A 72,089-nucleotide genomic window follows, 5' to 3' on the forward strand; every position below is an offset into this window, starting at 1 on the left:
TTTACCCCAAAACTCACCCACTCAAGTCATTATTTCCAAAACCCAAAAGAAATTCAAAGTTCTCTCTCTAGAAACTTGAAGAAGAAGAAGAAGACAAAGGGATTATTATCAAGGTCAATTCTCTATTCCTCCATTCAAAATAAGTATTGGGCTTTGAGGTATTATAGTTTTCATCCATGGATTCCTTCCATCCATGGAATTCTCATATTATCCAATTTACAAAGTTAGAATTCCCTAATTGAGTTAGGATTTTCTTCAATTGTCATGGGTTCTCTTTAATGTTGATCTAGATGATTGAATTATGATCTCTTATGCATGAATTGATGAAATACTATGATTTTATGATGACTTCCCCATGAACCGGTGTAACCCCCATGTTTTCAAGTTATGAATCATGTGATGTGGGATTTTGACTGTAAAGGAAGAGTTTTATGAAATTCAGCATGAATTGCTAGTTTTACATGAATTTATCATGAAATCCATATCTAACCCATGTTTTCAAAGTATTGATGATTGAAAGTGAATTTTGAACCCCAAGATGTAAATTATGGACTTGTGCATTTTCTTATGAAATCTATGCAAATGTTTTAAGGATGCTCAGAGAGTAAAGTTTCAATGATGATGATCATGATGTGTTATTTAAAGGATTTTTTAATGTACACATAAGAGTAAGCTGTGACAGGTTTTCTCACATAATAAGGATTCTTAGGTTGAAAGGCTTTCTCTCCTAATTGAATCAAATAGTAAGAGTTATCCTAATGAACTTAGCTTGGATTGGTTATCCTAGGATACCTTTCCATGGCAGATGATTTAGTTTGGATTGGCAAGATGACATTCCTTTCCATGGATAATAAGGTCAAGTAAGAAATGAATTTTATGTAGGATTTATGCTTAGCATCGAGATGATATTGAGATGGAAGCTCTCCTTAGTAGAGGTCAGGTTTTTAGAAGAAATCTACTTATACCTTACCTATGTGCCCCATAGGATGATTGTCTAGATAGACATTAGCTAGTGGATCCACTAAAGCTAGAAGTTCATGGTTCTACCTTGGCAAGTAGGACAACCCTTTTCGGTGTGGGAGACACTTGGGGATCATGTTATAGCTCAGATGGTCTCTATGTTGGTTAAGGTTATTCCCCCATATTAATAATGGACTACGGTTACTTCAAGAAGCATCGATATGAGTTAAAAGGTTTTAAAGATGATGTTAGCTTGCAATGACCATGGTTTTATGACTTATATTTTCTAACTGTCTTATATCATATTTTAGCTTTGTCAATTGCATGTCATAAAATGAAATGTCCTATTTTTGCATGTTTTAAATGTTTTATGCTTGGTTATCATACTAGGTACATTTTTTTGTACTAACGCATACTCTTGCCTACATTTCCCCAAATGTAGGGTCCGACAGTCAGGGTCATCACTTTCGTGAGTAGAGGTTGACTTGAGATATTCCAAGCTTTTCTGAGTTCTCATGCTTTGAGGACGGACTTTCATTATTTTAGTTCCTTTTCTTGTATTTCACTTTTAGACATGTTGTACTGTCTAGGACCAATTTTATTCTATTGTATTAGATGGCCATGATGAGATATGTGTTTTAGACTTCCGCTTTTATTTTATAAAAACTATTGGACTTGGACTATGTTTTACTCTTATTGTACTATTTCTGATGTTATGAGAGCTAAGTGTCTTGTATTGGGTCCTTCAAAGTTCTATACGCCATGTTACATCTAGGGGGTGTTCCTGGGTCGTGAAAAACTTGGTAATCAGAGCACAAGGTTTAGAATGGTCCTAGGATGTCTCATAAGCCACGTCTAGTAGAGTCTTGTTAAGAAGTGTGAAGCGCACCACATTTATGAATGAGAGGATACAAGATGATTAGGAAACTCTACTTATTTCATTACCCTAAAGTCATGCAATAGAGTTTAACTCTATAATGTCTCTCTCTTAATCCTTACCCTATGTTCTTCAGGATATGGCTACCCGAAGAGCTTATTCTAGAAGGAATGTGAGGGAGAATCAGGAACAAGAAGCTCCTCTCCAAGCTCCTCAAGTTTTGGTCGATCCTTTGGCCGAGCAAGTTTCTAATGCAGAGTTTAGGGCTTCTTTTAAAGTGTTGGCACAAGCGGTGACGGCCCATGCCAATAGGGAAGTAGTGGTCCCCGTGAACCCAAATATGGGTACGGTGGCTTTAAGAGTGAGGGAATTCACTAGGATGAATCCTCCAGAGTTTCATGGTTCTAAGGTTGAGGAAGATCCTCAAGAGTTTATTGATGAGGTCTATATGGTTTTGATGACCATGGGAGTTACGCTGATGGAAAAGGAAGAGTTGGTCGCTTATTAACTAAACGGTATGTCTCAAATATGGTATAACCAATGGAAGGAAGGGAGACCGAAAGATGTGGGTCCTCTTGATTGGGAGAAGTTTAAGGCCTCTTTTCTCGATTAGTTATTTCCCCTTGAGATGAGGGAAGCCAAGGTGCTTGAGTTCATTAATCTTCTATCAGAAAGTATGAGTTTGAGGGAATATGCTCTAAAGTTTACTCAATTGTCTAACTATGCTCCAATAATTGTTGCAGATTCTAGGGCTAGAATGAGTAAGTTCATTTCAGGTGTGTCTGAAATGGTCGTCAAAAAGTGTCCAACCATCATACTTATTAATTACATGGACATCTCTCGTCTCATGGTTTATGTACAACAAATTGAGGAGGAGAAACTTAAGGGAAAGCCTAGGGAGGAAAAAAGGGCTAAGACCGGTGATGGAAATTTCTCTCATGCAAGGTCCGATGGACATGGTGGTTCTAGACTTCGGCAAAGGTTTTCCGGTCAAGGTTCCTCCAATGCTCCTCCTAAGTTCAACAAAGATAGGGTGTTTAACCCTAAGCCTCGAGGAGATAATGGTAGTGGATCGTCATTGCCTAGGTCTACTTGTACTAAGTGTGGAAAGAAGCACAAGGGTAAGTGCCTAGACGGCACGGATGATTGCTTTGGTTGTGGTAAAAGTGGTCACAAAATGAGGGATCTCCCGATGCTTACAGCTAAAGGAAAAGAGGGCAAGCAAGCTCCTCCTAGTTGTTGAAGTCCCAATGCTCATAAGCAAAACTATTTCTATGCACTTCAGGCTCGTGGTGAACAAGATAGTTATCCTAATGTGGTTATCAGAATGTTTAAAGTTTTCCAACTTGATGTTTATGCTTTACTTGATCCCGATGCTACCTTGTCTTTTGTGACGCCATATGTGGCTATGAGGTTTGATGTTCTTCCGGATGTGTTGTTAGATTCTTTTTCTGTCTCTACTCATGTTGGTGATTCTATTATGGCTAAGAGGGTCTATAGAAAGTGTCCCATAGAATTACTCTTCTTGGCTTGGTAGAGTTTGATATGTTAGACTTTGATGCTAATCTTGGTATGGATCAGATGCACTCATGTTATACTTTTATTGATTATAGAACTTGTGTAGTCAAGTTTCAGTTCCCGGATGAGCATGTCCTAGAGTGGAAGAGAGAAAATTATATGCCTAAGGGTCAGTTCTTTTCTTCTCTTAAAGCTAGAAAGATGATCTCAAGGGTTTCCATTACTATCAAGTTAGGGTGACGGATGTAGATTCTGAAACCCCTACTCTTTAGTCGGTCCCCGTTGTTAATGAGTTTTTGGAAGTGTTCCTAGATGATTTACCCAATATTCCTCCCAAGCAAGAAATAGACATTGGTGTTGACCTTCTCCTAGATACACAACCTATCTTTATTCCTCCCTACCGAATGGCTCCGGAAGAACTTAAAGACTTCAAAGAACAATTGAAAGATTTGTTGGATAAGGGTTTCATCCGACCGAGTATCTCTTCATGGGGTGCTCTAGTTTTGTTTGTAGAAAGAAAGATGGTTCTCTTCGTATGTGTATTGACAATCGTCAGTTGAATAAGTTGATCATTAATAATAAGTATCCTCTTCCAAGGATAGATGATTTATTTGACCAACTTCGGGGAGCAAGTTACTTCTCTAAGATTGATATTTGATCGGGTTATCACCAATTGAGGTGAGGGAAAATGACATTCCGAAGACGGATTTTCAAACTCGGTATGGTCATTATGAGTTTTTGGTAATGTCATTTGGATTGACTAATTCTCCGGCGGCGTTTATGGATTTGATAAATAGGGTGTTTAGACAATACCTTGAAATGTTTGTGATTGTGTTCATTGATGATATTTTGATCTATTCAAAAAGTGAGAATGAGCATGCTGATCATTTGAGGATCATGTTACAAATTCTTAAGGACGAACAACTTTATGCAAAGTTTTGCAAGTGTGAATTTTTGTTATAGTCTGTAACTTTTCTTGGTCATATTGTTTCGAGTAAGGGTATTGAGGTAGATCCTAAGAAGACGGTGCGGTCAAGAGTTGACCTAGACCTCTAACTCCTTCGGATATTAGAAGCTTATTGGGTCTAGCCAGTTACTATAGAAGGTTTATTTAGGGTTTCTCCTCGATTGCCTCTCTTTTGACGGCTTTGACTTAAAATAAGTCTAAGTTCATATGGACCAAATTATGTGAAAAGAGTTTATAAGAGTTGAAGGATAGACTTACTTCCGCTCCGGTGTTGACCTTACGAGAAGGGATGGATGGCTTTAGCGTTTATTGTAACGCCTCAATAATTGGGCAAGGATGTGTGCTTATGCAAAATGGGAAAGTTATTGCCTATGCCTCAAGCCAACTTAAGATCCATAAAAAGAATTATCCTACTCATGAACTTGAATTAGCGGCGGTCGTTTTAGCCTTAAAGAATTGGACGCACTATTTGTATGGAGTTCATGTACATGTGTTTAGCTATCACAAGAGTTTGTGATATGTGTTTATTCAGAATTATCTAATCTTCGCCAAAGAAGGTGGCCTGAGTTATTGAAAGATTATGACATGAGTCTTCTTTATCACCCCGTTAAAGCTAATGTGGTAGCGGATGCTCTTAGTCAGTTATATATGGGTAGTATTTCTCATGTTGAAGAAAAAAAGAAAGAGTTTGTTTGAGATGTTCATAGATTGGCTCGGTTAGGTGTTCAATTAGTGGACTCCACCAAAGGTGGTGTTACGGTTCACAATTGGTCTGAATCGTCTTTGTGGAAATTATGAAAGCCAAGCAAGGTCTTGATCCAATTTTACTAGAATTGAAAGAAGTTATGCTTAGGAAATCCGTTAAGGCTTTCTACCAAGGGGGAGATGGTGTACTTAGATATAAAGGTCGTTTATGTGTTTTGAATATTAATGACTTGAGGAAACAGATCTTATCAAAAGCCCATAGTTCACAGTATTCCATTCACTCGGGAGCCATCAATATGTACCGTGATTTACGGGAGGTCTATTGGTGGAATGGGATGAAGAAGGATATTGTGGGATTTGTGGCTAAGTGTCCAAATTGCCAACAAGTAAAGGTTGAGCATCAGAAACTGGGAGGTTTGTCCCAAGATATTAGCATTCCTACTTGAAAGTGGGAAGATTTGAACATGGACTTTATTATTGGTTTGCCTCGCACCCTAGGACAACATGATTCAATTTAGGTCATAGTAGATCGGATGGAGAAATCGGTTCATTTCCTTCCAGTCAAGTTTTCTTATTCGACGAAAGACTATGCCAAGATGAACTTGAGAGAAATGGTAAAGTTGCATAGAGTGCCTTTGTCCATCATTTTTTATCGTGGTACCCAATTCACTTCTCAGATTTTGAAGTCATTCCAAAAGGGTCTTGGTACTCATGTTAAGCTTAGTACGGCCTTTCATTACCAAACTGATGGGCAAGCGGAGTGTACTATCCAAACTTTAGAAGATATGTTGAGGGCTTGTGTGATTGATTTTAAGGACAATTGGGATATTGATTGAGTTGTCTTATAACAATATATATCACTCGAGTACTAATATGGCTCCATTTGAGGACCTATATGGTAGGAGGTATAGATCCCCAATAGGATGGTTTGAGGTGGGTGAATTTTCCCTAATAGGTCCCGAATTGGTACATGAGGTCATAGAGAAAGTTTGACTTATAAGAGAAAAGTTGAAAATGGCTCAAAGTCAGCAAAAGTCATATGACGATGTGAGAAGAAGGGATCTTGACTTTGATATTCATGAATGGGTTTGCTTGAAAATCTTACCCATGAAGGGTGTAATGAGGTTTGGTAAGAAATGGAAGCTTAGTCCTCGGTATGTAGGCCCATATCAAATTTTGAGACGTGTTGGTAAGTTGCTTATGAGCTAGAATTGCCAAATGAGTTGGCATCGCTTCATCTGCTTTTCCATGTCTATATGCTTAAGAAGTGTATTGGAGATCCGACATCCATAGTTCCGTTAGAAGGGTTGGGAGTTGATGAAAGTCTTTCCTATGAGGAAGTACTGGTTGAGATTTTAGACCGGCAAGTTAAGAAGTGGAGAAACAAAGAAGTGGCTTCCGTGAAAGTATTACGGAGGAATCATTTAGTTGAGGGTGCTACTTGGGAGGCCGAGGCCAATATGATGTCCCGATATCCTCATATTTTTCTTTCTACTCCTACTCTATCTTGAGGTAATGAGTTCCTCTTGGTTTTTCCTTTGTTTTGGAGTCATGTGTTTTATGTGTTTCCATGATTTCCTTATGTTATACATGTTCCTGAAAAACTTTTGTTTTGAAAGAAATAGAGTTTACATAATTGATTTTCCTCATGTTGTTGTGCATTGAGTATGAGTTGTTGTCACGAGCCAGGGGTACCCTCTAGATATAACATGGCATATAGAACCCCGAAGGACCCCATACAATCCATTTAGCTCTCATAACATAAGAAATAGAACAATAAGAGTAAAAACAATCCAAGTCCAAAACATTTTATAAAAGGATAAGCGGAAGTCTAAACTCATGTCTCAACATAGTCATCTAGTACAATAGAATGAAATTGGGCCTAGCCAATAAATCATGTCCAAAAGAGAAGTACAAGAAAGAAACTACAACAATAAATCTGTCCTCAAAGCATGAGGACTCACCAAAGCTCGGGAAATCACGAACTCAACAACTAGCCACGAGACTGAGAAACCTGTGTGTCGGACCCTACATATGGGAAAATATAGGCAAGAGTATGTTTTAGTACAAAACAAATGTACCAATTATGATAGTCATGCATAAAACATTTAAAACATGCTAAAAGAGACATTTCATTTCATGACATACAATTGACCAAGTTAAACATCATATGAAAAAGTTATAAAGCATAAGTCGTAAAGCATGGTCAATGCAAGCTAACTTCTTGCTGAACATCTTTAAACTCATGTGTGATACTCCTTGTGTAACCTTAGTTCATCATTACTTGTAGGGAATTAGCATTAACCGACAAGGAGACAATGTGAGCTATAACATGGAATTTGGTGTCTACCCCACACCTAAAAGAGGTGTCCTACTTGCCGAAGGTAGAACCTTCAACTTCTAGTTTAAGTGGATCCACTAGCAATTCAACCTATGTGGGTACATAGTTATGGGATAAAGGGATTACTACTAGAAACCCGGCCTCAACTAACGGGGGAGCTTCCATCTCATGAGATTACTTTGGAAACCCGTCCTCTACTACGAGAGAGATTCCATCTCACTATCAATATCGACTCGGTGCTAAGCATATATTACCACGAAATAGTCATTTCTTAATTGACTTCATTACTCATGAAAAGGTGACCTTGGACAACCAATTCAAGGTAGTTTCATTAAGATAGCTCCTAGTGTCACGACCCAGGGGTAACCCTGAGATGTGACATGGCTTATAAACACCGAAGGACTCCGTACAAACCACTTAGCTTTCATAACATAAGAAATAGAACAATAAGAGTAAAACACATTTCCAAGTTGAAAGAAGTCTTTCATAAAAGAAAGCGGAAGTCTAGACATTTGTCTCATCATAGCCATCTATTACAATATTGAATGAAAATTGGACCTAACCCATACAACTTGTTCAAAAAGGAAATACAATAAGTGGAAACTAAACAATAACTCTGTCCTCGAACCATGGGGCTCACCAAGCTCGGGAATAGATCGAAGTCCAAGCCCTAGCCACTAGAATGGAAACCATTCATGTCAAACCCTACATTTGGGAACAATGTAGGCAAAAGTATGCGATAGTACAAAAATGCACTAAGTATGATAGCCATGCATAAAATCCCTTAAAACATGCCAAAAGGGACATTTCATTTCAAACCTTGCAAATTGCAAAGTTTAAACACCATATAAGAGATTAGAAGTCATAAGTCATAATAATGGACAACTAAGTCAACATCATCTTCAATTACGTTTGAACTCATATACAAAGCTTCTTGAGTAACCATAGTTCATTATTCATGTTCTTATTGTGGGAGAATTAGCATTAACTGACATAGAGACCATGTGAGCTAAAACATGATCACCCGGTGTCTCCCACACCGAAAAGGGTTGTTCTACTTGCCAGATCCATACAGTAAGGAGGAATAGAAATTAGCGGTAATTAAAGAGTTTTCAATACAATCTAATTCTTTTATAAGAACGAGTGGAAGTATAACAACATTGTCTCAAACCATCTAAACATAAGAGAATAGAAATCTTGGGACACGGCCCATACAATGGTCCAAGACATAAAGGAAAAAGATACTAAAGAGTGGTGATCACATCCTCGAACACAATGAGGACTCACCAAAACTTCACTTCTTTGAATCAACAATGAAGCTAGCCACGAGTGTGAGAATCGATGTCCCCGGACCTTACATTTGATAAGAATGTAGGCAAGAGTATGCATTAGTACAATCAAGTACAAAATATGATGGTCAGCATAGACAGCATAAACATAAGCATTAGTCAACATAAGACATAAGGTAGAAGCATAATCAAGATATAATAAGAATCATAGTGAAAGAGAAATACTCCTAAGTAACCTCACTTACTCTTAGCCAAGACTTAGGTCATCCGCCTCTATTCAAGCTTACATCATGGAAGGCATATATAGCAACACTCCAATTCAATCATCATCATAACATAATCACCTTAGTCATACTTACTTTTAAATACATGGGGATTCGCCTAAATGCCTAGCTTATAAAGGCTAATGGGTATTTGCCTCTTGCCTTACTTACTTTAAGATTGCGGGTACTCGTCGCCTCCACAACCTCATCATATGACATAGGTACTCACCTCCACATCATTTCATAAATATCATGGGTACTCGCCTCCATGTCCATTCATCATGGTAGGAATGTGGGTACTCACCTCTTGTTCAATTCTAAGGAGTATGAGAATCACCTCATATCCTTGCATATGGAAGTCGAGGGTAATCGCCTCTAGCCTCATCATTCTTTGAGTATTTTAGTCTAGATTAATTTTAGGTGAGAAATCCTTTCAACCTAGATCATTCATGTGAGTAAACCTTTCATATACATACAATCATGCTTACCAATTTATTATAGGAAGTATCCCTTCCGTACTACAACATCAACAATCGACAAGTCATAGTCTAGTATTTACTCTCAAAGCACTATATCTCATGATCATCTTCTATGATTTACTCTCAAGCAATTACAAACATATTAATCATATATGCTTCAATCTTAAAAATTCTAGTCATAAATTATCAATCTTATAAGGATATATCTAACCCATAGAGTTTCCCTCATATGGCATCAAACCCAACTATATCAATTCAACCCTAAAATCATAGGATAGGCATGGGTACATGTAATTTAATCCTAAATACATGAAATTCTATCAATTCAATCATAAATAATCATAATCCACTCAATTGGATCAACATTCATCATAACATAAAGCAATAGAACAATAAGTGTAAAAATGTCTTTCAAGTCCAAAATTTTCATAAGGGAAAGTGGGATTCTAGACTTGTCTCATTATAGCCATCTATTACAATACTTGAATCAAATAGGGTCACAGCCCATACAACATAATACGAAAAGGAAATTCAAGAAATGACTACTAAAAGATAATATCCGTCCTCGAATCTTGAGGACTCACCAACAAGCTAGATGAATAAGCAATCCAAGCTTCTAGCCACTATGATGACCACCTTGGGAACTGGACCCTACACTTGCGAAAAAAGTAGGAAAAGCATGAGTTAGGACAAAAATGAACTAAGTATGATAGTCATGCATAAAAACATTAAAAACATGCTAAAAGGGACATTTTAGTTGAATGCCTGTAATTTACTAAGTTAAAACTTCACTTTGAAGATAGTGGAAAAGCATAAGTCATAAGCATATTCATTACATAGATCATCATAACATAAGAGGAACATATCATAAATTCCCTTAAAGCATACTTGTGCAATGCATGAATAAGACCCCATAATCTCACCATGCTAAGTAAAGCTTCTTAAGTAACTATCATTCATAATTCATATTCTTGTTCATATATTATTTTCATATTGGAGAATAAGCCTTAAACGACATAGACCATGTGAGCTTAACATGGAATCCTGTGTCTACCCCACACCGAAAAAGGGTTGCTCTACTTGCCTAAGGTAGAACCATACTCTTATCTTAGGTGGATGCACTAGCTAAATCCTATGAGGGCACATAGTTTATGAGATAAGAAGATTGCTACTAGAAACCCGAACTCTACTAAGGTAGAAGGTTTCCATCTCCTGAGATACATACTTTGGGAACCCGAACTCAACTAAGGTAGAAAGAACCCATTTGGAAATTCGGACTCAACTAGTGTAAAAGCTTTCATTGGAAAGTCAGACTCAACTAGCGTACAAGCTTCTATCTCATATTCAATATCCACTCGGTGCTAAGCATTAATTCCAATTGAGTTCATATTAAGTGTTGACTTAAGTTCATATTTATGGAATAAGGTCTTGACACTCAATCCAACATAACTCATACTATAGCTCATTAGATCATGCATGAGAATAACCCTTCACCGCCCATGTCTACATAATGATCCAATATGTAAGAAAGCCTTTCAACCCTAGAATCATCATATTGAGAGAAAACCTTTCACATCATATCATATTAATGCATAAGTGTGTATATGAGAATAACCTTTCAACAACACAACAACTAGATCATGATCATATTCACTTTACTCTTAAAGTGTTCTTAAAGCATATACTAAACTTCATAATTCATGCATTATATCATAATTTTCCCTTTCAAAGACCAAGGCTCATATTGTATCGACACATCTTGAATTCAGTACATTATACATGGATAATTACATAATTCAAGTAGCTCAATTGCTACAAGTATAATCTCATAATACTTTTGTTTCATCAGTTCACCCACATCACAAGATCATAAATTAGGGATATGGGGATTTCATGGATTCTTGGGGGTTTCAACAAAAAACAATAATAAATCATCAATTCAATCATAATATCAAGTAATTCAAATATTACAATCGTTTTTAAAAGGAATCAATGACTTGGAGTCAAACCCTAACTTTTGGAAATTTTCTATCTTGAAATTAGGGCTTTGAAGGGGCTACATGGATGAAGGCTATCCATGGATGAAGGACTACCATACCTTAGCAATGAAATTCAATTAAATTGAGTAGAAAACCTTGCTCCTTCAACCCTAGCTCCAGCTTCCTTCTTCTTCTTCCTTGATGTTCTAGAGAGAGAATTTTTGGAGAAAAGTGGGTTTCATTTTGGAATTTAGGAATAATGAGGAGGATGACTAAATTTAGGGTTCTTAAATTAATAGATAGTTAGTCTTAATTAGAATAAAATGGCATCACTTAATATTAATTAAAATCAGAAAACCCCAAAGTGCCCCTAAACTTAACTGCCAAAAAGCAGTATCACGTGGACACCCACGACCACGATTTGTGAATGGACCCACATGGCGTGTTGTCAATCGTGGTCTTGATAGAGAATTTTGGCCATCTACGACCCATTGACCTACAGAGATGTAACGACCCGAGAGCACCCCCTAGCCATTACATGCGTATTCGACCTCTTGGAGGTCTCATACAAGCCTTAGCATTCATTCATCGCATAGATCATAAAAGTCACTAAGAATTTAAAAACATTCCTTACAAAGAAGACATTTCATTAAAAATAGCAAGCGGAAGACTTTCTAGACTTTATACATGATGTTTCAAAATCATCTAATAGTTGAATCCAACAATGGGACTAAGCCCATACAAGACTTAAACACAATACTAGAAATACATCAAAAGGAACATGTAGGGTGTTGTCCTCGAATCTATGAGGACTGACCAAGTCTTCATCGTCAATACTTAGAAACCTATCAAGCAGCCATAACATGTCACCATCTCCCAATCCTACACTTTAGTCAAAAAGGGAAAGAAAGCGGTTAGCACAATTAAGTACTAAGTATGGAGACCATGCAAAAACATGCTTCAACAGACATTTACAAGGAATATATGCTTTCATATCATTTTTGATAAAACCTTCACTTCACAAGTATAAGAGATATAATACAAGTCAACATTCGCATATAAGACCATAGCCAACCATACACATACTCAACATATCTGTATCCAACCCATGCTTAACTTTATAAGAACACGTGCCATTTCATTACCATAGGACCTCTACCTAATATAACCTTAAGACACGCTTGAGTGAGACAAGAAGTGACCACCCATACAACATCTTCAAGCACACTTAAGTGTTCCTCAAGATTACCTTAGATAAGGACATTTACTTTACAATATAACATCAATAGACCAACATTCTTTAAGAAACAACTTAGGAGACCGTCAAGCACATAAGGGGACTTTCACATAATAGTCATTAGACTAAGGGAACTCACTTTAGTATCTTCAAAGCCTACTCGTGGCATGTGTAGATAGCATCCCATACTACTAACTACATGTTGTAGAAACTATCCAATAACTATAGTGCACATCCCATATGATGGGAATAGGCTTAACCGACATAGACCATACTAGCTAGGCATGGAATCCGGAGTCTATCCTACTCCATGGAGGTTGTTCTACTTGCCAAGGGTAGAACTAGTAAGCAACCCATGTAGGCACATGGTTTGGGGAATGTCCAAGAAAGTCCATTGTGCCTAATCTCATACTCAACTAGGCCACCTTCCTAACCACATCCACTCAGTGCTAGCCTTGTTTCCCATAGAATATTCAATCACATAAGTACTAGAGAGGGTTCCTTTTCTAGTTCAACCAACTCATAGTACCTCTTCCCAAGAAAGGCCCCATTTCTTAGTCATAGCCAATCAAAGTTCATAAGGATAGCTCATTTAACTTTCTTAGATAAGGATTCTCATGTCGTTCCGGCTCCATCCATCTCTAAGTCTATCATTTCACTCAAGAAGGGAACATCACCCTAAGGCACATCCTTCAAGGTTATACATTTACTTAGGAAAGCTAGACTTATAAAAGGGCACCATTTCTTAGTTCTTCCGATTCAAGTCTTGGCCTAGAGTTCCTCTTTTAGCATTTATAGAAAGGGCACCATTTCTTAGTTCTAGCCCACTTCACACATTCATGCATTCAAGACTTTAAGTAACAAGAAGAGACATTTTAGTCTACTAACCAAGTCACAACATTATCATTTGAGGACACTTCATAATCTAACATCATCACATATATACCTCATGAGAAATCATACTTTAGATCACAATGTCATCCACTTTACATAGGATCATCACAAGATCACATAAACTCATTCACATTATATCTTCACATATAGCTTCACACTAAACTTTACATATAGCTTCATATAGGACTTTACATATAGCCTCATTTATATATAATAACACAACCCTAGCTCCATCTTTCACCTTGAGCTTTCATGGAGTTTTTGAGAGAGTTTGAAAGAGGGAGGGTTTTGAATTTAGGAGAATGACTTCAAAAAAAATAGACTTTAAATGTTTAAATATACTTAAAAACACTTAAAACAATAACCCAAGGTACCCAAACTACCCCTCACTTAGTTGGACCTTTTAATGAAGTAAAAATAGATTTCTGAATTTCTGCATTTTCGTCGCGGACTTGAGCTGTTCCCCGAAGATATTTGGAATTAAATTTTGAGACAGTAGAGTCCGTGACACGACCACGCTGCGAACTGACTTTTTGCTCCTTGGGGGAGCAACTACGCGACGTGTCTCTATTACGTCCAAGTGCAATTTGCAAGCTGCCTTGGCAGCTTGCTTGGCTAAAGTTGGGGTCCTCCTCAGGGCCCCTTAGGGTGGCCCCGGGGCATCGTAATCGAACGTTTGACCCTAGGAACATATATTTACCTATTTTAAACCTTTTCACCAGATTATTCCATCATACGACACTCCCAAACCTGCCCAAAACCTAAGGACACACTAGAACACATTCTTCTCTAGTTTTCGGACGTCGTGGTCGTCCCTTGACGTTTGACTTCCAAACGCTTTAAACTGACTAAAAAGGCTATTCTTCATTATTTTAACAAGTTATTAATGCATAGGACCCATGTGAGCCTCTAATTTATCTTACTTCATTTTGAGGGGCATTACAATATCCCCCACTTGGGAACATTCGTCCTCGAATGACACTTAAACACTTTTCAAGGAAAACGACCAAAGTAAACAGTCCATACTCATGCATACCATAATATAAACCATACACATAATAGGGAGGAAGATCACTCCACATCAAAGTCCAACAATAACTTCATGCAATTCAACGAAGTAGGCACAACATCTACTAACTCCTTATGAATCATTTTTACCTTTTCTCATGCTATTGGAGGAACTTCCTTCTCCAATTCACATCATGCTCATTCCGACATTATTAAGAACATTACGCAATTTTCTCATAAAAGCACAATATGCAACTTCTCAATAACGCATAAGGCATACTAAGAAAGTCAACTCATGCAACATTTAGGCAAATCATTATAGATGCACATCAACATGAGGAACATAACTTTATGAAAACCCATTTTCTTACTTTAACAAGAATTCATTTAAAACATGCCTAATATAAGGAGACCATGGAAAAACTCTTTTTCACCTAAGACTCCAAGACATGCTACAAGCTTATAGGAACTCTTTATTTTAGGCTTGAATAGTCACATAAAGAAAAGGTAAGGATGCCAACACTCCTCAACCCCCTCACTACTCAACTTACCATCCCCCACTTAAGGGTAAACCAAGTTAAGGTCAACATGGACATGCCATAAGAATCTCAAGGGAGAGACCATCAATCTTACCAAAAACCATTCTCGCCCAGCTCTTCAATACCCTAAACCTCTTGTAATGAGAACATTTTTCAAGCCTAGCTCATGACTGCAAAGATTCTCAAAAAGCCTAACCATAAAGACACAACATCCCCACTTAGAAGGAACTCATACTAACTCTTTCAATTTCACCTCCTTCCGCCTTATGGATCACCATAACACTAAACTTCCATATTCATCACACCTATGCCCTTTAAAACACCACACTCCATCATCTTTTTCAACATATCTTAACTTACATAGCTAAGTCGAATTATACCAATAACACACAAAACCATAAAGCAACCCATCCAACCTAGAGTCATCATCACAACCTTCCATACCACCTTCATCAAGTCACAAAACCATAGTTGGCCTCACAACCAACCTATTCCTCTCCCTCAACCCTTGCAACCACAAAGTCTCAAAGGTCACATTGTAAGGACCATCACATAAGGAACAAGGAAAGACATTATAGAGAGAAACTCCATGGAACGACTAAAAGAATGAAGAAATGAAACTTTCTTAGCACCCAATAGCCTCTTATTCATAATGTGGCGCGCTTCACATTATGAACAAGACTCTACTAGATGTGGTTATGAGACAACCTAAGATCTGATACCAAGTTTGTAACGACCCGAGAGCACCCCCTAGCCGTTACATACGTATTCGACCTCTCGGAGGTCTCATACAAGCCTTAGCATTCATTCATCGCATCGATAATAAAAGTCACTAAGAATTGAAAAACATTCCTTACAAAGAAGACATTTCATTAAAAATAGCAAGCGGAAGACTTTCTAGACTTTATACATGATGTCTCAAAACCATCTAATACTTGAATACAACAATGGGACTAAGCCCATACAAGACTTAAACACAATACTAGAAATACATCAAAAGGAACATGTAGAGTGTTGTCCTCGAATCTATGAGGACTCACCAAGTCTTCATCGTCAAAACTTAGAAACCTATCAAGTAGCCATGACATGTCACCATCTCCCAATCCCTACACTTTAGTCAAAAAGCGAAAGAAAGGGGTTAGCACATTTAAGTACTAAGTATGGAGACCATTCCAAAACATGCTTCAACAGACATTTACAAGGAATATATGCTTTCATATCATTTTTGATAAAACCTTCACTTCACAAGTATAAGAGATATAATACAAGTCAACATTCGCATATAAGACCATAGCCAACCATACACATACTCAACATATCCATATCCAACCCATGCTTAACTTTATAAGAACACATGCCATTTCATTACCATAGGACCTCTACCTAATATAACCTTAAGACATGTTTGAGTGAGAAAAAGTGATCGCCCATACAACTTCTTTGAGCACACTTAAGTGTTCCTCAAGATTACCTTAGATAAGGACACTTTCTTTACAACATAACGTCAATAGACCAACATTCTTTAAGAAACAACTTAGGAGACCGTCAAACACATAAGGGGACTTTCACACAATAGTCGTTAGACTTAAGGAACTCACTTTAGCATCTTCAAATCCTACTCGTGCCATATGTAGATAGCATCCCATACTACTACCTACACGTTGTAAAAACTATCCAATAACTATAGTGCACATACCACATTATGGGAATAGGCATAACCGACATAGACCATACTAGCTAGGCATGGAATCTGGAGTCTATCCTACTCCGTGGAGGTTGTTCTATTTGCCAAGGGTAAAACTAGTAAGCAACCCATGTAGGCACGTGGTTTGGGGGATGTCCAAGGAAGTTCATTGTGTCTAATCTCATACTCAACTAGGCCACCTTCTTAACCACATCCACTTGGTACTAGCCTTGTTTCCCATAGAATATTCAATCACATAAGTACTAGAAAGGGTTCATTTTCTAGTTCAACCAACTCATAGTACCTCTTCCCAAGAAAGGCCCCATTTCTTAGTCATAGCCAATCAAGGTTCATAAGGATAGCTCATTTAACTTTCTTAGATAAGGATTCTCATGTCGTTCCGGCTCCATCCATCTCTAAGTCTATCACTTCACTCAAGAAGGAAAGATCGCCCTAAGGCCCATCCTTCAAGGTTATACATTTACTTAGGAAAGCTAGACTTATAAAAGGGCACCATTTCTTGGTTCTGCCGATTCAAGTCTTGGCCTAGAGTTCCTCTTTTAGCATTTATGGAAAGGGAACCATTTCTTGCTTATAGCCCACTTCACACATTCATGCATTCAAGACTTTAAGTAACAAGAAGAGACACTTTAGTCTACTAACCAAGTCACAACATTATCATTTGAGGACACTTCATAATCCAACATCATCACATATATACCTCATGAGAAATCATACTTTAGATCACAATGCTATCCACTTTACATAGGATCATCACAGGATCACATAAACGCATTCACATCATATCTTCACATATAGCTTCACATAAAACTTTACATATAGCTTCATATAGGACTTTACATATAGCCTCATTTATATATAATAACACAGCAATACTCATATAATGCCCTTCATGGCCACAATCATAATTCTAGAGCAACAACCAACACTTCCACCAAAGATGAATCCAACCTAAGAAACAATTATAACAATATTAATAGATCAAGCCATCTTACCACCTTTCAAAGGCCATAAGCCACAATACTCAATTCCATGCCAATTATACAATATTCATCAAGTTAGGTCAACTTACCCTCTTTCCATAGCTATCTCCATCATCCTCATATTCCAATAATTAACAATACAATAACAATGATAATAACAACATTCAACTGTACAAGCTAAGCTATACAATATCCAATAACCAACATAAAGGCTAAATCCCAACTTATGACCATTCAAGGCTACTACCTCACATTATACAATTCAATAACAATTTCCAGGAATTCAACATAGCTAAGATCATATAAGAACAGCCCACATCAAACCACTCAATAATCCTTCATCAATTACTCAAAATCATTAAACCCACTTTAGGCCAAATGTAAAGAATTTGAGAAGACATGGATTAACAAAGATTTCATTCTTAAAACCATAAATAATCATTAATAACAACATGAAACATCATTTAAAATTATTTAATGCAAGAACCCATGCTTAGAATTTGAAATAGGGTTTTGTGTATTTGAAAAACCTTGAAAACCTTTTGATTGGGCTCCTTGAATGATAGAATAATCAAGAATAAAGGATCCACATACCTTAATCATCAAGAACCAAACGAAATTGAAGAAGAAATCAGTAGCCACCATCAAACCTAGCTCCATCTTTCACCTTGAGCTTCCATGGGGTTTTTTAGAGAGTTTGTGAGAAGGAGGGTTTTGAATTTAGGAGAATGACTTCAAAAAAAATAGACTTTAAATGTTTAAATATACATAAAAACACTTAAAACAATAACCCAAGGTACCCAAACTACCCCTCACTTAGTTGGACCCTTTAATGAAGTAAAAATAGATTTTTGAATTTCTGCATTTTTGTCGCAGAACAAGTCCGCGACGCAGAGCTGTTCCCCGAAGATATTTGGAATTAAATTTTGAGACAATAGAGTCCGCGACACGACCGCGTCGCGAACTGACTTTTTTCTCCTTGGGGGAGCAAGTGCGCGACGCGCCTCTATTCCCTCCAAGTGCAATTTGCAAACTGCCTTGGCAGCTTGCTTGGCTAAGGTTGGGGTCCTCCTCAAGGCCCCTTAGGGTGGCCCTGGGGCATCGTATTCGAACGTTTTGACCCTAGGAACATATATTTACCTATTTTAAACCTTTTCACCAGATTATTCCATCATACAACACTCTCAAACCTGCCCAAAACCTAAGGACACACTAGAACACATTCTTCTCTAGTTTTCGGACATCGTTGTCGTCCCTTGACGTTTGACTTCCAAACATTTTAAAGTGACTAAAAAGGCTATTCTTCATTATTTTAACAATTTATTAATGCATATGACCCATGTGAGGCTCTACTTTATCTTACTTCATTTTGAGGGGTGTTACAAGACCGTGGACCCACCCACGGGATGTGGGTCCTGGTCTCGTGGGTCATTGCCTCAAGTAGCCTCCATGGTGTCCATCTACGGGCTGATGCACATTGGGTGGGTGGACCTACGGGGCGTAGTCCACTTCGTGGGTCACTATCCAGGCAAATTTTTGGGGTCCTCCTCAAGGACCCATGGTTGGTCCTTGGGGGTCGTACCTTGACATTCCCACACGAAACCCTTTATTTTTAAGTATGGGGAGTTACTCTTACGACTCTAACCATCATGTTAAGCTCTAGTTTAGCCTACTAGTTTTGGAATGTTACATTCAACATACCGGTAACCACATCTGGAGAACTCTCTTGTTCACCTCTAGTCTGAAGAGCATAAAAGCAATTTTGCTTAGGAGCATTGGAACCTAAACTACTAGGAGTAGCTTTCTAGCCCTCTCTTTCCTTAGCCATAAGAATTTGGCAATCCCTCATTTTGTGACCACTTTTACCACAACCATTTGTGCTATCTAGACACCTACCATCGTGCTTCCTTCCACACTTAGTGCAATTAGACCTAGGCAACAAAGATCCACTACAATTACCTCATTGGGGCTTAGGGTTAGACACCCTATCTTGGTTGAACTTAGGAGGAGCATTGAAGGAACCTTGACCGGAAAAACCATTGTTGGAATCTTAGACGACCTTGCCCATCAAACCTTATGTTACAGAAATTACCATCACTGGTCTTAGCCCTTTTTGCCTCCCTAGACCTTTCCTTTAGTTTATCCTCCTCAATTTGTTGTGCATGTACCATGAGACGAGAGATGTCCATATCATGAATGAGCATTGCGGTTCAGCACTCCTTAACAACCATTTCGGACACACCCGATACAAACTTACTCATCTTAGCCCTTAAATCTGCAACTATTGATGGAGAACACTTAGACAATTGAATTAACTTTAGAGTATATTCCCTCACACTCATACTCCCTTGTCTAAGATTACTGAACTCTAGCACCTTAGCTTCCCTTATATCAAGGGGAAAAAACCTATTAAGAAACGCAGCCTTAAACTTCTCCCAATTAAGAGGACATGCATCCTTGTGAAATCTCTTACTCTTGAAGCCGCCGAATTCACATTTGAGCTTGCGGGAACCATAACCTCCCTATTGCCTTGGGTCGTCACCACTTGAGCCAACACCTGAGAAGTAGCACTAAACTTTGCATTAGAAACATGCTCGGCCAAAGGACCGACCGAAACTTGAGGAGCTTGGGGAGGAGCTTCTTGTTCTGCATTATCCCTCACATTCCTTCTAGCATAAGCTCTTCGGGTAGCCATATCCTGAATAACATAGGATAAGGATTAGGAGAGAGATTTTATAGAGTTAACTCTATCGCACGACTTAAGAGTAATGAAAGAAGTGTAGTTTCCTAATCATTGTAGCCTCTCATTCATAAATGTGGTGCATTTCACAGTCATGAAAAAAAATCTACTAGGCGTGGCTTATGAGACATCCTAGAACCATTATAAACCTTATGCTCTAATACCAAGTTTGTCACGACCCAGGAGTACCCCCTAGATGTAACATGGAGTATGACACCCCGAAGGACTTCATACAAGCAACTTAGCTCTCATAACATAAGAAATAGAACAATAAGGGTAAAATCAGTCCAAGTCAAAAACATTTTATAAAACGATAATCGAAAGTCTAAACTCATGTCTCAACATAGCCATCTAATACAATAGAATGAAATTGGGTCTAGCCCATACATCATGTCCAAAAGAGAATTACACGAAAGAAACTATAACAATAACTCCATCCTCGAAGCATGAGGACTCACCAAAGCTCGGGAAATCACGAACTCAACAACTAGCCACGAGACTCAGAAACCTTTTTGTCGACCCTACATTTGGGAAAAATGTAGGCAAGAGTATGCGTTAGTACAAAACAATGTACCAAGTATGATAGCCATGCATAAAACATTTAAAACATGCTAAAAGGGACATTTCATTTCAAGACATGTAATTGACCAAGTTAAACATCATATGAAAGGGTTATAAAGCATAAGTCATAAATCATGGTCAATACAAGCTAACTTCTTGTTTAACATCTTTAAACTCATGTGTGAAACTCCTTGAGTAACCTTAGTTCATCATTACTTGTGGGGAATTAGCCTTAACCGACATTGAGACCATGTGAGCTATAAAATGGAATATGGTGTCTACCCAACACCGAAAGAGGTGTCCTACTTGTCGAAGGTAGAACCTTGAACTTATAGCTTAAGTGGATCCACTAGCTAATCAACCTATGTGGGCACATAGTTATGAGATAAGGAGAATTCTACTAGAAACTTAGCCTCTACTAAGAGGGGAGCTTCCATCTCATGATATTACTTTGGAAACCCAGCCTCTACTACGGGAGAGCTTCCATCTCAGTATCAATATCCACTCGTACTAAGCATAAATTCCCACAAAATAGTAATTTATTACTTGACTTCATTACTCGTGAAAGGGACCTTGGACAACCAATTCAAGGTAGTTTCATTAAGATAGCTCCTAGTCTTTGATTCACTTAGGTGAGAAAGCCTTTCAACCTAAGAATCCTTTCTATGTGAGAAAACCTTTCACATCATGCTAGTATATGTTTTAGTGAGAATATCCTTTCACAACACAATATCATCATTGGTACTTTACTCTCAAAGCACCCTTCAAACATTTGCATAGATTTCATAAACAATGCATAAGTTCATAATTTACCTCATTGAGGTCAAAACACAATTTCAATCATCAACTCTTAGAAAACATGGGTTAGATATGGATTTTATCATAAATTCATGTAAAACTAGTAATACATGCTCAACTTCATAAAACTCTTCCTTGGAGATCAAAATCCCTACACATATGGTTCATAACTTGAATACATAGGGATCAGATGGGTTCATAGTGGAATTCATCATAAAAGTGTTGTAATTCATCAATTCATGCATAGAAGATCATAATTAACTTATTTAAATCAATAATAAAGAGAACCCACGACAATAGATGAAAACCCTAACTCAATTTGGGAATTCTATCTTTTGAAATAGAGAGATTTAGGAACTACATGGATGAAAGGAATCCATAGATAAAAACTATCATACCTTGTTTCCAAAAGATAGCCTTCAATGGAGGAATCGGAACCTTAGCTTGAAACCCTAGGTTGAATCTTCTTCTTCTTCTTCAAGTTTCTAGAGAGAGATTATTTGGAGAGAAGTTGGTTTCATTTTGTGAAATTTGAAGAATGAAATAAATGGGGTGAATTTCGGGGTTAAAAGGTTTATATAGGGATTCTAATTATAAGAAAAATGACATAGTATAGGAATTAAATTATTAGGAAAAAAACTAATTGCCCATGAAAAATAAATGACAGCAGTGACCCACGACCCACCATTGACGGATCATGGATTGACCTACGAGTCATCATGTACACTGGTGGTTCCTTGTCAGAGACTTTTGCCTGGACACACGGCTCTTGGACCACGGGTCGTGGTCCCACCTACAATCTATAGGTCAACCCCTGGTCCATTCCTGGATAATTCTTGAGGCACCCATCCATGGACCCACCTATGGCCCGTGGCCCACACCACGGGCCGTGGTTGGCCCTCGTGGATGGCACTTGGGAGTTTTGAAATCTGCTAAGCTTCCCTCCTTCGGATACGGAGAGTTACAATTGCCTGTAGACTTCATGAAATGAATTGATGAACTTGCTTTAGCTATGCCTTTTTAGAACGAATTGCATATAGTCTTCATGAGCTTGTGTTGAGCATGCTTTTAACTTGGAGAAGGTAGTTCCTCCTTGAATATGAGAAATTTTGAAATTTAATCGTTCCTACTTTCCTTATCGTTCATTGAGTATGTTTAGCTTGGAGTTAATATTTCCTCCTTGGTTTTGTGCATTTTGATGAGATTTCATTCATAATGGGTTGCTAGTATTGAGTCTTTTCTTTCAAGAGGTGTCTACAATGTCATTTGAGGACGAATGTTCCCGATGGGGAGATAATGTAACACCTCGATATTTAGTAGCCTAAGCAAGGGTCCAAATGAGTGGTTACAAACCTAAGATTTAGCCTTGGCACCCACCTTGAAGGCCACACGGATCGTTAAGGGCACCACGAGTCGTGGTGGTGCCTGTAGGCCTTAGGCAGTAGCCAACCAAACTTCCCTCACCTTCCATGGACACCATGACGCCTCGTGGTGGGGACCACAGATCATAGTGACGCTCGTGATAGGCAAGGCAGTAGCTAGGCAAAGCTGCCCCAAAATAGGACCCTCCCCACGAGGTATGATAGTTTCCATCCATGGAGCTCCCAAATTCTCCAATTTACAAAGTTATAATTCCCTAATTGAGTTAGGATTTTCCTTAATTGTCATGGGTTCTCTTCAATGTTGATCTAAATTATTTAATTATGATCTCTTATGCATGAATCGATGAAATACTATGATTTTTATGATGATTTCCCCATAAATCCATGTAACCCCCATATTACAAGTTATGAATCATATGATGTGGGATTTTGATTGTAAAGGAAGAGTTTTATGAAATTAAGCATGTATTGCTAGCTTTACATGAACTTATGATGGAATCCATATCTAGCCCATGTTTTCTAAGTATTGATGATTGAAAGTGGGTTTTGAACCTCAAGAGGTAAATTATGGACTTGTGCATTTTCTTATGAAATCTATGCAAATGTTTTAAAGATGCTTTAAGAGTAAAGTGGCAATGATGATCATCATGATGTGTTATTGAAAGGATTTTCTCATATACACATAAGAGTAAGCTGTGAAAGGTTTTCTCAAATAATAAGGTTTCTTAGGTTGAAAGGATTTCTCTCCTAATTAAATCAAAGAGTAAGAGCTATCCTAATGAACTTAGCTTGGATTGGTTATCCAAGGATACCTTTCCATGAATGATGACTTAGCTTGGATTGGCAAGATGACGTGACTTTCCATGGATAATAAGGTCAAGTAAGAAATGACTATTTCGTGGTATTTATGCTTAGCACCGAGAGGATATTTAGATGGAAGTTCTCCCGAGTAGAGATCAGGTTTCTAGAAGCAATCTCCTTATCCCTTACCTCTGTGCGCCCATAAGTTGATTGTCTAGATAGACATTAGCTAGTTGATCCACTTAAGCTAGAAGTTTATCGTTCTACCTTGACAAGTTCCTCCTTTTCGGTGTGGGAGACACCGGGGGATCATGTTATAGCTCACATGGTCTCTATGTCTGTTAAGGCTAATCCCCCACATTAATAATGAACTAAGGCTACTTCAAGAAGTATCACGCATGAGTTCAAACATTTTAAAGATTATGTTAGCTTGCATTGACTATGTCTTATGACTTATGTTTTCTAACTCTCTTATATCATGCTTTAGCTTGGTCAATTGCATGTCATGAAATGAAATGTCCTCTTTTAGCATGTTTTATGCATGGCTATCATACTTGGTACAATTTTTTGTACTAACGCAAACTCTTGCCTACATTTCCCCAAATGTAGGGTCTGACACTCAGGGTCATCAGTTTCGTGAGTAGAGGTTAACTTGAGATATTTCGAGCTTTGGTGAGTCCTCTTGCTTCGACGACGGACTTTCATTGGTTTAGTTCATTTTCTTGTATTTCACTTTTGGACATTGTAGACACGTAATTTTTTACCGAACTTAAGTTTTACACAATTTTTAGAGCTCAAATATTTTATAAAAATCTAAATTAAATATTTTAACTTTTACCTTATTTTATTAACTTTATTTTAAAAGATTTGAAAACAACAAAAATAGAATCACATTTTTAGGTAAAGTTTTGTTTTCAATTATTTAAAAAGAAAGATAATTTACGAAAAATATGTGTTCTTTTAATTTAGATTAATAGATAAGCTAGTATTTTTTAATTATCTTTTTCAAATTGGTTATTTAACTTTCCGTTCAAAATAATTAATTTAATTTTTTTATATATTTAATTTATAAAGTAAAAATAATAATAACGTAAACTACCCATTACCACCCCTTTTCCTCCACTACCCACATACCCCCACTTCACACCACAACACTCACCTCACATTACCCTCACACCACTCCACTCACCACCCTCACATCCCACACGACAAACCATCAACAGTACCATACTACACACTATACATTTACACATATCCTATATACACAGACGGAGATAGACACTAAACTTGAAAAAAATATATATATACATCGTACTTCTACACACTAAAGATCTGGAAATTTATTCTTCGTGGTTTCAAGTTCGTGGCTCCTGATTATTGGTCCTTTCTTCTCATGCACTAGTTTTCACAAGAGGTAACATTTATTTATATTCTATTTTTGTATAATTTTATGTCATAATTGTGCAAAAATTGAATCCCATATATTGAAGTTGTTCCGATTTCGTATGTGTTTAACCCGATAATATTAGTAATGCTATAATATTGGCATATATATCTATATTGTTTAATTTAGACCGAATAAAACGTAGTATAACCTTGTTTAGGATCCAATATTTTTCTTTATTTGTTCTACCTTATTAAGCCAAGACATGACTCATGAATTTCCATGAATTTAATTGCTTAATTAATATATACTTGTATTATTCGTATGAGCATAACTCAAAAATTGATTAAGTAAATCATCCTTCATTAGCAAAAAGGCATTTATTGATAGCATTTATTTTTGTTATCTAAAAATAAAGGTTCATATTATTTTACATAACATGAATATAATGCTAGTTTAAATTTAGTATAAATTCTGGAGACAATATTTTGTTTTGGTTTTTTACTTTTATTTTTTTTCTCTAAAAATAAAAGGGGCCTTTTATGGGTTTATTAGTTATGATATTACAAAAAAAAAAAAAAAAAAAAGGCTCTCTCACGCACACACAAACGTACACTAAAAATAAAAAAAATAAAAAAATATGCACAAAGAAAAGAAAGAAAAGCAACCAAAAGACAATATACACTACACACAAATACACACACTATACGACAACACATACACTCAGGCAACAAAAAACAATCTGCAAACAGATTCAAGAAAATTACCCTTGCATTATTTTATTTTTGTTTTCTCCACCCACAAACAAATGTTGAATTCGAGGTTTTCGTTCTTGGTTTTGAGTTCGTGGTTTTTTATTAGGATTATTTTATTTCCATGAATAATTTTCACAAGAGGCAACACTCAATTTACTTTAATTTGGTATAAGTTTATTTCATGATTATATAAGACTTGATTCCAATGTAATGAAATTGCTCAAACTTTAGGTGTGTTTAAATTTGGTATTATAATGTTGAAATAAAATTGTTTGAATCTTACATATCACTAAACAATGAAGACCTTTAGAATGTTGAAACTATTCATTCTAGTATTTAAGGAAATAATTTAAATGTAGTACATTTGACAACTATTATAAGAATAACTCATTATGTATTAGAAAATTATTTTATTTTTTAGTTTTGTTAGTTCATGTAACAATAATAATTAAATTTCATCTCAATTAAGAATGTGGTTCCACATCTTTTTGAGATGCTTAAGAAACTCAATGATGCGGTTACGCACCTTGGCCAAATTATTCTAATAATTAACTTTCATTAATTTAAATCAAGAGGTGTAAATAGGTATTATTAGGTGTGAGGTACTCTATAAAAGAAGACAGTTATGTCTCTAAATGTCAAGACTAAGAATGCGGTTACGCATCTAGGTTGAGACCAAATAAAATCTCAACAATAAAAATTGTGAGTGAAATTGTGGCCTATAAACATATGTCCAAAAAATAAATCATAATTTAAGTATAAGTCAATAAAAGCGACCGTGCTAGAATCACGGAACTCGGAGGATGCCTAATACCTTTCCTTCGGTTAACAGAATTTCTTACCTGAATTTCTAGTTCGCAGACCATATTAAAGAGTCATTTCCTTTTGATTAGGGATTAAACAAAAAGGTGACTTGGAACACCATAACTCAATGTCAAGTGACGACTCTGAAAATTAAAAGTAATCCCTAATCAATACCATCACTTAAATTGGAAAAACCTTTTCGCTGGTTGGAAAAGGGGTGTGACAGACATGATGTATGGTCTAGGCCCAATTTCATTATATTGTATTATATGGCTATGATGAGACAAGTATTTTAGACTTCCGCTTTTATTTTATAAAATCTGTTGGACTTGGACTATTGTTTTACTCTTATTGTTCTATTTCTTATGTTATGAGCGCTTAGTGGCTTGTATGAGGTCCTTCGGGGTTCTATAGGCCATGTTACATCTAGGGGGTACCCCTGGGTCGTGACAGTATATTTTTGATAGTTCACATTGTTAATAACTCACAAAAATTTTCCAGTGAACACTGGGGTAAAATTTTTGTTTATTTCTTTTGTTTGTGATGATTTGCAAGTTTCTTCAAAGCAAAACATGAATTTGAAATTCAGGTACTCTATAAAAGAAGACAGTTATGTCTCTAAATGTCAAGACTAAGAATGCGGTTACGCATCTAGGTTGAGACCAAATAAAATCTCAACAATAAAAATTGTGAGTGAAATTGTGGCCTATAAACATATGTCCAAAAAATAAATCATAATTTAAGTATAAGTCAATAAAAGCGACCGTGCTAGAATCACGGAACTCGGAGGATGCCTAATACCTTTCCTTCGGTTAACAGAATTTCTTACCTGAATTTCTAGTTCGCAGACCATATTAAAGAGTCATTTCCTTTTGATTAGGGATTAAACAAAAAGGTGACTTGGAACACCATAACTCAATGTCAAGTGACGACTCTGAAAATTAAAAGTAATCCCTAATCAATACCATCACTTAAATTGGAAAAACCTTTTCGCTGGTTGGAAAAGGGGTGTGACAGACATGATGTATGGTCTAGGCCCAATTTCATTATATTGTATTATATGGCTATGATGAGACAAGTATTTTAGACTTCCGCTTTTATTTTATAAAATCTGTTGGACTTGGACTATTGTTTTACTCTTATTGTTCTATTTCTTATGTTATGAGCGCTTAGTGGCTTGTATGAGGTCCTTCGGGGTTCTATAGGCCATGTTACATCTAGGGGGTACCCCTGGGTCGTGACAGTATATTTTTGATAGTTCACATTGTTAATAACTCACAAAAATTTTCCAGTGAACACTGGGGTAAAATTTTTGTTTATTTCTTTTGTTTGTGATGATTTGCAAGTTTCTTCAAAGCAAAACATGAATTTGAAATTCAGGAACAAAGTTTCGACTCTTTTCAAAATATTCATTCCCTATGATAACTAGAATCAGCTTCTTCAACGCATGTAGTAGCCTGACCTCCTAACATCTGTTTCATTCAGCTATTTATCAAGAAAAACTCCAGGATTCAAGAACATTTCAAATTATCTTTTTGAAGAGTGTCAAAAACTCACTCTAAGTGGCAAGTTAAGTCTTGAATTCAATTCAAGATAAAGATACTCATTAAAAATCAAGGTGATATCTGAAAGTCAAGACTCAAGTGAATACTCAAGAGAAGCTGCATAGATAGAGCTTGTACTTTTATTCTCTTTTTGACAATTAACTTTTATTTTCTTATGTAAGGATGGGAGTCGCAACCTTGAGCCTCGAAGGAACGTCACTTGACTTCCAACTCATCATTTCATCTCTTTAAACTAGATATGACCTGATTCCCTTATAACCCGGATATGTAGGATGTCCAAAACAGGGACTAGGTCGCATATATTCTCTTTCAAATAAGAGTCTGGTCAAAACTTATCACGTTGTCTACCTCTTTGTCAAAAAACTCTGTGTTTCCAGTCAAAGAGGGGTAAACTGTAGACATGTCATTTTTTACCTAACTTAAAGTTTTGCATCATTTTTAGTGCTTAAATATTTTTAAAATTTAAATTATATGTTTTAATTTTTATCTTATTTTATTAATTTTAGTTTAAATGATTTGAAAACGGTAAAAAATAGAATCACATTTTTAGGTAAGTTTATTTTCAATTTATTCAAAAATAAATAAATACTTAAAAAATATAAATTTTCTTTTAATTTTTGCTTTAATAAATAACTAGTATTTCTTAATTATATTTTTAGATTAGCTATTTAACTTTTCCTTTGTTAATTTAAAATAATTAAGTAATATTTTTGTTATTATATTTTATATTTTACATATTTAATTATTAAAAAAAAAATATCCTACACTACCCCCAACCACCTACATGTTACTACTCATTACCCCCACTCCACTCACCACAACTCCCTTTATTTCCCTAAACAAGACATCAACACACTAAAAAAAAACCACCCTCACACTATCTCAAACAACACACCCATTCACACGACAACTACACTTACACTACATATATATATATATATATATATATATATATATATATACTAGATAATTTTAAGCCCGTGATACGGGCCCATTTACGGGCCCAATATTACAATATTATATATATTTATAATAGAAATTTAATTAGTTTTCAAAAAGAAAAATTATTATGACATTTTCAAATAAACATGATAGAAATAAAAATAAAATATCAGATGCTCCAGTGCTCATTATAACGTCATGTCAAACATATATATTCGAATTAAATAATTAATTTAATGTTATTCTTTTCTATTTTATTTGAAAATTATTCAAGATAATAGATTAAAATTATTCTCAATATATTAACAATTTTCATAAAATATATGAAGCAATAAATTCTACTATTCACCTATAGATTAATTTTGAATACACCTATAAATTTGTTTTAAAGGTGTTTAACAAACAAAAATAACGACCTACTTGATGAAAATTAGAATGAATCATCTCATTATTTACAAAGTGATAAAGGATAAAAAAAAGTTATGACTTTATATCTTGTCTTTATATTCATTAAAATTAGGAGAACAATCTAGTATAGTAACGAAAGATTTATTTTCTAAAGTAATTTATATACCCGATGAATGAATGTTATACCTCAAATAATGAGATGTTAAAAGTATTAACAAAAGTTAATATAATTATAGATTGCAGTAATTTAACATAAGGTAGTTAAAATAATAATTTATATAACTTGATAAAAATGATTTTCACTGATGATAAAATAATAGTACTTAATAAATAATATATGTTTCTCAATAAATTATATAATGACATATATGTTATGTGAAATTTTGAGATTATACATAAAAAGAGAAATCAAGTAAATTAGATACTTCAAAAAATATCTTTACAATCCAGAAAGAAAAGCAACACCATGAAATTGAAAAGTCTAAAGAGAACCAAAGAAAAGGACATAACATGCTCCGAAAATTTTGTTCTTGAAGAGCTTGCTTACTGATTGCATTCCTTATGAATTACGCCTTTTGAGAATTGCAATTGTGATTGATATTGGATTTAACATATTAACTGGTTCATTATCATATTCATTAGAATGTTTGAAAAATGTGGATCAATTGAATTTTGTTGAAAATTTGTTATATGGACAAGTTCCAGAAGTGATGTGTTCACTAAGAAATAATGAATTTTACTTTTGTCTTATAATTGTTTTACAAAGTAGGGCCATTAGGGAATAGATGAAAAATGAAGTTCTTAATGTTGAAAAACTTGTGTTATTAGTCTTCCTAATAAGAGATTTATACTGAAGTGTGTAATATTTAGAACTATTTAATTTTCTTGATATCATTCTTGGTAGATTTTTGTTAGCATAAAATTACATTTTTACCCTTGATCATAGCATAATTCACTTAATATATAAAAAGATGTTTCTAGAATTATTTACTATCTTTCTTAATAGATTTTTGTTAGAATGAAATTATATTTTTACCCTTGGCCGTCCTACATATTATTAATTTTTATCACACTTATTTCTTTTCAAGTATATGAATTAGAGCCAAAATAAAGGTGAAAATAATTAATTCTTAATGAATTTTTATATTAATGTAGGCATTTTTGATAAGCATAATGAATAGAAAAAAATATTAAGCATTAAATTAACATAATAGTAAAATAGAGTAATGAATAGATATTACAATAACTCACAAAAGAAAAGAAAGTGAAGTAATAACAAAATAAGTTAATGGTAATAACAATAACAAAAGATGTTTCTAGAACTATTTAATTTTCTTGATATCATTCTTGGTAGATTTTTGTTAGCGTGAAATTACATTTTTATCCTTGATCATAATTCACTTAATATATAAAAATATGTCTCTAGAATTATTTACTATCTTTCTTAATAGATTTTTGTTAGAATGAAATTACATTTTTACCATTGGTCGTCCTACCACTTCACTCTTCAATATAATAGAAATATATATATATACACTTAAAACACTATTAGAAAACACACACAGGGACCAACCAAAGAAAAAAGAGAAAAAACAATTGGTACTACAACAAGAAAAACGTCAACACCGTACACAATATGCATACACACAAAAACACACACCTACACCAACATATACAAATTACTCACAACTCACAAAAAAACCATCTACACCTTGTAGAAACGTAATTTTATACCGAACTTAAAATTTTATACTATTTTTAGAGCTTAAATATTTTTATAAATCTAAATTAAATATTTTGATTTTTATTTTACTTTATTAGGTTTATTGTAAAAGATTTGAAAACAATAAAAATAGAATCAAATTTTTTGGTAAGTTTTATTTTTAATTTACTCAAAAAGAAAAAAAAACATTAGAAAATATATGTTTCCTTTTAATTTTAGCTTTAATAAATAAACTAGTGTTTCTTAATTATATATTTTAATTAGCTATTTAACTTTTCTTATATTTATAATTATTTAATTAATATAATTAGTTAATATCTTAAATTATTATATTTTATATTTATATATACCTACATATTACCCCCACTACCCCACTTCTCTTTCTGCCCCACTTTCCATGTCCCACAACTCCATTCACCACCCCTATACTACCCAACTCCCTCACATCACCACTACAAAAACGCACACATTTAATACACACACAACACAACAACACACACTGACTACTCCAAAAAACACACGCACAGGAGAATAAAAAAATATTCCTTTCTCTCCAAGGACACACACGCTAGACACAAAGAAAAAAAAAAGAAACATCAACATAATCGGACAAAATCCCAAAAGGAACAAAAATACGATCAAAAAATACTAAAGCAACAACATCCAAACATTTTAATTTCCGTCCAATTACTACAACACAGGATAACAAAAATACAACACACTTTTTCTACGTTGTTTACCTTAGTTACTGGGGGGTTTCGGGGGAAACCTATGTGGGGCACCTTTTGGGAGTCAAACTCGTTGGTTCCGCGTTGGTCGTAACCCGGTTCGAGAACCTTCTCTCATAGATTCCCTTCACCAAGTCATCGCCAGCAATCAGCTCTTATCCCTTGGTGTCAAAGGGCGAGTTCCTTTCTTGTCTTACCCAAAAACTTTCTTTATTCTCATTGGAGAAAGACTCTCCCGCGGCAAGGTTTTACACATAGGGTCAGCTGCTTTCTTTATCTCGCTTGCCCTTAGTCCGTCTAGCGCCTTTCGGTTGGGGTCCGCCCTGGGGGTTAGGTTAGACCGCTTGGGTTTTTTTTCGTCTATCGAAGGCAGTCAACGTGTCAGCCATTCTTCCCCCATTAGACTTGTCAATCCGCAGAGTTGCTTTTCCTTGCTCCAGAGGAGATTGGTATTGGTAGAGTCGCATTCAACCCGTCTTTTTTCCCTTTGGCTGGTAATCACATCGGCCATAAGGTGGTCTGAGATCCTTCCGAACGAGCTAAGAGAATCTTATTTATTCTCTTTCGTTTTGTTAATTGAAGAAATAATTGGAAAATAAAAAAGCCTATTTCTCAATCAGGTCTTGAACGCACAGTGTTGTTCAACCTTTCCCTTTGTCTTTACTACTCGATCGGAGGGCTTATGGCCGCTTTCCTATTTATTTCTGTTTTATGTCGCTAATGGTCGAAAAACGGGAAGAAAGCCTAAGCGAGCGAGACAAGAAGAAATGTTGGAGCTATTCCCTTAGTTGAATCTCTTCGGTATACCTCAATACAAGACAAGCGCAGGAAAGGATAAACAATAAAAATCGGGCTTGAGCCCTGATACATTTTCGGTGTCATGGAGCTAGACCAGTGAGCTATTTCGCTTTCTTCAAAGGATGGTTGCTTCAAACGGGCAGGTGAGGCGAGAGTCCTTCACTGCACTCACTGGAGAGAGGGTAACATATTATATATAGTAGTAAGGTCCACACCAAAAAAAAAAAGATTTGTGGGAGTTCTAATCGAGCTTTAGTCAAAATTTTGCGGTTCTTATTTCTTCATTTAAGGTTCAACTTCACCTTATCTCATTAATTTATTTATGGAATTTGGCGTGATTATGTGACAAGTTTTTTTTATAGTTTTGTTTTATTCATAATTTGATTGAAATGAATATTGACCTCCTGTGTTATATTTATGTTATTTCTTAGTGCAAATCTCTAAAAGATGAATAAATCTTATTATTATGTAAGAATTTTTTTTATTCAATTCTATTATGCCTAAGCTAATGTTTTTATGCTATTATTATAGCTTAATATGGATGTCAATTGTCTATTTAAATTTACGTATTTTTGAATAACTGAGTCATTACCCGATAAACAAACAAATGAATTTTGTTATTAAACTTGAATTTAGTTCACTTTGGGTTGGTTGATAATATTATTTCGAAATAACAAAAGACTGATAAATTTTGATTGAACTATTGTAGTTCAGCACCACTTGATTCACACTTAAAATAGACAAATGGATTTTGGTATGCAAATAAATATAGACATGTTTAAAAAACGATTTCAATTAAGAATGTGGTTACACATCTCTTTTGAAACACTAAAAGAAATTCAAGGATGCGGTGACGCACCTTGACATATTTCTTTTTAATGATTAATTTTCATTAAATTTAAACTAAAATTTGTAGACAGAGAAAAGTATATGATGTACTCGAGAGAGGAAACCAGTTATGAATCTAAGATATTGTACGTCAAGACCTAAAATGCAGTTACGCATATAGGCTGAGATCAAATGAAATTCAGCAATAAAAAATACAAGCTAATCATGACATGTAAACACAATTTATTTTAAAAAAAATTAAAGTAAATATAAGTTAATAAGAGAGACCGTGCTAGAACCACGGGACTCAAGAAGTGTCTAATACCTTCCCCTCGGTCGACAGAATTTCTTACCCGAATTTCTAGTATACAGACCATAATAAAGAGTCATTTCCTTTTGATTAGGGATTACAAATAAAAGGTGACTTGGAACACCATAACTCAATTTCAAGTGGCAACTCTGAAAAATAAAAAAAAATTATATTCAACACCGTCACTTAAATTGGAAAAACCCTATTTCGCCGTCCGAAAAAGGGTGTTACATCTCTGGCGACTCTGCTGGGGAATAACCAGAATTCGAGCTTGATTATATTGACTATTACTTGATTTTATTATTACTATTATTTTGCATATGGTGTATATGGTGGTCTAATGTGATACTTGTTGCTCATTTATCACGTTTATATTGTTGAATTGTAATAAATTATTTTTTTTAGCACCATCTACGTCTCTAAAAATAAGGTAGGAGGGAATGTAGTTATGCATCTCACTTTCTTTTGAGATAAAGTTAGAGTGTCTTGACACCCAGTGATAGTATTTTGTCACACATGTTAGGTGGGATTGGACCAGCAATGAAGTCGAAATAGCATTGCTACCGATAAGTTGCCTCTCCCTGGCTCGAGTTGTCTACTCGGTTAAACCAGTCTAGATATCTATCTCCTTCGGGTTTGAACCTAGTAAAATTGAAACATAGACATGTTTATCCTTAGTAGGCTCCGCTTATTTTCATAATTTACATTTATTTAGTGGGACTCGACACAGGGTTTGGTTTGTCTAAGATAGCAGACCCATTTTTTGACCAACATGTAGATTTTATGTGCTATTTATAATATTATTTTGAAGGTATTTGCATATTGACCAATTTTATAGTGATCGGTGAATTGAAAAAGGTTGACATTTAATTTTTACTTAATCAATAGAGAGAGAAAACACAAAAAAAAATTAGAAGTTCTTAATTTCTTAAAAAATGAAAATTCCAAAAAATAATAATAATTTAAAACAAAATCGCAAGAAAAATAAAATAAATTTCATTTTAAAAGCTTTTTATACCATTTTAAATAGAAAAATATTATTGCATTTTCCAATAAATTAGAACCATTCAAAAAAATTAATTGTCCGATCTGAACGAACTACACACCTGATTCTCACCTCGGTGAGATACGTAGGCAATCCTCTTTGGATTCGATGATCCTTATTTAAAATTTCAAAACAAAAAAAAAAGAACTTCTTAATCTTTATTTTAAAAGAAATTAAAAAAGGCAAAAGATTGTTTATTCCTTCTAAAAATAGGAGTTTTACCCTTCTTCAAAAAAAAAATTATACTTCACATATCAAAATCTGTTGAACTACGTTTGACCTGATACGTAGGCAGCCTTATTTTAAGGTTTGATCCAACTAAGAAAAAAATTAAAAAGTCCTCGTCACAAAAAGGTGGGCAAAAAAAAGGAGGCATAAAAATTTGGAATATTTATTTTATTTTTGAGAAAAATTTGACTTGGTTGGTACAAAAATATTTAGGAATGTGCATAAGAAAAAATAATAAAGTGTTAAAATATTTGGCAAGACATGTAATACTTGAGAAACCGTTTTGCTTAAAGTTAAGGTTAAAACAAGTTCGAACATATGTTTCATGTGCATTGTGTGGTGAGCTTTATATATAAAATTCAATGACATGACTTTGTTCACTCTCTTTTCTAGGGAACAAACACCCTAGTTGCATTTTGACCTTAGGGAGCAAACACCATAGAGATACCATCTTTCATTTTTAGGGAACAAACACCCTAATTGCATCGATGTTTTGCATTTTCCTTTTGGTGCAAATATTTCTCATTTATGCTAGGAGCTTAAATGATATTTTTCTGGTGTAAACTGGGGAAAAGAATATTGTGATTATTCTATTTGATGATTCTATTAAGCGGGATCTTCCTAAGTAATGAAATTAGTGTAGCAGGACTCTCCTGGACAATGGGATTTAGTGTAGTAGGGCACTCCTGAACAATGGGATTTAGATTAGCAGGACTCTCCTACATAATGGAACTAGGAGGACCCTTCTGGACATTGGGATTAGCAGGATCCTCCTGGAGAATGGGATTAGCAGGACCCTCTTACATAATGGGATTTAGATTAGCAGGACCTTCATGGATAATGGAATTAGCAGGACCCTCCAACATAATGGGATTTAGATTAGCAGGACCCCTGTTGGACAATGGGATTAGCAGGACCCTCCTCCATAATGAGATTAGTTTAGAAGGATCCTCCTACATAATAAGATTAGCAGGACCATCCTATATAATGAGATTTATTTTATTTTCTCCTAGAATAAACACTTTATAGTCTAAGACTTTTTATTTTTCTCCTAGGATAAACACTTCCTAGTCTCAGATTGTTATTTTTTATTTTCTCCTAGGATAAACACTTCCTAGTCTCAGACTGTTATTTTTTATTTTCTCTTAGGATAAACACTTCCTAGTCTCAGACTTTTTATTTTTCTCCTAGGATAAACACTTCCTAGTCTCAGACTTTTTATTTTTCTCCTAGGATAAACGCTTCCTAGTATGAGACTGTCACACCCCCATTTTTTCTCAAAACAAAATTAATAGTTTTTTAAAAAAAAAGAGTTTTTCCAATTAAAGTGACATTTCGAAAAGGAATTATTTTTATTTCAGAGGTGCCACTTGGAATTGAGTTTTGGTATTCCAAGTCACCTTATTTAAATTCCTAATCAAAAGGAAATTTGACTATTTATTTTGTTTGGTCTACGAAAACAGAGATCGGATAAGGAATTCTATTGACCGAAGAAAAGGTATTAGGCATTCCTCGAATCTCATGGTTCTAGCACGATCGATTTATTGACCTTTGTATGACTTAACTTAATTATTGGATATTATATTATTAGCTTAATAATAAAATGTTATTTACCCTCATTCTTTAATTTATTTTAAATCTATTTAAAAGTCATCTTATTTTATAAGTGTGTGGACTTTTCATTCATTTTTATTATTTATTTATTTATTTTTCGTTGTAACAGTTTCCCTGTTTCCTTCTTTTCACTTTTTTTAATTTTTAATATATATTTTTTATGCTTTCACCTTCTGCTTCATTTTCCTTTTATTTATTGATTTGTTTTTTAAAAAAAATTCATTTGACACGTTTTCTTTACCTTTTCATTATATTTTTTTAAATAGTTCTTCTTATTTTTGTTTTTATTTTTTGTATTTTAATCTCTTCTTAGGCTTTTTCTATTTATTTTTATTTTTCTCTTTACATGATCTTCTTCTTCTTCTATTCTCCTCATTTCAGTTTGTTAAATCATAAATATATGTATCATCATAAGAGAATCAAAATATTAAAAAAAAAAAAACAAGAATAGACGTAAATGATAGCTTTACTTAAACATGAAATAAACCGTGAATTGTTTAAACATGAAATAAACTAAGTTTCATTAAATAATTTCACACTAAGTCTAATGAGATAAAAGATCTAAACATAAATTTGATATGAAAGATTTGAATATACTTCATATTATAACATCAATGAATATTAATGGTTTAAACACATACAAAATTTAACAATTTCAATATATTGCAACTAATGCTTGTATAATCATGACATTAAACTATATAAAAAGGATTAAGTGTTACGTCTTGTGAATATTAATTCACAAAAAAAGGCCACGACTGAAATCACGAATTCAGAACCACGAAAATAAACCTCGAGCTCAATTTTTATTGTGTTTTTTTGTTGTTGTTCTAGAAAAAAGAATGAAAAGTTTTCTTTTTTTTTCGATGTCTGTGCGTGTGTTTTTGAGAAAGAACAATATTTTTCTGTGTATTTTGTAGTGTAGTTGATTTTTTTTTCTTGGTTTTGTGCGTCTGTGTAGTGTTTTAGTTTTTTGTATGTATGTGGGTGTGTTGTTTTTTTTTCCTTCCTTTTTGTTGCCTGACTGTCGTCGCGTGGGTATGTGTGTGCATTGTTTTATAGGGGTATGTAGTTGTATTGTTGTTGAGAGGAGAGTGGAGTGGGGTGTGTGGAGTGTGGGGTTCGTTTTAGGTTTTTATTTTTTATTTTTTTATAATATAATATAATATAAGAATATTATTTAAATACTTTTAAACTAAAAAAATTGAGTAACTAATAATAAATTATAAATAAGTAATACTAGCTTATTTATTAAACTAATTTAAAGGAAAATATATTTTTTTTTCTAACTTTTCATTTATTTTTTAAACAATCGAAAATAAAACTTACCTAAAAAGTGATTCTTTTGTTGTTTTCAAATATTTTAAAATAAACTTAATAAAATAAGATAAAAGTAAAAAATATTTAATTTAGATTTTTAAAATATTTAAACTCTAAAAATGGTGTAAAATTTTAGGTTCGGTCAAAAATTACGTGTCTACAGTTTGCCCCTCTTTGAGTAGAAACACGAAGAGTTTTCAAACAAAGAAGTAGACAAAGTGACAAGTTTTGACCGAACTCTTTTTTGAAAGAAAGAAACAAAAATATGCAACTGAGTCTTGGTTTTGGACATCCTACATATCCCGGGTTGTAAGGGAATCAGGTCACGTGTAGTTCAAGAAGATGAGGTGATGAGTTCGAAGTTAATTGAGATTCCATCAAGGCTCCATGTCGTGGCTCTTTGCCTCTTATCTCTACATAAAAAAATAAAAGCTAATAGCCAAAAGGAGAATAAAAGTACAAGTTCCTATCTATACAACTTCTCTTGAGTCTTGAATTTGAGATATCACCTTGATTTTGGTGAGTATCTTGATTTTGAATGGAATTTAATGCTTAACTGGTCATTTAGAGTAAGTTTTTGGCACTTTTTAAAATGAAAATTTAAAAATGTTCTTGAATGATTGCATGTTTTCTTGATCAGAAGCTGAATAGAAATAGATGTCAGGAAGTCAGGCTGCTACATGCATTGAAAAAGTTGATTCTGGCTATCATGGGATTGATCAGTCTGAAAAAGAGTTGAAACATTGTTCTTGAATTTCAAATCCATGTTTCGCTTGAAGAAACCTGAAAACCATCACAAACAAAAGAAATAAACAAAAATTTTGTGTAACACCCCAGAAAATTTTCGAACTAAGACTCGAACCATCCTTCATTCAAGATTCTTTCAATCTTTTCAAGATTCTTCCAATCATTTTTCGAGATTCTTCTTCAAGATTTCAAGAAACTAATTCAAGAATCTCAAGAAAGGTTTTCTTGATCGTTTACCTTCAAGCTAGAGTTTCAGGGCTTTTAATAAAGTTCTTCCCCAAGATTCTTCAAGATTCTTCAAGAATCTCGTTCTTCCAGGTATGTAATACTATCATAACGTTGGAATAGTTCGTCCTCACTCCCTACATCTACTTTCAGATCAGTAAAAGAGTAGTCTAGGATACTTTCCCTAGATTTGAGTATTCTTGAGATAAGTTGATTTTGAGTTCTTCAGTTCATGTTTCTTTTAAAAGTACTATTTTTAATTATCGAATTGCTATATTTTTATCGAGATCCTTCATATCATGAACAATAACTCTTGAATTCATAATTCACATTCAAGAGAGAGTTAAGAGTAGAGTTCAAGAGAGTCTTTGAGTTCAATTGTGAATCCTTTGAGATCATCTATCGATTTGAGCTATGTTTTCAGGAAGTAAATATAGGAATGAAAAGAGTCGTATACATGAGTTCCATATTGTTATGTAGACCCTCGAGTCGAGTTGTTTCATGCTCATAATTCCGTATGAACCCTATGAGTTGAACATTCTTGAGATGAGTTGTATCCTGAAGTCCATGACTTGAGTTGTTCTTGCCCATAATTCCGCATGAACCCTCTGAGTTGAGCATTCTTAAAATAAGTAGTATCATTGAAGTTGTTGAGTTTCGAGTATTGAGTTCTATGTATGGTTATTGAAAACCTTGAATTGAGTCGTTCACGTCCATAATTTGGCATGAACCTTATTTTAAGAAGTCTTTTTACAAATTGTTTTAAAACTTGTATTAAAGACTTGAGCACTGAGTTGAGAAAGAGTAGAATTGAGATCATTTTCTTTAAAATGATATATGAGAACTAAGTATTCCCAAGAGTAAATATTTTTACATTTAAGATGAGAGAGGAAACTGAGATTTCCAAAATAGTTTTGAGCAGTTTGAGTACTATCTCTTTTAAGAAAAAGATGAGTTTTGAGAAAAAAGTTTCTAAAACATGATTAGTATGACAATCGAGTATGTCATCAATGTTTAACCAGTATGGTATCTAGATATACCATCAATGTTTATGCAGTATGACTTCCCGAGTTCAATGATCATATTAAAATATGATTTTGATATGTTTTTTTAGAAAGTGTTTTCAAGAGCAGTTACCTCTTTTAAGAGGGTAGTTTGAGCAATTATCTCAAATCAGAGAAAGAGTTATGTTTTTAAACACACGAGCTAAGTATATTTTGGGAGTAGTATTGAGCACCGATATGGGGACGCGAGTTCATAATAACTCAAGTCTCCATAAACCATGTAGCCATTATGGGTAGAAAGGGTCATACTTTTTAGATTACACCTTAGTGCTTTTTAGCATAGACTAGTGGATCCACTTAGTTAAGGCGTTCTATATGACGACAAAGTATATGACAGTTTTGGCAGCGTGGGCAAGACGTTGTATCATCACTTAGGCTCATAGTAGTGGTTGTCGGTTAGAGAAACTCCCACAAAGTTATATTATATTTTTATATACACACTAAGTATTATTGTATTATTCAATACATTGAGTTGCTATCTACAGTTTTACAACTTTCCATATATTGCATATTTTATTGTTGCTTCATTCTTGAGTGTCTTGAGTTGAGTATCTTGAGTTGAACTGTGCTTCATTGAGTCGAGTACCTTATTGATGAGTTGAGTATCTTATCCTTGAGTACTTCTGAGTTAATTAAGTATCCTCGAATATTCTTTGAGTTGAGTAAGTTTGAAAAGAGGTAAGTATGTTTCCTTTTTATCAAGTTCAAGTTTATGTTATGCTTTAGAATTCCCCTTACATGCTCATACATTCCACATAATGAGCCATTTGGCCTACATCTTTTCATGATACAGATCCAAATATTTAGGATCATCAACAGGAGCTTTGTTGATACCACATGGAGTTTGAGTTAGCTATGGTGAGCCGCCTTGCTTCCGGAGGGTTTCACTTTTACTTTCAATTATATCAATTGTTAGGAGGTCATGGGTCTTGTCCTGACTACCATCTTTTTCATTTAGAGACTTCATAGATAGACTGTAGAGTTTCAGATGTCTGTTCATTTATTTTATTAAATGTTTTGAAGACTTAAGTTGTCTATTTTATGGCGAGTTGAATAATTTATTTTTATTCAGAGTTCTTCATTTGAGTTAAAGCTTTGTATTTGAGTTTCATGAATTTTTATTCACTTTTTAAGCTTTGTATGCTTGAGTTAGTCTTCCGCTTGTAGTCAGCCAGGATGAGGGTTCGCTTGGGGACCAATAATGGTTCTCGAGTGTCGGCCACGTCCAAGGTGTAGGTTCAGGTCGTGACATTTTGCCCCAGTTTTCACTGGAAAAATTTTGTGAGTTATTAGCAAATGCAAATTTAGAAAAATACTCAGACTAGGAAGTTCTTATCCTAGGAGAAAAATAAAAATTAACGGTCTTAAACTAGGAAGTATCCTAGGAGAAAGTAACAAAATCCTATTATGTAAGAGGGTCCTGCTAATCCCATTGTCCAGGAGGGTCCTGCTAATCTTATTCTCATTGTTTAGAAGGGTCCTGCTACTCTAATTCCATTGTCTAGGAGGGTCCTGCTACACTAATTCCTATTGTTTAGGAGGGTCCTGCTAATCCCATTGTTTAGAAGGGTCTTGCTACACTGATTCCTATTGTTTAGGAGGGTCCTGCTACACTGATTCTCATTGTTTATGAGGGTCCTGCTACAGTGATTCGCATTGTTTAAGAGGGTCCTGCTGCTCTAATTCTCATTGTTTAGGAGGCCATGCTACACTAATTCCCATTGTTTATGAGGGTCTTGCTACTCTAATTCCCATTGTTTGAGCTACTCTAATTCCCATTGTTTCGGAGGGTCCTGTTAGTCTATTTCGCATTGTTTAAGAGGGTCCTTCTACTCTAATTCTCATTGTTTATGAGGGTTCTGCTACTCTAATTCCCATTGTTTATGAGGATCATGTTAGTCTGTTTCTCATTGTTTAAGAAGGTTCTGCTACACTGATTCTCATTGTTTAGGAGGGTGCTTCTACACTGATTCTCATTGTTTAGGAGGGTGCTTCTACACTGATTCTCATTGTTTAGGAGGGTCCTGCTTCTCTAATTTTGATTGTTTAGGATAGTCCTGCTACACTAATTTCCATTGTTTAGGATGGTCCTGCTACTCTAATTTCCATTCTTTAGGATGGTCCTGTTAGTCTAATTCCCATTGTTTAGGAGGGTCCTGGTACTCTAATTCCCATTGTTTAGGAGGGTCCTGCTACACTAATTCTCATTGTTTAGGATGGTCGTGCTACACTGATTCACATTGTTTATGAGGGTCCTACTACACTAATTCCCATTGTTTAGGAGGGTCCTGCTACTCTAATTCTCATTGTTTAGGAAGGTCATGTTAGTCTAATCCCCATTATTTAGGAGGGTCCTGCTACTCTACTTCCCATTGTTTGGGACGGTCCTGCTAATCCTATTATGAGGAGTGTCCTGCTAACCTAAGTCATCAAATACAATTATCATATCATTTTTATTTTTATTTTTAGTTTTTTTTGTTTAAATTTCTTAGATTAGGAAATGTTTATCCTAGGTGAAAAATGAAAAATAATTGTCTCAAACTAGAAAGTATTTCTTCTAGGATAGAATAAATAAATAAAATAATAATACTAATAATGGTCTCCGACTAGGAAGTGTTTATCCTAGGAGAAAATGAAAAATAAATGTCTCAGACTACGAAATATTTATCCTAGGAGAAAAAATGCATGTAATTTTTTGTTTGTTTACATATTTGAGTCTTCAATTTTTTTATTTTTTTATTTTTTTATTTTCAAATGGCGGTCGATTTGTGGCATTTAATTTAAGGATAATTGTTCCTGTTGTTGCCAGGTTTGAAGCTAATTTCAGCTTGAGATAGACTGCTTTCGTTCACTAGTCAACTCACCTTGATAATTTTGAAAACATCTCTAGATGTTCAGAACTTCAAACTTCTGATTTGTCATATTGTTTCCACCCTCCAAGAATCATTGAATCTTGTATTCATATAAATTCTCAAAATTTGTCAATTGTTGACAAGTTACTATGCATGTCACTATTTCTTGAATCATGTCACATTGATGTATTGACCAAACTTTGTTTTGTGCATTTGAAGAGATGGTAGCATTTTTTAAATCATTGGGGATTAAAATAAATCATGTCACTTTAATGAAGACTAACTCAAGGAAGAAATGCAAATTGAATTGAGCTATACAAAATAAGAGAAACAAATTAAAATATAAAATATGTGTTCCTTTTGAGAGGAAATGAAAATGAAAATATAAAGGGATTCATTTTAGAGTGGTGGTCAATTCTAATGATCATGACATGCATTTGAGATTAAATGGTTTGATTTGTCCAATAATTTAAACTCTATTTTTGTCAAACTTTCAGCCTTTTGAAGTCAGACTTTTATAATCCAACTTTTGGACCAGATTCATGCCTCACATTCGACTTGTGGTGCCTCGAAAGATATTTTATCAACAATCTCACTCATTTTGTATGTCTCTCACTCACTATTGTCTTATAGTGCCCTGAGGGTTTCACCAATAAGACTATCTCATTTTTCACTTTCTCTTTGATGTGTCGCAAAATCGAGGCACATTTGATGCTTAACAACAGTCCAATAAATTTAAACTTTATTTTTGTCAAACTTTCAGCCTTTTGAAGTCAAACTTTTATAATCCAACTTTTGCACCAGATTCATGCCTCACATTCGACTTGTGGTGCCTCGAAAGATTTTTTACCAACAATCTCACTCATTTTGTATGTCTTTCACTCACCATTGTCTTATAGTGCCCTGAGGGTTTTCACCAATAAGACTCTCTCATTTTTCACTTTCTCTTTGATGTTCCGCGAAATCGAGGCACATTTGATGCTTAACAACTGTGACCAAATACTGGAATTAAGTGAAATTTTGGATTATTTGATGGGTTTGTTAAACGTGTAGGCAGAATCTGAGTTGTATAGAAAAGAAGCAGAATTGATGCCGACCAAGTGAAGTTCACGGCCAACTTCACGGACCGTTAACTTCATTACGATCTGTGGTTGACCTCATGAAAGTGAGGCAGTGGCTGGGCCTTGAGAAGATGAAGAGCAAGAATAACAAGTGAAGACCATGGAGGGTTCTACCGGCCGTAGACCTCACCACGGACTGTGGTACCTACCGTGAAGCTGAACCAGTATGAAAGCAAGAAAGAAGTGAAAGAAGGTTGAAACCCCAAAGTGAAGCCCACGGGCGGCATCACGGGCTGTGGTCCTCACTACGGATCGTGGTAGCTCTCGTGGTGCATTTCCAGTGACCAGGTCTGAAGACTCACTTTGAGAATCCCAAGGCAAGACCACGGAGGGCTTCAAGAACCGTGAAGCCCTTGACGGGTCGTGGTAGTGGCCGTGAAAAGACCCGACAACTCAGTTCTAATTCGATTAGGACTCATTTTAAACATTCAATTTTGAATTACTTTAGGTCATTTTTTGAATTATTATTGATTATTCATGATCTGACGTTATATGATTAAGACCGGAATACTACTTTTAGCTTTAGATTGGGGATTCAACTTTTTTTGTTCAGTTTGAAGTTTGGATTTCAATTATCATATTATCAAGTGGTTGTTGATTTACCAATTATTTTCATAAGTATTTCTTAACATGTTTTCATTATCTAGTACTGATTCTTTACGTGAAAACATGAGTGGCTAAATATCACAACTGGGTGTGTGAGATCTATGACGACATTCTAGTTGCAATTCCGTAAAATGAGTAAAAGGCAATCTTTGTTTACAACCTGTAGTTTACAACTTTCATTATCATTTTAGTTTATTGACTGCACGCTTTAGATAGGCCTGTATCTGGTGTTAGTTCGAAAGAAGAGCATCAGTTAGGAAAAAGCTAAACTACGTTAACAAATTGGAGTTAAAGTTGGAGTTCGAGAGAAGAGATCTTTAACACCATATCAAATTAAGCAAAGTCCAATATCAATAACACTTTAAGTTCGAGAGAATTAGAGTGAATATTATTTGATTAGGGAGAAGTGTTAGATTAATTCAACTCGCAAAGGTTCTATAAACATTGATTTACCTGACACTCAATTTACGGGAGAGCATAATAATCAATGCCATAGTGACCACAAAACCTGGTTTCTTTAAACTAACTGAATCAACTTACAATGAGATAGTCTGTGAACTGTTTATCTAAGTTTTGACTGCAAATGTTGGTGGTATAATACATCTCAATCAAACCCAATTTACTTTCTGTGTTATTTGTTTAGGAAATGGTAACGATAATTGAGTAAACGTGACAATGAAACTTTATCTGTAAAGAAATTCTCTGTGGGATCGACTTCAACTCTAGTTGAGTTCTGTAAATTGACAACGACTGTTTACACTTATTATTTGGAGTGTAAGTTTGGACGTATCAAATTTTTGGCGCCACTGCCAGGGAATTTAAATTCAGAAGTATTTTACTAGCTTTTATTTGATTTGTAGTTATATTTCCTAATTTTATGTTTTGTTTTGTGTTTGTGTCTCTTTCAGGTTAGTGCTACTGTGTATGCCAAGTACCAGGAGTAAATGAGCTCCATTGATCCTTTACGACTCAGAACTCGAAAAGACTCTTCGAAAAATGGTGAATGCACAAGAACTGGAGGCACAAAGACAAAGGTTGGGACTAGAAGCTGAAGCCGCTACAAGAGGTATTCAGCAGAACGGCGGTAACAACCAACCTAGAGTGGTAAATGAGAATAGAGGAGTGGATGGACTAATCCCTCCCCAACGCCAACCAATAGCTCCAAGGGGTAGAGCTCAGCATCCATCGCACATGATGTATGATGAAGATAAAAATTTGGATGGAGCTTGTCACGACCCGATTTATCGAGTCATGATGGCACCTACTATAACCCACCAGCAGGTAAGCCAACCCGTAACCCGGAACAACAAGTAATGGGTCTGAGGGTAGAAATTAAACAAGAGTAGGCAAATAACAATATAAACCAGCGGAAGCAACCCAAAACATATATACAAATAAACATCCCTCCCAGAACCTGGAAGTCACCAATACAGAGCTACTACAAAATGAGTACAAGTCCTAAAACCGGACAACAGAGAATGGACTGTCTCGAAAGGAAAAAGACAAGTCTATATATACAGATGGAGACTGAAATAGTACAAAACACCGTGTGCTCACCCCCGTCTCCGGATAAGTCTACTCCAAGCTCGATCAACGCTGGCTACTAGTGCTCGGACCTGCATCACAAAATAGATGCAGAGCGTAGCATGAGTACCAAAACAACAGGTACCCAGTAGGCATCATAGGCCGACTGAGCAAGATAAGCAAAAGTAAACTGAAATGCAAATAAAGGGTCACATCAAGTGCAAAGAGTAGTAAATAGGGGGTATGTACACGAGCGTACAGGCAACAAAGACAAGCAATCTAACTAACTCTGCCGGGCTCCCATAAACCCGACGGGTACGCTCGTGCACAATAAAAGAAACCACCTGCACGGACCCCCATAAGCCCGGCAGATGCACTGGCAGTTGAAGTAAAATAATGGAGCTAGAAGGTCTATCACAATATTACCAATTTTCGTACTTTTAACTGAACCATTCTCAATCGTATTCCAAGATCTCATTACGTCCCGGACTTTAGTCAGAATCTCTCCAACCTCCAAAACCTCAACCTACAGATGAGAGTAATCAAGACTAAACTGAAGCTTTAGTGAGGAATTGGGAATACACCACGTGCAAGCTGGACCACGGACTCGAACCGGGTACTATAGCTAATGAGTCAACCTATATGGGCTGGACCACGGACTCGAACCGGGTGCTGTAGCCAAAGGTCGGGCACGGGTGGGCTGGACCACGGACTCGAACCGGGTAGAAAAAATAAGCTGGACCACGGACTCTAACCGGGTACTGTAGCTAAAACCAGATCACAGGTAAGCTGGACCACGGACTCTAACCGGGTACTGTAGCTAAGCCTGGACATAAGTAAGCTGGACCACGGACTTTAACCGGGTACTGTAGCTAATAGAAAAGCAGGGCATTATGGATACAAGGTCATAAGCTGAGTTACCGACTATCAGACTCAAGTCTGCTATATCAGTCTACAAGGAGCTGACCGTCCGAAACGACGTCGGAAAAAGTTCTACTGCCCAACGACATCCGAAATCTCGCAAGTCTATGGCAACACTAGTCTAAGCCTAGACTAAGGCCAAACATACTTCAAATCAATATTATCATATACACCACCAGATATGGATATTCAATAATATCAAGAGACATGCTGTCATAATCCAACACTTTCCCGAAATAAGGTCTAAGGCAGGAATTATAGAAATTTAGCATGCTCGACACCCGAACCCCTCCATACTCAAGCAAATCAATAAACAATGCCTAAACATGCTCAATCTCACGAGAGAAAGCATAGCCTACCTGAAAGCCGACCACGCGTGCTCCGACTCACGGTACCGGATCTTTTCCCCTCCGAACGGTCTCCAAATGCTTCCCCACTAACAAAAGGTTAATCACCTCGTCATTACGAATATATTGACACTAAAATTATATTTTTCGGAGACGGACCCAAAATCGGGTCTAAAACGGGATTGTGGGGCCCACAATTAGAATCTCAAATCGAATCCGTGGAAACGTCCCAAATACCTTACTAAACTAATACCCCAAAATTTTAGCACAAACAGATGCCTACAACACCGCAAATCAGCCACAACAATTAAAATGGACAGCCCCTTGATCATCAATTTTTGGAAAAACGAGACCCTTTCAACCCAAACAGATTATACCACGACGATCCTTGCGAAAAACTCTACAAGTTAGCCACAAGAATGACTCAAAACGGACCTAAGATGATCAAGATCTCACAATTCAAAATTCAACAACAATTCAATCCGGAAAATCACCCTGGCAGTGGCTAAAATTGATTCCTTACCTCAAACGAAGCCTCCCCTCGTGTTTCTGAGATCACCGCTAGATTCCCCTCGAAATTCTCTTGAAGTTTGCCTTTTGAATCACTTAATTTGGACTCAAAATGAAGGAGCAATCCTAAGTTGAAGTTGAGGAAAAAAAATGGACGAATTTCGTCCTAAATTCTGGAAATTTCCATATTTCCACTCCGCTGCCACGTGGCGTCACGTGGCTCTGCCACGTCACCGCCGCGTCAAAATTCTACAACCCTTCAAACTTAAATTTCGATGTTTCGAACTCGTTCGGAGTCGGAAAAATACAAACCTTATATGGAATCTGATTGGAAATGATATTTCGGACTCAACGTGAAGGCGGAATTTCCATTTGGAGCTCGCTTCGATGAAAAGTGGGTCCCACACCCAGTATCATTTTGAACCAGATTCCACAATTGCCATCTAAAGCCTCGGGAAGTGAACAAAGGGTCGTTCTAGACCAAAATCGATCTTCCGAAGCTAACCTAGTGTCAGAATTTTCATCTGAGCACGTCTTCCAAAAAGGTTGACCAAAGTCAACTTTTCAAGTCATTACAATATTCACTACTAAACGAACTTTCGTCCGCGAAAGTAAGAGTCAAGAAGTACCTGAATGCTCAAATAAGTCCGGGGGACTGTACCCGCATCTCATGCTCAGTCTCCCAGGTAGCCTCTCAACTGGACGATGTCTCCAACGGACCTTAACAAAGGAATGGCTCTCGAGGCAATCTCCTACATCTCTGGCTAGAATGGCAACTGGCTCCTCTACAAATGTCAAACGATCATCCAACTCGACTGCATCATACTGGAGCACATGAGACTCATCAGGAACATACCGCCGCAACATCGAGACATGAAAAACCGGGTGAATAGCTGAAAAGGCCGGGGGCAAAGCTAACTCATATGCGACCTCCCCAACTGTCCTCAATATCTCCAAAAGACCTATATACCTGGGGCTAAGCTTGCCCCGCCTCCCAAAACTCGATCTCGAAGTGCCACTAAGTCCTCATCCTCAAACTGACGGCTGCAAATCCGATCCAGCAGAGTGACTGAGCATCCACAAAGCTAGTACACACCGAGAATCAGAGATATCAAGTCGTACCATCCGGTTAGCTCAGGACTGGATGTCAAAGCTAATGGTCGCTCGTAGTAGAAAGAAAAGCTAGACTACCCATACTCACTGCCTTCCGACTCAAGGCGTCCGCTACTACATTTGCCTTGCCCGGATGGTAGAGAATAGAGAGGTCATAGTCCTTCAGGAGCTCAATCCAACGACGCTGTCTCAATTAAATCTCTCTGGCTCATAATGTACTGAAGACTCCTGTGATCAGTATAGATCTCACATCGAACTCCATACAAGTAGTGCCTCCAAATCTTAAGTGCGAAAACTACCGCCGCCAACTCTAAGTCGTGGGTGGAGTAGTTGCGCTCATGAATCTTAAGCTGCCTCGACGCATAAGCAATAACCCGGCCCTGCTGCATCAATACACAACCCAAACCAACGCCGGATGCGTCACAATAAACCGTGAAGCCCTCGCCCTCAACTGGAAGAGTCAATATAGGAGCGGTGGTCAATAATTCCTTGAGACTCAAAAGCTCGCCTCACACTCCTCTGACCAAACAAAGGAACATCATGGCGAGTCAACCGAGTCAAAGGCGCTGCTATAGTAGAAAATCCCTCAACAAAACGCCTATAGTAGCCTGCCAATCCGACGAAGCTACGAATCTCAGTCACAGAGGTGGGCCTGTGCCAATCACGAATAGCCTCAATCTTCGCCGGATCAACCTAATACCTCCTTGGACACCACGTGCCCCAAGAAGGCTACAGACTCAAGCCAAAACTCGCACTTTGAGAACTTGGCATAAAGCCGCTGATCTCTCAAAGTTTGGAGCACTATCCTCAAATGTTGCTCATGCTCACTCCGGCTCCGCGAGTATACCAGTATGTCATCAATGAAGACAATGACAAATAAATCAAGGTATGGCCTGAACACACGTGTCATCAAGTTCATGAAGGCGGCAGGGGCATTAGTCAACCCAAACGACATCACCAAGAACTCATAATGGCCATAACGAGTCCTAAATGCGGTCTTAGGGACGTCCGCTGCCCTAATCCTCAACTGGTGGTAGCCGGATCTTAAATCAATCTTAGAAAATACCACGGCACCCTGAAGCTGATCAAACAAATCATCAATCCTAGGCATGGGGTAACGGTTCTTCACCGTCACCTTGTTCAGCTGCCTGTAGTCAATACACAATCGCATAGTACCGTCCTTCTTCTTCACGAAGAGGACTGGGGCACCCCAAGGTGATACACTAGGTCTGATAAATCCTTTACCTAAGAGATCCTGAAGCTGAACACTGAGATCCTTGAGCTCTGCAGGAGCCATCCGATATGGCGGAATAGAAATAGGCCGAGTACCTGGCTCAAGCTCAATCGGAAAATCAACATCACGCTCTGGGGGTAGGCCAGGTAGATCAGTAGGAAACACATCTATGAAGTCACGAACAACAGGAACTGACTCAACCGGAGGAACCTCCCTACTCACATCACGTACATAGGCCAAATATGATAAGCATCCGCTAGCCACTAGCCTCCTAGCACGAATAAAAGAGATAACCCCAACTGGTGTGCTACCACGAGATCCCTGCCACACCACCGGAGGAATACCGGGAATGGCTAAGGTAACAGTCTTAGAAAAGCAATCTAAAACAGCGCGATAAGGGGATAACCAATCCATGCCCAGAATCACATCAAAATCAACCATGTCAAGCAATATAAGGTCAGCCCGGGTGTCACGCCCCTGGATAGTAACTAAGCAAGATCGAAATACCTGATCCACTACTAAAGACTCACCCACGGGGGTCGACACACGCAACGGCGCTACCAGAGGCTCAGACATCATACTCAATCGAGAGGCATAGTAAACAGAAACATACGAAAAAGTAGAGCCTGGATCAAATAAAGCTAAGGCGGGCTGCTGGCATAATAACACTGTACCTGTGATCACATCGTCCGAGGTCTCAGCATCTGCTCTAGCTGGAGCTGCATAAAAGTAGGCCTGGACTCCCCTACCCTGTGCATCGGCTCTGCCCCCTAATCTGCCTCCTCGGGGACCGCCCCGTATACCCTGGTGACCACCCCTACGGTCCTGTCCCTGGCCTCTGCCTCTAGCTGGAGGTGCTGGCGTATGCCTAACTGCCTGTGGAGCGGGTAAGGCTAACCTGCGATGGGGACACTCGCGGGCCCAATGATCTAACTCCCCACACTCATAACACCCCTGGGACTGTCGACTGAGAGCTGGAGGTCGGCTACCCCGGCCAGAAGAACCCATCTGTGAACTATCTCGGTCCCGACTAGGACCGGCACTAAAACCAATATGGCGGTGCTGATCACCCTCCGATGCCTGGAGAGAAGCCTGGAAGGGGCTACTAGACTGACCCGACTGAAACCTCTGCTGAGATCTATCATAAGACTCTCGAGGTCTGAAACGGCGCCTATCATGGCTATCATCTTGTCTAGCTCTCTTGTCGCTGCCCCCTTGGGCCTTGCGACGGAGCTGCTCGATAGTGCGGGCATGGTCCACTACATCCAGAAATGAGCGGCCCGCTGAGACTAAAGACTGAGTCTCAATCCGCAACTGTAGTCTCAAACCCCGAACAAAACAACGAACCCTCTCCTCCTCAGTAGGTAATATCATGGCGGCATGCCTGGAGAGCTCGTGGAATCGGGCCTCATACTCTGATACTGTCATGAAGCCCTGCTCTAACCGAGCAAACTGATCTCTGAGCTGATCTCTGATGCTCCTGGGAATAAATCGGGCCAAGAAGGCCTCTGAAAACTCAGTCCATGTGACCGGTGGAGACCCAGCTGGCCTGGTCTCTAAGTATGTACGCCACCACTGCCTGGCGGGACCGTCTAACTGGTAAGCGGTGAAGTCTGCTCCTCTCGACTCCACTAAACCCAAAGTCTGTAGCCGCTCGCGGCAAGTAACTAGAAACTCGTGGGCATCCTCCCCCACTGCCCCAGAAAACCTCGGCGGTGATAGTCTAAGGAACACCCCGAGCATCTTCTGCTCCCGTAGTGGCATGACGCCCTCCAAATCGTCAGGCTGAACAACCGGTGCCGCTAGCTGCTGAACAACCGGTACCGCTGGTGGCTCTATCACCGGCTCCAGAGTTTGCTCTCGGTCCTGGGATGGTGCTCTAGCTCTGGCACGACCTGGAGGTCGGCCTCTACCCCTAGCTGGGGCCCTACCACGCGTGCGAGCCATCCCTATAAAAGAGTGGTACAAGTAAAATTTCAGAAACCGATAAGACATAGAATGCACGACAGTGATACAAAAGCGACACGTTCCAAAAGACATCCTGTAGCCTCCCGAAGATAAGTAACGGACGTCTCCGTACCGATCTGCAGGACTCTACTAGACGTTAGCTCTGTACAAGTGAGACCGACGAACCTAGGCTCTGATACCAATTTGTCACGACCCGATTTATCGAGTCATGATGGCACCTACTATAACCCACCAGCAGGTAAGCCAACCCGTAACCCGGAACAACAAGTAATGGGTCTGAGGGTAGAAATTAAACAAGAGTAGGCAAATAACAATATAAACCGGCGGAAGCAACCCAAAACATATATACAAATAAAGATCCCTCCCAGAACCTGGAAGTCACCAGTACAGAGCTACTACAAAATGAGTACAAGTCCTAAAACCGGACAACAGAGAATGGACTATCTCGAAAGGAAAAAGACAAGTCTATATATACAGATGGAGACTGAAATAGTACAAAACGCCGTGTGCTCACCCCCGTCTCCGGATAAGTCTACTCCAAGCTCGATCAACGCTGGCTACTAGTGCTCGGACCTGCATCACAAAATAGATGCAGAGCGTAGCATGAGTACCAAAACAACAGGTACCCAGTAGGCATCATAGGCCGACTGAGCAAGATAAGCAAAAGTAAACTGAAATGCAAATAAAGGGTCACATCAAGTGCAAAGAGTAGTAAATGGGGGGTATGTACACGAGCGTACAGGCAACAAAGACAAGCAATCTAACTAACTCCGTCGGGCTCCCATAAACCCGACGGGTACGCTCGTGCACAATAAAAGAAACCACCTGCACGGACCCCCATAAGCCCGGCAGATGCACTGGCAGTTGAAGTAAAATAATGGAGCTAGAAGGTCTATCACAATATTACTAATTTCCGGACTTTTAACTGAACCATTCTCAATCGTATTCCAAGATCTCATTACGTCCCGGACTTTAGTCAGAATCTCTCCAACCTCCATAACCTCAACCTACAGATGAGAGTAATCAAGACTAAACTGAAGCTTTAGTGAGGAATTGGGAATACACCACGTGCAAGCTGGACCACGGACTCGAACCGGGTACTATAGCTAATGAGTCAACCTATATGGGCTGGACCACGGACTCGAACCGGGTGCTGTAGCCAAAGGTCGGGCACGGGTGGGCTGGACCACGGACTCGAACCGGGTACTGTAGCCAAAACCAGATCACAGGTAAGCTGGACCACGGACTCTAACCGGGTACTGTAGCTAAAACCAGATCACAGGTAAGCTGGACCACGGACTCTAACCGGGTACTGTAGCTAAGCCTGGACATAAGTAAGCTGGACCACGGACTTTAACCGGGTACTGTAGCTAATAGAAAAGCAGGGCATTATGGATACAAGGTCATAAGCTGAGTTACCGACTATCAGACTCAAGTCTGCTATATCAGTCTACAAGGAGCTGACCGTCCGAAACGACGTCGGAAAAAGTTCTACTGCCCAACGACATCCGAAATCTCGCAAGTCTATGGCAACACTAGTCTAAGCCTAGACTAAGGCCAAACATACTTCAATTCAATATTATCATATACACCACCAGATATAGATATTCAATAATATCAAGAGACATGCTGTCATAATCCAACACTTTCCCGAAATAAGGTCTAAGGCAGGAATTATAGAAATTTAGCATGCTCGACACCCGAACCCCTCCATACTCAAGCAAATCAATAAACAATTGCCTAAACATGCTCAATCTCACGAGATAAAGCCATAGCCTACCTGAAAGCCGACCACGCGTGCTCCGACTCACGGTACCGGATCTTTTCCCCTCCGAACGGTCTCCAAATGCTTCCCCACTAACAAAAGGTTAATCACCTCGTCATTACGAATATATTGACACTAAAATTATATTTTTCGGAGACGGACCCAAAATCGGGTCTAAAACGGGATTGTGGGGCCCACAATTAGAATCTCAAAATCGAATCCGTGGAAACGTCCCAAATACCTTACTAAACTAATACCCCAAAATTTTAGCACAAACAGATGCCTACAACACCGTAAATCAGCCACAATAATTAAAATGGACAGCCCCTTGATCATCATTTTTTGGAAAAACGAGACCCTTTCAACCCAAACAGATTATACCACGACGATCCTTGTGAAAAACTCTACAAGTTAGCCACAAGAATGACTCAAAACGGACCTAAGATGATCAAGATCTCACAATTCAAAATTCAACAACAATTCAATCCGGAAAATCACCCTGGCAGTGGCTAAAATTGATTCCTTACCTCAAACGAAGCCTCCCCTCGTGTTTCTGAGATCACCGCTAGATTCCCCTCGAAATTCTCTTGAAGTTTGCCTTTTGAATCACTTAATTTGGACTCCAAATGAAGGAGCAATCTTAAGTTGAAGTTGAGGAAAAAAAATGGACGAATTTCGTCCCAAATTCTGGAAATTTCCATAGTTCCACTCCGCTGCCACGTGGCGTCACGTGGCTCTGCCACGTCACCGCCGCGTCAAAATTCTACAACCCTTCAAACTTAAATTTCGATGTTTCGGACTCGTTCGGAGTTGGAAAAATACAAACCTTATATGGAATCTGATTGGAAATGATATTTCGGACTCAACAGTGAAGGCGGAATTTCCATTTGGAGCTCGCTTCGATGAAAAGTGGGTCCCACACCCAGTATCTTTTTGAACCAGATTCCACAATTGCCATCTAAAGCCTCGGGAAGTGAACAAAGGGTCGTTCTAGACCAAAATCGATCTTCCGAAGCTAACCTAGCTGTCAGAATTTTCATCTGAGCACGTCTTCCAAAAAGGTTGACCAAAGTCAACTTTTCAAGTCATTACAGAGCTGGAGCCACTGGAGCAATAGTGTTACCTGCACTACCTCCAGGTGTTAAGTTCACAATCACCAGCACTATGATTCAATTGTTGAACCTTAAAGGTATGTTTAGGGGTGCAGCTGTGATGATGCAAATCAACACTTGATGAATTTTGTGGCCATCTGTAAGTCACAAGAGATTCCTGGGGTCAACCAAATAGCAATGAGATTGAGGTTGTTTCCATTGTCTCTTACTCGAGAGGCGACGAACTAGTTGAATGAGATGCTAGATGACTCTATCAGAACTTGGAATGAGTTGAAGGAAGCTTTCCTGGAACGATTCTTCCCAGAATCAAAAGAGTTGTAGATGAAGGACGAGATTAGTACACACAAGCAGCTACCAGGAAAAGCAATGCATGATACTTGGTGGAGGTTCAGCCAAAAGTTGAAGAAATGCCCCAACCATGATCTTATCGAAAGGCATCTTAAACAAGCCTTTTATAGGTCTCTGAATTATGTTACTAAACATGTTGTTGATGCAGTTTGTGGAGGGTCATTTATGAGGAAGTCATTTGCGGAGAGCATGCAGCTATTAGATGAGGTATCAAAGAACAACAGAGCATGGTACACTAGAGATACAGAGGTAGGAGAGCTCGGGTATACATTTGAGCCTTCAGTTGAACAGAGGAAGAAAGAAGAAGAAAGGGACCAAGACATGGCACATATGAGGACTCAAATAGACCTGCTCACAAAGCACATTGTTGCCAAGTCTAAAAAGGTGAATGATGTGGGACAGCAGAACAGGATGAAGATCAGGATCTTGACATTGATGAGGAAGCTAATTATTTGGGGAACTTAGGAGGTTTCCGGAATTATAACTCTGGAAATCAAGGCTACAATTCTGTAAATGCAGGTCGGAGTTATGTTAGGGATGGTCAGTATGAAATACCAGCAAATAGAGATCATAGAAACTGGGAAAATAGAGACGGGTATAGGAATGATCGCAGTGGTGTATATGTACCTCCAGGTAATAGAGACCGGGCGAGTGGTAGTTATAGCGGGTCTAAGCTTGAGGACATGATGGCTAAGGTACTTCATAAGGTTGAGTCAACCGATGCAGGGGTGAAAGAAATGAGAGGTGACTTCTCGAGCATGAGTCAGTTGGTGGACTCTCACACCACCTCTATTAAACAAATAGAGCAGCAGTTGGGGCAACTCTCAGCCTCACTAAATCAGAGAAAGAATGGATCACTACCAAGTGATACCATTCAAAATCCCAAGAAGGACGGACACTGCATGACTATCGCAACCAGGAGTGGTAAAGTTCTTTCTGACCCTATTTCTGCAGGTACCAAGTATGAACAGGTCTTGGAACAAGCTAGTAGAGAGGAGGATGAGACTATACAGGTAGATGATCTGGAGGAGGCTCAATAAGCTCAACCTAAAGCACCACCTGTGAGAGGAAAAGAGAAAGAGGTTCAGGAAAACCTGTCATTACAGTAGATTCCCAGACCACCTCCTCCTTTCCCTCAAAGGCTCAAAAAGAAAGCTGAAGATGGAAAGTTTACGAAATTCATCACCATGTTGAAACAACTTTCAGTAAACATTCCATTGGTAGAAGCTCTGGAGCAGATGCCAAGATATGCCAAGTTTATGAAAGACTTGGTTACCAAGAAAAGAGTCGTAAGTCATGATTTTTCTAACGATGGTCATCATTGCAGTGCCATTGCTACTAGATTTCTGGTTCAGAAAAAGGAAGATTCAGGTGCATTCACGATACCATGCACCATTGGGTCAATCAAGTTTGCAAAAGCTTTATGTGATCTGGGAGCTAGCATAAATCTAATGCCTTTAGCCATTTATAAAAAGTTAGGTTTGGGAGTACCAAAACCTACAGCAATAAGGTTGATGATGGTTGATAGGTCAGTAAAGAGGCCGGTGGGAATCTTGTGTGATGTACTGGTAAAGGTGGACACTTTCATCTTTCCAGTTGATTTCGTGATTCTAGATTGCGAAGTGGATTTTGAGGTTTCCATCATCTTGGGAAGACCCTTTTTAGCCACGGGAAGAGCTTTAGTGGATGTTGAAAGAGGAGAGTTAAAGTTCAGACTCAACACAGATGAGGTAAGGTTCAATATTTACAGGTCAATGAAACAACCACGAGATATGAATGTGATATCTGCAATAGAGATGGTCATTGATGAAAACATGAGGGTACCCATAGAAGAGAGAATAGTTGTTGAAACATTAGCAGTAGTACTGATGAACTTTGATGCTGATTTTCGGTCTGACTATATAGAGACCGTGAATGCCTTGCAGGGTATGGGAGCACATTCATATGCTCCAAAGAAATTGGACTTGGACTTGAAAAATAGGTCAAACCCTCCAGCAAAACCATCAATTGAGGAGCCACCGGTGTTAGAGCTGAAACAGTTACCTACTCACCTCAGGTATGTATTCTTGGGTACTAATAACACTTTACCTGTGATATTGGTTACAAATTTGAATGAAGAGTAGGTACAAGAGGTGATCAAGGTGCTAATAAGATACAAAAGAGCCATTGGCTGGACCATTGCTGATATAATTGGGATACCTCCAGGTATTTGCACGCATAAGATTCAGCTTAAGGAAGACTGCAGCCCGAGTATTGAACACCAACGGAGGTTGAACCCACCTATGCAAGAGGTGGTTAAAAAAGAAATAATCAAATGGTTAGATGCTGGGGTGGTCTACCTTATCTCTGATAGCCACTGGGTCAGTCCAGTGCAATGTGTGCCTAAAAATGGAGGAATGACTATGGTGGCAAATGCCAAGAATGAATTAGTCCCACAGAAACCAGTCACTGGATGACGAGTGTGCATGGACTACAGAAAGTTGAACAAGTGGACTTTGAGGGATCATTTCCCCATGCCTTTCATGGACCAAATGTTTGACAGGTTGGCAGGTAAAGGATGGTACTGTTTCTTAGATGGATACTCTGGCTACAACCAGCTATCAATTGCACCTAAAGATCAGGAAAAGACCACTTTCACATGTCCTTATGGCACCTTTGCGTTTAAACGCATGCCATTTGGACTATGTAATGCACCAGCCACATTCCAAAGGTGTATGATGTCCATCTTTTCAGACATGGTTAAGGACACTCTAGAGGTATTTATGGACGACTTCTTTGTAGTAGGCGATAATTTTGATGACTGTTTGTTTAATCTTAGCAGGGCTTTACAGAGATTTGAGGAATCCAACTTAGTGCTAAATTGGGAGAAGTGCCACTTCATGGTAAAAGAGGGCATAGTCCTTGGACACAAGGTGTCACAGAAAGGGATTGAGGTCGACAAGTCTAAGATTAAGGTGATTGAAGAATTACCTCCGCCAATCTGTGTGAAGGGTGTTCGAAGCTTCCTAGGACACACAGGATTATATAGGCGTTTCATTAAAGACTTCACCAAAATTGCACACCCCATGTGCAAGCTTTTAGAGAAAGGGGCGAAATTTGTCTTTGATAGGGCATGCCTTAAAGCTTTTGAGTGCCTAAAAGAGAAGATGATTTCAGCACCAATGATTATTGGCCCAGACTGGGCAGAGCCGTTTGAGGTGATGTGTGATGCTAGTGGGACTGCGTTAGGAGTTGTGTTGGGACAGAAGCGCAACAAGATGTTCTTTCCGATTTACTATGCAAGTAAGACGCTAAATGGGGCACAGCGAAACTACACAGTCACTGAGCAGGAACTATTGGTTGTAGTGTATGCTTTTGAAAAGTTCAGAGCTTATCTGTTGGGCACTATGGTGAGAGTTCACACATACCATGCTGCCTTGAGATATCTCATGGCAAAGAAAGATGCCAATCCTAGACTGATCTGATGGGTTTGCTTCTCCAAAAGTTTGACTTCGAAGTGAAAGACAGGAGAGGTTGTGAGAACCAGGTAGCTGATAGATGACACATTCCCGGATGAGCAGGTATTAGCTGCTACTCTTGACCTTATTCCTTGGTTTTCTGACTATGCTAATTTTCTGGTTAGTGATTTGATGCCTAAGGGGCTAACATATAGCAAAGGAAAAGGTTCAAGCATGATGTAGGTAAGTACTTTTGGGATGAACCATGTATGTACAAGGTGTGTGCTGACAATATAATTAGGCGATGTGTTCCGAAAGCCAAAATGTTGCACATTTTGGAGGCCTGTCACTCATCTCCAGTTGGTGGTCATGATGGTGGTGCTCGAACTGCCCACAAAATACTTCAGTGTGGGTACTACTGGCCCACAATTCATCCAGATGCAGTGGACATAGTAAGGAGTTGTGATGTGTGCCAGTGGCAAGGAGCTATCTCTCGGCGCCATGAGTTACCCATGACACTTATTCTAGAGGTGGAATTATTTGATGTGTGGGGTATTGACTTCATGGGCCCCTTTGTGATTTCATATGGAAAGAAATATATACTGGTGGCTGTGGACTATGTGTCCAAATGGGTTGAAGTTGTCGCGTTACCTAAGAATGATGGAAAGAGTGTAGTTGGGTTCTGAAAAATAACATCTTATCAAGGTTTGGAACACCTAGAGCCATTATCAGTAATGGTGGGTCTCACTTCTGCAACAAGGTTTTTAGTGCAACTCTGACCAAGTATGGGGTAAAACAGCACAAGGTGGCAACACCTTATCACCCACAGACTAGTGGTCAAGTGGAGGTCTCCAACAAGGAAATTAAAGCAATCTTGGCAAAGACACTGAATGCTAACAGGACAGATTGGGCACAAAAGCTAGATGATGCCCTATGGGCATATCGGACAGCTTCCAAGACACCTATTGGTATGTCTCCATATCAATTGGTGTTTGGAAAGGCATGTCATTTGCCAGTTGAGCTTGAGCATAGAGCATTTTGGGCATTGAAGAAGCTAAACCTAAATTGGAGCGAAACCGCAAACTTGAGGCTAGATCAGATCAATGAGATGGATGAGTTTTGTCTTAGGGCCTATAAGAGAGATGCATTGTATAAGGAAAGATGAAGTTATATCATGACAAGCATATTGAGAAAAGGATCTTTACGCCTGGTGACCTGGTGTTACTCTTCAACTCCAGACTGCGTCTGTTTCTAGGAAAACCGAGGTCTAAATGGTCTGGACCTTTTAAGGTCACACAGGTATTTCAATCCAGTGTTATTGAGCTAGAGAATGATAAAGGCGAGAGGTTCAAAGCCAATGGCCAGAGAATCAAGGCATATATGGGTGTCCCTGATGATGTAAATATTGTCAAGGAATGCAAACTTGATAAAGTCTGAGTAATCAAGTAACCTGCGTCGGGCCGCGACGTTGAATTGTGCGCTGCTTAGGAGGCAATCCAAGATGTAATTGTAGTCGGTACTTTCCATTTTTCCTATTTCTCTTTGTTTTTTTAGAGTCACTGGGTGTTGATGTGTGCAGGAGAGAATGGGTTATAAAGTGCAGGAACTGGGTGCAGACTGTCCTTCACAAGCAGTCTCACGGATCGTAGTTACCTTCACTCCATCAATTTTAGCATCAACCTAAAGGAGCTACTAGAAGTTGCAAGAAAAAGGTTCACGAAAGGTTTCACGGTCCGTCATGTTTTGTACGGACCGTCTAGCCTCTCGTGAATCACAAGTAAGTATGTTGCTGCCAAAGTCAATTCAACAGACCACTACACAGACCGTGGTGACCTTCACGGGCACTTTCACGGTCTGTCATCCATAACCCAGTCCTCTAAATACCCGACCCGACCCGACCCGCGATGGCATCAAAATTAAAAAAATGGTTTATAAGATTCCTGAAGCACAAAAGGTCGGGGGTTTTTCCGCTTTTTCTCTTCCATAACGGTTCTTAAGAGGTTTAAAACCATCCCCATCATCCATAATTCCTAAAATCATCAACGATTCCAATCTCTAATCCTAAGTTGTCAAGAACCTCGAATAGCAATAATTGATTCGTCCTTCTGCCTATTCTTTGGGCACTCTTTCATGAAGTGACCATTCTGACCACACTTGAAGCGACCAGTAGAGCCATCACGACACATTCTTGAGTGGTTACTACCACACTTAGCACATGCAGGAGTCCCATTAACTTCTTGTGCCACACTACCTTGAGACTGTGCAGGTCTAGCTCTGAAGTTATGTGAATTGTGATTCTTGAACTCACATTTATTCCTTGGTGCAAGTGCACTAGCAGATATAGAGTAGGTCCATTATGCTTTTGTTGAAAAGATGACCGGTTCACATTACTTTTCTGCTACCCTGACTCATTTCCTGTTGTCTTAGCCTTCTTGTTTCGGAACTCCTCTCTATCCCTCAACTTATCTTCCTCAACATGTTGCACATGGATCATCAACCTTGCTATGTCCGTCCCTATTAACATCGCATCCTTACCCTCTTTTCTTGACAGACGAGACAATCCAGAAACAAACAAACTCATCCTGCTTCTCATGTCAGCAACTATCTCCAGAGCATGAGTGAACTTAAGGTTGTACTCATACACACTCATGGACTGCTTAAGAGTGAGGAATTCTCTTACCTTTGCCTCTCTTAGCTCACGGGAAAAGAAACACCCCATGAAGGCCTCTTCGAACACAGCCCAACTCACAATTGGTGCACCCTCAACTCTACTCTTCTTCCATTGATCGTACCACACTCTAGCAGCACCCTTCAGTTGGTATGCAACTAGTTCCACTCGCTCAGCATCAGCAACATGCATCACCTCAAACACTTTCTATAACTCTTCCACAAAGTTTTCCAGATGCTTAGTGACTCTTGAACCGGTGAAATCTGGAGGATTCATTCTTAAGAACTCACGGATTTTGGATGTATCAGCCACATCTTGTCCATTCCCTCTCTGTTGTCCAGCTTGGTTGGTCACCACTTGGCTCAACATCCGGATAGCATCCCGGAACTCAGCATTAGTGACCTCTCCTTGGGGTTGCACTTCTGGTGCATTGGGAACCCCTTGATCTTGAGGATCAACATTCCTCGTAAAAACACGACATCGAACAACTCTTCATGGAGGAATGATCTGAAAGATACGCGCAAGCACGAGTTAGAAAGAAACTTTTATAGAGATGAACTCTATCGCACGAAAAGAGTATGAAATAAGTGAGCTAGTTTCTAAATGTTGCAGCCTTCTAATTATAGATGTGGCGCGCTTCACACCGATAACTAGAACTCTACAGACACGACTTCATAGACACCCTAGGACTCATGAACTCTGTTCTATGATACCAAGTTTGCAACGCCACAAGCCTACACCCTAGGCGTGGCCGGCACTTGAGAACCATTGTTGTCCCCAAGCGAACCATTGGCCTAACTCAATACTTAGCGGAAGACTTACTCAACATTGAAAGAATTCAAAAGAAAAACTCATATAATAAACTCAGAATGTTTTAAAGGAACATTCAACTAGCCAAAGAGGCAACTCAAGTCTTTAAACATTTATAACTGAAAATGGAAAAGACTCATGAATTATATTGTCTATCTATCTATGAAGCCTCTTCTAACTGAGATGGACGTTGGGACAAGACCCACGACATCCTAATAACAAAAATGGAATGATAAAACATAAATGAGGGATCCTCCGAAAGCATGAAGTCTCACCAAACAACTCTGGAACTCAACTAGGTCAACAAAGCGCTGGTGATGATTCTGGTTACCTGTATCTACATCATAAAACGAAGCAGGCCAAGTAGCGTCAGTTTGAATGTGCGAGCATGTGAGGGGAAATCTAAAACATGACATAAGCTTGAACTAAAACTAAAGAAACAACTTACCTCGTCTCAACTCAACTCAACCTTAACTCAATTCAATATAAAGCAATAACAATAATGCAATATAACGAAAAGCTTTTAAAACAATAGATAACAACTCAATGTATTGGAAAATACAATATAACTCAGTTTGTATACAAAAAATACAAAATAAACTCTGTTTTGGGAGATTCTCTAACCGACAACCATCACTATGAGCTATGTGATGATATAATGTTTAGCCCACACTGCCAGAACTGTCCTATACTTTGTCGGGGTATAGAACTCCTCAACTAAGTGGATCCACTAGTCTATGCTAAAATGCAATAAGGAATCATCTAAAAAGTATGACCCTTTCTACCCACGTTGGCTACATGGTTTATAGGGGTTGTGAGTTGTTAGAACTCTCCCCCATATCAGTGCTCAATATTACTCCCAAAATATAACCTAGCTCATACGGTTTAAAGAAAATATTTCCTCTTCCTCAACTTTGAGATTATTACTCAAAATATTTCTCTTAAAAGAGATAGTACTCAAAACTTCTCATGAACTCTTTTTGAAATCGGTGTTTCCTCTCATCTTAAATGTAAAAACATTTACTCCTGGGAATACATAGTTCCCATATATTATTTTAATAAAATGAACTCAACTCTATTGTTCCTTAACTCAGGGCTCAAGTCTTTTAAACAAGTTTTAAAATAATTTGTAAAAGACTTCTTAAATTGACTCGAAAGAACTCTCAAGACTTGACTCTCAACTCTACCTTGAATTTGAATTATGGATTCAAGGGTTATGATTCCTGTTATGAATGATTTCTAGACGTTTAGAAGTAGTTTAGAATAGTTAGAATCAATATGGAGTAAAGGTACACTTTAAAAGAACTCAGACGGGTAAAACGATGGAAAAAGGGTGGGGGCAGGCGACCCTTGCGCACTACTAGCGCGAGGCGCCAACCCCTAAACTTCAGAGGGGGTTTTCTGGCGCACTACTGGGGCGGCGCCCCAGCTCCTCCCCAGGCAATTTCCGACGAATTTTCTCTCTCGTTTTCTAACCCTAATTCGTTTAAAATCAATTTCGTTTCTCAATCACTTAGATTCTAATACCCAAAATAAGTACACGATAATCTACTCAAAAAGAAATCTCAAATCACTAACATTCATCTCAAGAACTTATCAAAATCCCAACAATCAAGATTACGAATGGAATTTCAAGAAAACTCATCAAGAACTCAAATCATTCAACTTTGAGAACAAAATTGCCTTAAAATAGCATGATTGGTGTGTGGGTGAACGAACCCAACACTAAGATAATTCATATACCTCTAAGGGATTAAACCCTTGGCGAAAAAATCCTCGATTCGCAGGAAATCTCGACGAACGCCTTGAACCTTTTCCTCTTTTCTCCTCTTTTCTTTTCTTTTCTTGAACTTTCTTCTAAAACCCTAAGTGTAAATTAGAATTATGAAAACTGAACCAAATAAGTTTAGACCCCTAAATATTACCATAATTCGTTTTAAGTTGATGGGGTAAGGAAAAGACCAAAATACCCCTCATACTTTCGGGTAACTTTCCTTAATTGGACAGCCTGACTTCAAACAGGCACATCTTTCTCATACAAGCTCAAAAATTTGTAAACTCGGTGGCGTTGGAAAGAGGATTCCAAGACCTTTCATTTGATACCTTATGGGACACCTAACTCATCATGTACTGAAAGTTATGGTCGTTTGAAGTTGATCCAAAATCACAACTTAAGCATAACTTGAAAATTTTCAGATTTTGTTATTTCCAATTTAGTTCTTTCTGATTTTAGCTCTTTCAAATACCGAGATGTTATAATTGTCTAGTAATATTACTTTTGTTTCTTTTAGGACTACAATATCACTCAACTATTCATATTTTCCTCAAAAAATAATTGACACAAAAAACATATTTATCTCTCCTAATGGGATGACATGTCACATTATTCTCTTTTGTTAATAATAGATTTTTTAACTCTTTAAACCATCCGTATTTTTTACTCAATAAAAATTAGTACTTTCCCATATTGTTAAAATAATAATTTAGTGTTATTAAAAATGTCATGTCACATTTTAAAAATCCGTTTACTTCTAATAAATTTACTTTTATTTGTTTATTATATTAAAAATAAAGTTGCATTTGTATTTCTATTTTATCATATCAACAGAAAAATAAAAATGAATTTTATTCTTACTTTTAGTACATACTATTCATTCCAAATTATTTCTCATTTTTAGTTGTTCACTTTAACATATCAAGAGATAGACAATTTATTTTTTATTATTATGTTTAACATTAATTAAATCATTCTTTCTTTAAGTTTTTAAATAATGTGCTATGTAAACACTCTTAGGTCTCATTTATTTGCATTTAATGGAGGTCTGAATCTGAATGGTTAAGACATTAGTCCATTAAGTTCGTTTATTTTTTTTTACTTAAAATGGATTTAGATGAATTAGATTTGTGACAGAGTTTCATTCTCATTCACACATTTTTAAAAATACTTTTATTTTCGAAAAAAATTGTGCTCCATATTTTTTTCTTCAAAAAAAATCCAAGCCTCTCCCATTCTTTAACTTAATTAGTTCTCAAAATTATTTCCCTTAAACTTTTAATTTTTGTTCTTAATACTTGTTTATCAAGAACTGATAAAATTTATTGTAATTTTTTTAAAATTAAAGTGCAAAACAACTTCATAAATATGTGTTTTTGAAATCGGACGATAATGCCTTTATAAATTTGTTTTAAGACATTTGATATATCATGTTCATTATTTATTTTAGAAAAGAGTACATGGACAAACACAATTATAGAACATAGAGATGTTTCAGTTATTTATTTAAGATTAATTTGTGTTGAATTATTTTTTCAAAAAAGATGACTATTTTTTCTAAGAATTATTTTTATTATTATAATTTATATTTAGTCCATGTAGTTCCATTTTTTTTGTCAAACGTAAAATATTTATTTATAATTCAAATATCTTAACGTTTATCAAAGAATGATATTTTTTTAATATTTTGTGAATGTGCTATTAAAATACTATTTTATTTGAATTATAATATATATATATATATATTCAGATATTTAAAAACAAGCAGTCTTAATTATTTAGTGTTAAGATCTACAAACAAGATCTTAATCATTCAGATTCAGACGTCTTAATGAAAACAAATGAGGCATTAATGAGATGTCATGCCACACTATTCTTTTTTCTAACAATAATATTTTTTAACCGTGCTTATTATATTTACTTTAGTTCTAGAGTCTCCCAGGAAATTTAGCTTCTACTCCCTCCAGCCATCTTTACTTCTATATTTGTCCAATATTAATTTAACGCGTTTGAAATAATAAATAGAATGATAATTTTACTATATCACTATCTAAATATAATAAATTTAATGTTTTGAAAAATTTGTTGACAAGTGACTATAATCATATATCATATATATCATATTATAAGTGAGAAGGTGCTTAGTCTAAAGTTGGATTACGAAAATGCCCTTCAACTTTTTAATTATCAATATCATATTATTATTAATTAATTATTATTTTATAAGTGTGAAGCCATTAAAGTTGAATGACTTTTTAACTCTTCAAGAAATCACTATTAAAGTTGAATGATTTTTTAACTCTTCAAGAAATCACCATTAAAGTTGAATGCTTTTTTAACTCTTCAAGAAATCACTATACCTATAAGTTATAACGTTTTTATACCAAACACTATAACCTACATGTCTCTCTCTTCAATTACTATCACCATTATACTCTTTTAAGCAACATAGTTTTCACAATAAATTACAATTCTAAATATGAAAGCAAATGAAAAGTCAATTATTCATTAATAACAATCTTTTTAAAGAAACTTACATATATTTCCAACAATTCATATTTTTTTATTCCTCAGATGCATATTTTCTCTAATACGTTGTCTTCTAATGACAATACTATACATTTGAATTTGATTTAAAGAGCATAAAACTCGCATCATTTGTTATTTCAAGAATTTTTTTATATTTAGTTTCTTCATTTTTTGCTATCATTCAAATTATATTCTTAAATTGATGTTTAAGTGTTTGATCTCTCACATGAAAATATACTGCTAAAAATTTGTTTTATGAACCTATGATGTAATTTTTTAATCTCAGGTATAAACAACAAGTGATGCTTTTGCAGACCGTTGAATAGAACTTTTAGTAGAAATCGCGCCAATACAAATAAGGTATGGGGCATGTCTCTCCAACAATTTTTGCAATTTTTTGCATGAGTAATTTTCAATAATATGACTAACATTTGATTATTTTATTTTTAATTAGATTTTAATAACTTAATGCGTGTGTAGTTTACAAAGTAGAGCCTCCTTGATAGCTTTAGGTTGAAATTATATTTTGCTTTAGTCTTCTAGCTTCCGAGGTAAAAAGGATAACTAATGCTTCTCCCTTATTCTAACACTAGTTACAGTAGCCCGTGCTAGCACAGGCCCAACATATATTTTTATTTTTTATTTTAATTTATGTGACATTAATAAAATTTTAACGGTCAAACAATTTTTTTGTATGTTCTTTAAATTTTAAGTTGTTGATTATTGTGGCTAATAATACTTTATATGTAATTTTCAATATTCTCTTTGTCCCAATTTATGTGTCATTGATAGAATTTTGAAAGTCAAGCAAATTTTGTATATGTCTTTTAGATTTTGAAGTTATTTAATTATTATGAGTTATAGTACATTTTGCGTATATGTTACTTTTTCTATCCCAAACTATGTGACATTAGTAGAATTTTGAGAGTTGATCAAATTTTTGTATGTCCTTTAAATTTTGAAGTTGCTAATTATTGTGTGATTTGTAGTACGTTTCATGTTATTTCAATAATATATGTTATTCCTCTATCCTAATAAATATGGCACTAATAGATTTTGAGCTTCAACCAAATTTTATAGATGTCTTTATAATATTTTAGGGTTTAATTACCTCTTTTTGATTTTTAATCCATTAATATGCTTTCTTCACAATTATCAGTAGAGCTACCTTAAATGGTGATGTGGCGCTCTCTATGACCTTCATTGTCATTTTTCTTTTTTCTCCTTTTTTGAATTTTTCTCAATGATATTATTTTTAAAAGTTATTTTCATAACTCACACTTCTTCATCTTCATAAATTATACTTTTAATTAGTATTAATAATATTCATAACTTTCAAACCTTTTATATTCATAACCCCAAAAAATTCAATTTTACATTAAATTAAAATATTCAATGCCTTTCTTTCTTTGGAGAGAAATGACATTAAATTAAAATGTTTGCCTCAATATGCTTAAGATGCTAGAATTCTTAAAGTTCATTTTAACTTTATGTATTCTTTTGTTGGAATAGCTTTCTTTTTATTTTGTATGTAGTTTGTTGATGATTTTTAAGAATTTTGTTTTTTTTTTCCTTTTTGTTAATCTTATTAGAACTTTTGTTATATATGTTGTATGTTATTTAATATATTGATAGATTTTTAGGATTTTTAAAATATTTCTTTATGTTAATCTTATTTGAACTTTTATTGTATTAAGTAAAAAGTATTCTAATTAATTCTACTAAAGATTCACTAATTGAATGCCGAGAGAAATTAATTAATATGAGAAAAGTACTGAAAGAAAGACTTAATCCTACTTCATCCGTCCAATAATTATTGTCTATTATACTATTAACAACCCATTTGGTCATTTTGAGTACTAGAGCTTTTTAGTTCACAAAAGACTCTTCCGAAAAAATTGAAATGAGTATTTTGGACTATTGGTAGCTATAGTTATATAATTAATGAGTTGTTTTTAATAATTTCTATAGTTGGTGGTTAAAGAAAACAATATTAAAATTAATAGGGGCCACTTCTACCACTCCCATAATTAGTCCTAATAATAATTAGGGGTTTATATCTTGAGTTAGAAACTCAACAGGAACTTCAACTACGGCGGCACAATCAGTAAGGAGGCCGACGAGTGCTTCAGGTAAGTTTAGTATGTATTTTGTGAATATGAACATAGGTCATAGGATTATAATTGTTATATTATTATTATTATTGAAATTAGACGAGAGAGAGACAGAGGAGAGCATCACGCTTCCGGTAATTTTTGAGTGAGTTTCAATTTGTGTCTACTTATAATATTGTTGCATATAGGAATTAGTATTATAATATTATTGGGTTGAAAAAAATTAAGAGGTGAGTTGCTGAAAATTGGGTGAATTGTTCGTGCTTTTATGACCGAGGATAATAACAAAATTGAGTGACCCAATCATTGACAATGATAAGACAATGATTGGTAGTGATGGTAGAATGGACTTTATTAGCATTGACAGCGATAGTTGAATGGAAGTAATATGGGTTAAAATATTATTTTGTTATTAGAGGTTACGAATATCTATTGATTTTGGAGTTGCAAAGTTCTTCATGGTCATCACATTATGATACATATCCATGTTCCAGAGTAATGGTGTGATGTACTTAAATTTTAGGGATACTATATTATATGAAAGTTATTAGGGTTGTACTATTTGGAGAAATTATGACTTAATACTAGGCTTGAATTTGAGAAATATGAGAGTTGGAATATTAAATGACATCAAATTAGGAAATTGATTATAGAATTAGGTGAGTTTTGGGGTCTAGGCTAGACATAGAATAATATGAGTGTTTATAGACTCCTTAACTTACAAATTATGCATATATATTTAATAGATTGGAAAGGTTTGGAGGCATTGAGGAAAGGAAAAGTATTGAAGAAGTAGCTTGCTTGACTTCGGTTCTTCAGTGGAGGTAGGTTATGATTTATTCTATTGATAGATAAACTCTTAATAGCGATTGATATGCATTGAATGATACTGTAAAGTTCTCTATGTACTTGATTGTGTGATTGTGTGGCTTGGTTGTGTGGTTTGTGATTGGTCTAAAATCCTGAGACCGTGAGATTTATAATCTGAAAACCTCTCTATCAAAGTGATGCCTTGAATAAAGAAGGCTTGATGTAATATTATTAATGAATTGAAAAGTGGTGATAATAAATGATAAATTAATAATATTATTGGATCGGAGTGTCACGTTTCGACAGGGTATAATTGGATCGGAGTGTCACGTTCCGACTCGGTAACATTAAAGGAAAAAGATATTGAATTAACTTAATGTACTCAATCTCAATGAACGCATTTTCCCAAACAAGTGTGATGTGGAGGCATGAATTCTCGTGTGTGTGCTTGATATTGTGATTGATTACATACTTGCTCAACTATCACTTGTTCATGTTGTTGTTTCTTATCACCTGCTAAGTGCTATAGTTGACTTTATACTATTATTCATTGTATATTAATTTCTATTTTGGGTTGGCCGATGATACCTACTCAGTACATGTTGCCACGTACTGAGCCCTACTTGTATTTTTCTTTGTTTTCCTTTTATGGAGTGCAGTGAGTGTACCAACAAATTTGACTCGCCCTCAGCTCTAGCCAGTCTCAGCATATCAGGTTCAAAGGTGAGCTATTCATTCGAGCTTGTGTTGGATTCTCTTGGTCATGACCTGATGTCCATAGTTTTCCGACACAAATTACTTTATTTCATTTATTTCGGTGTCTTTGATACTCTTAGACTTAGTATTTAGAGATTAGATGTTTTTGATGTGATGACTTTCAGATTTTGGGGATAATATGTAATAGACTTTAGAGATTTATTTGATTGGTTACTTTAATAAGTTTTGGAGCTTCCGCGTTATTGTTGTTATTCGTAGTTGAATTATTGGTATATGTTGGGGTTTAGATTCCTTGGTCCGCCCACTTAGGAGGTTAAGTGTGGGTACCACTCATGACTCAATTTGGGTCGTGACAGGAATGTCCTACAATACTTGTGCACTTTATGAAATCAATGGATAGTTTACCCCTTATAATTATCTAAATTGCTAATTATTGTTGTAGGATTTGTAATATCTTTTACGCAATTTTCAAATAATAAAGGTTATTTCTTCTTTCTCAATGGTACTAATAAAATTTTGAGATTCAATCAATTTTTTTTGTCTTTAAAATATTTTATTGTTAATTATTGTAAATTATTGTACTTTCTAAGTAATTTTCAAATAATATATATTATTTCATTTGTTCAATTTATGTGTCACCGATAAAATTTGAAGAGTTAATCAGATCTTTTACATATTTTTATATCTTTTGAATATTTAAGTAAATAATTACTGTGATTTATAATATTTTATATAAATATTTAAAAAAAATTAAACAACAAACAAAACGAATTCATCATAGGAAAATTACCAAAGCATCCTTCAATACATCAATAATGGGTCCCACTTTTTATTTAAAAAAATATGCATATTGGGAGGATATTTTTGTCCAAAGTGGAAATAGAATAAGTATAAAGCATTAAAGTCTTTTAAAATTTTAAATTGTTAATTCTTATTGTATGATTTGTAATACTTTTACGTCATTTTCAAATAATAGAAGTCATTTCTTCTTTCTCAATTTATGTAGTACTAAAAAAATTTTGAGATTCAATCAATTTTTTTTGTCTTTGAAATATTTCTAGTTGTTAATTACTGTAATTTATAGTACTTTCTAAGAAATTTTCAAATAATATATATTATTTCATTTGTCCCAATTTATGTGTCACCGGTAAAATTTGAAGAGTCAATCAAATCTTTTATATATTTTTATATCTTTTAAATATTTAAGTAATTAATTATCGTGATTCATAATATTTTATACAATTATTTAGTATAGTAAAATAAATTTAAAAGAAACAAACAAAACGAATTCATCA

The 72,089-nt window shown here is 36.6% G+C and overlaps 2 long non-coding RNA genes across 2 annotated transcripts; both read right to left on the reverse strand.

Moving 5' to 3' along the window:
• Window positions 1–46,654: 46,654 nt before the first annotated feature.
• On the reverse strand, window positions 46,655–48,457 carry LOC125832846 (uncharacterized). Its single transcript, XR_007443265.1, has 3 exons — window positions 48,409–48,457; window positions 47,898–47,974; window positions 46,655–46,709 (listed from the first exon to the last, which is right to left on the reverse strand). It is a non-coding gene; the product is annotated as an uncharacterized LOC125832846 (long non-coding RNA).
• Window positions 48,458–53,228: 4,771 nt separating this feature from the next.
• On the reverse strand, window positions 53,229–55,051 carry LOC125832847 (uncharacterized). The gene is made up of 3 exons (XR_007443266.1): window positions 55,003–55,051; window positions 54,491–54,567; window positions 53,229–53,283 (listed from the first exon to the last, which is right to left on the reverse strand). It is a non-coding gene; the product is annotated as an uncharacterized LOC125832847 (long non-coding RNA).
• Window positions 55,052–72,089: the final 17,038 nt, after the last annotated feature.

The sequence above is a fragment of the Solanum verrucosum genome, unplaced genomic scaffold (genome assembly GCF_900185275.1).
Source record: "Solanum verrucosum unplaced genomic scaffold, falcon-dt-bn FXZP01000037.1, whole genome shotgun sequence".
In the NCBI taxonomy this organism is placed as follows: domain Eukaryota; kingdom Viridiplantae; phylum Streptophyta; class Magnoliopsida; order Solanales; family Solanaceae; genus Solanum; species Solanum verrucosum.